General features: G+C 38.1%; 3 protein-coding genes across 8 annotated transcripts in view; all 3 read left to right on the top strand.

Annotated features, from left to right (window-relative positions):
• Positions 1–12,385, top strand: part of atp13a1 (ATPase 13A1) — a 19,894-nt gene extending 7,509 nt beyond the window's left edge. The window contains exons 9-25 of the mRNA XM_084116868.1: positions 22–148; positions 1,235–1,372; positions 1,454–1,574; positions 1,784–1,941; positions 2,138–2,313; positions 3,390–3,500; positions 3,569–3,694; positions 4,685–4,793; positions 4,871–5,064; positions 5,179–5,275; positions 7,170–7,354; positions 7,472–7,586; positions 7,914–8,110; positions 8,194–8,336; positions 9,504–9,615; positions 9,847–9,990; positions 11,870–12,385. Coding sequence (XP_083972994.1) covers positions 22–148; positions 1,235–1,372; positions 1,454–1,574; positions 1,784–1,941; positions 2,138–2,313; positions 3,390–3,500; positions 3,569–3,694; positions 4,685–4,793; positions 4,871–5,064; positions 5,179–5,275; positions 7,170–7,354; positions 7,472–7,586; positions 7,914–8,110; positions 8,194–8,336; positions 9,504–9,615; positions 9,847–9,990; positions 11,870–11,980 — 2,364 coding nt within the window. The 3' untranslated portion in view covers positions 11,981–12,385. The remainder of the gene's footprint in view (positions 1–21; positions 149–1,234; positions 1,373–1,453; positions 1,575–1,783; positions 1,942–2,137; positions 2,314–3,389; positions 3,501–3,568; positions 3,695–4,684; positions 4,794–4,870; positions 5,065–5,178; positions 5,276–7,169; positions 7,355–7,471; positions 7,587–7,913; positions 8,111–8,193; positions 8,337–9,503; positions 9,616–9,846; positions 9,991–11,869) is intronic.
• Positions 12,386–16,831: 4,446 nt separating this feature from the next.
• On the top strand, positions 16,832–22,803 carry dsn1 (DSN1 component of MIS12 kinetochore complex). The gene is made up of 11 exons (XM_084134925.1): positions 16,832–16,900; positions 17,197–17,224; positions 17,629–17,884; positions 17,964–18,037; positions 18,153–18,225; positions 19,018–19,099; positions 19,201–19,251; positions 19,350–19,421; positions 19,502–19,649; positions 20,988–21,075; positions 22,334–22,803. Exons 1-11 carry the CDS (start codon positions 16,869–16,871, stop codon positions 22,414–22,416), a joined length of 987 nt encoding a protein of 328 aa, XP_083991051.1. The 5' UTR covers positions 16,832–16,868; the 3' UTR covers positions 22,417–22,803.
• A 6,321-nt stretch (positions 22,804–29,124) lies between these two features.
• On the top strand, positions 29,125–71,833 carry pbx4 (pre-B-cell leukemia transcription factor 4). Of its 6 annotated transcripts, none has more exons than XM_084113934.1 (10): positions 29,131–30,383; positions 34,616–34,717; positions 37,731–37,804; positions 59,618–59,862; positions 60,540–60,730; positions 60,863–60,998; positions 63,115–63,163; positions 65,545–65,612; positions 67,902–67,988; positions 68,761–71,833. In XM_084113934.1, exons 1-10 carry the CDS (start codon positions 30,199–30,201, stop codon positions 68,851–68,853), a joined length of 1,230 nt encoding a protein of 409 aa, XP_083970060.1. In that variant the 5' UTR covers positions 29,131–30,198; the 3' UTR covers positions 68,854–71,833. The 6 variants fall into 6 exon arrangements, with proteins under 6 accessions (XP_083970061.1, XP_083970060.1, XP_083970058.1 ...); XM_084113932.1 differs by having other exon boundaries at positions 63,115–63,271; positions 65,512–65,612; XM_084113935.1 differs by lacking the exon at positions 65,545–65,612 and having other exon boundaries at positions 29,125–30,383; positions 63,115–63,271.
• The last annotated feature ends 256 nt before the right edge of the window (positions 71,834–72,089 follow it).

The raw sequence follows: 72,089 nt of genomic DNA, 5'->3' as shown, positions 1-72,089 counted from the left end.
TGAACTTTTGTTGTTTTTTAGGGCAAATTATTGAGAACGATTCTGTTTGGCGTGAAGAGGGTAACGGCCAACAACCTGGAGACCTTTATTTTTATCCTTTTCTTGTTGGTTTTTGCCATTGCAGCAGCTGTGTATGTTTGGGTCGAGGGTGAGTCACATTCATCTGTAAAATCTCCTTTCACAGGGATGGACAGGATAGTTGACTAGTTGCCCAAAATTATTAAATTAGTGAGGTTGATTAGTCTTTATTTATTTATTTTTAGGGGAGGGTTTTTTTTGAGGAGGAGGAGGATTAATACTTTTAGACACTAAAACCTGCTCCAAAATGTCACTGAGAATGTCTCTCCTTTAATAACTGCTTAATTACTTTTAAGATAAGTTTAATATTTCAACTTATTAAAGCCTGGAATCTCTGTTTAGTTCAGTTGTGTGCTGTGTCTTGGATGTTTCTTAACTCAAGAACATATCTTGTGTGAACTGCCCCTAAAAACCCACCTGATCTATGTTTTTTGCTAATTTAAATGTATTTTGTACTCTTTACAAGCCCTTGTGTGATATTTGTACATTCCACGCATTTTTTCTCTTCCATTTCTAAAATTTGTTTTCATTTTGGAATTTCAGTACCATTGAAAAGTTTAGAGTTGGTAAGATTTTTTTTTAATGTTTTTTTTAAAGAAGTCTTATTATGTTCACTCAGGCTACATTTATTTAATGAAATCTACAGTAACAACAGTAATATTGTGAAATATTATGACAATTTAAAATAACTGTTTTCTTTTTGTATATATTTGAAAAAATAATTTATTCCTGTGATCAAAGCTGAATTATCAGCATTACTCCAGTCTTCAGTGTCACATGATCCTTCAGAAATCATTCTAATATGATGATTTGCTGCTCAAGAAACATTTCTTCTAATTATTATCAGTTAAAAAATAATTATATTTTTCTGTAAACCAAGATAAATAAAAAAATTCAAGACTCTTTGATGAATGGAAAGAACAGCATTTATTTTAAATAGAAATATTAGTTTAATGCATCCTTGCTTAATAAAATAGTTAATTTCTTAAAATCTTACTGACCCCAAAATGGTAGTGTGTATCTTATTTACATAAAAGTGCTATAAAATTGCTCACGTATCACATCATTATTTTTGTGTGTGTTTTATCTGGGATCCTGGAGGAGCATTAGATATAATGTACCAGCTGTCTCATACTTCACTCTCTGTGTCTTTCAGGGACGAAGGACCCGAGCAGAAACAAGTATAAGCTGTTTCTGGAGTGTACTCTGATCCTCACGTCAGTAGTGCCTCCTGAATTACCCATAGAGCTCTCACTGGCTGTTAACACATCTCTCATAGCGCTGGCCAAACTCTGTGAGTGAACATGATCATCATGACTTAATCTCACTATTCTCTCCCTTCTCAGACGTACCCTCTAATATTCTTCTCTTACAGATGTGTTTTGCACAGAACCTTTCAGGATCCCCTTTGCTGGGAAAGTGGAGATTTGCTGTTTCGACAAGACTGGCACCCTGACAAGCGACAGCCTGGTAGTTCGTGGCGTCGCAGGGCTCAGGTAAAGCCTGCAGTCTGGGCTCTGAGATTTTAGGTTGTAGAATGCTGTTTTCAATCTAGTAAATTACAGAACTGAGAACAATATTAAGCATTAAAAGGTGAACTGACAACTGAATTTAGTGTGTATGTGGCCTATGACGACTTCCACTTCTGAGAACCCTGGAAATGTGAAAATATTTCATTGTCTATTTCTGTTCCTCCTTTTCTTAGAGATGGGAAGCAAGTGATGCCTGTGTCAGAGATTCCCGTGGACACTCATCGGGTGGTGGCTACGTGTCATTCGCTGGTCACGCTAGATGATGGACAGCTGGTGGGGGATCCGCTGGAGAAGGCCATGCTGACCGCAGCGGACTGGACGCTCACTAAAGGTCCGATTTAAATACAGATCCGTTCACTGCAAATGATCATTATGTGTAATTTTATCCATTTTCCATCATGTTCTTTTGTTAGAAAAATATTGAAAATCTCGTTTTATCAGTCAAAATTGCCATTTTGAATAATGTTCGGTTAACCTAGTACACATAAATTCTCAATGTATTGCATGCTTTCTGTCCCTTTGTTTAGATGAGAAGGTGTTTCCGCGCAGCATAAAGACTCCAGGGCTGAAGATCCACCAGAGGTTTCATTTCGCTAGTGCTCTGAAGAGGATGTCAGTGCTGGCGTCATTTGAGCGAATGGGCTCCACTGAGCTCTGCTATATCTCAACCGTTAAAGGTGCACCCGAGACCCTGAAGGACATGGTGAGCATCTCTTTTGCTCAATGTTTTTTCCGGGGTAGGTTGCCAGGTCTTTCCCCAACCCCCCTTATTACATGGCTTTGCATTCACACCTCCGGCCAATTTGGCATGTCCACCTAACCTGCATGTCTTTGGACTGTGTGCCGCCAAAAATATACCAATATTTGTGTTTTAATTTAGTTTTTTAAATGTTAAACCATCAAGCTTTTTTAAAATATAAAATATACAATTGAAATACACTGAACACAATTATAAACGCAACACTTTTGTTTTTGCCCCCATTTTTTCATGAGCTGAACTCAAAGATCTAAGACTTTTTCTATGTACACAAAAGGCCTATTTCACTCAAATATTGAGAGAATATTTGGCAATACTGCCAAATTCTCTGAAACGCCTTTGGAGACGGCTTATGGTAGAGAAATGAACATTCAATTCACGGGCAACAGCTCTGGTGGACATTCCTGCTGTCAGCATGCCAATTGCACGCTCCCTCAAAACTTGCGACATCTGTGGCATTGTGTGAGAAAACTGCACATTTTAGAGTGGCCTTTTATTGTGGCCAGCCTAAGGCACACCTGTGCAATAATCATACTGTCTAATCAGCATCTTGATATGCCACACCTGTGAGGTGGATGGATTATCTCGGCAAAGGAGAAGTGCTCACTAACACAGATTTAGACAGATTTGTGAACAATATTTGAGAGAAATAGGCCTTTTGTGTACATAGAAAAAGTCTTGTGAAACAAGTGTTGCGTTTATAATTTTGTTCAGTGTATATGCGCTGCGAGATTCAGAGAGAAGTGCGGCACTGCGATCGTTTGCAGCTCATGATAGTGTTTTAGTGGACAGAGCGGCTTAAGAGGATTGCTTTGTGTAACCCAACCTTGAATGTAAATCTCATTGGTCCAAAATCCTGCTCCACAAATGTTCTGATCGACTGATTGTTGCTTATAAGTGAGGGTTACATCACACCTAATATAAAATGAATGTTATTCATTGCTGCCATTTTGACTTCTTTTGTGCATTCACTGTAGATTGTTGGTCATAAATAGTTTATTAAGAGATTGTTGTTTGTTCAGTTCTGTGAGTGTCCAGCCAGCTATGACGAGGTGCACAGAGAGATGTCACGGGAGGGAGCGAGAGTTCTCGCTCTGGGATACAAAGAGATGGGCCACCTGAGCCATCAGCAGGTATGTATTCACCACTGACCCCTGAATGAAACGCTGAACGCTGTTGTAATCCCTCTCTTTGTGTGCAGGTGAGAGAGCTGAGCCGCGAGGTGCTGGAGTGTGACCTGCGCTTCGCAGGGTTCATGGTCGTGTCCTGTCCACTCAAGACCGACAGCAAAGCAGTGATCCGAGAGATACAAGAGGCCTCACACCATGTGAGTGGATCAACTCCATATGTTAACGTGTTTGCTAACAGTTGACAATGACATGTAACCTCCATATTAGTGACGCTGTTAGAAATAATAAAAAGGTTTTTGTATTGGAGTTTGAAAGGGTCACTAATTTATAGGTCTGCCTCCAACTTTTCTAGTCTAATAGTAGTCGTTCATTTAAGCTAACGGTCTACTAATTGCATGTTTATGATATTCATTTAATTACTTACATTTATACACATCAGAAAATGGTTTGAGTTTCACAACTGAGAAAGGAAATTATATGTAACATGTAATGTAACATTGTTCTACGATACAGGGAAATACCAAACCATAATATTGAGCCTTTAAAATATAAATTGAGAGCATAAAGCTTGCCGATAAAGTAATGATTATGAATCTGGTTATGATTATGAAATTTTGAAAACATACTTCCAATGTTATAAATATTACTTAATTTATTTATGTATACACCACCGTTCAAATGTTTGGAGTCAGTAATATAAAATCTTGTTTTTGAAAAACGAATACTTTTATTCAGCAAGGACAAATTACATGAAATACAAATGCTTTCATTTTGACCTTTCTATTCATCAAGGAATCCGTTAAATTGTGTTAAAAATATTGTTTTAACATTTAATAATGAGAAATGTTTCTTGAGCACCAAATCGGCATATTAGAATGAATTCTGAAGGATCGTTTTTTTTTTTTTTTTTTTTATTTTGCTAAATTTTAAGTGATTTGAAATCAATTTTCCCTTTTTTTTCTGAATCTGATCACAGTCTTCAAGGCCGGATTTCAGTCTTAATTTTGATTATGTAATATTTGTATTGTAGCGCAGTTTGGTTTTTTGCATTTAGATTCATAATTTTTATTACAGTTCATTTTTACTAAATCTATCAATACAATAGTTTTCCAATTATTGCCATTTAAAGTCCTCTTCCTTTGGCTGCCTAGTTCATTTCTATCTTTTGTCACATTCTCCGTCCACAGGTCGTGATGATCACAGGTGACAACCCTCTAACTGCGTGTCATGTGGCCAGAGAGCTGCATTTCATCCAGAAAGAGCACACGCTCGTACTGCAGCCCGGCCCCGATCAAGGTGTGTGACGCCTCTGACAGAGAGCTGGAGGAACATGTTTACAATCCATTACATCTGTTCATTACGTTTTTATGCAGATGAATGGCAGTGGGTGTCAATAGACGACAGCGTGCGCCTCCCTCTACCTCCATCCTCTGTCTCAGATTTGATCAGTCGGTACGACCTCTGCGTGACAGGAGAGGGGCTGACCAGGTTGACCTATGAACCCCGTTTACTCCACGCCCTGCTTCCTCATGTGCGAGTGTTTGCTCGCGTCAGCCCCAAACAGAAGGTCAGCTTTCCACATTTGATAGTGGAATCATCACACTGGGTATTCATCAGAACGTATGGTTTGTTGTTGAGCTGTTCATCATGGTTAACGGTGTTGATTTTCCTGTCTGTGCAGGAGTTTGTCATAACTAGTCTAAAGGGACTGGGTTTCGTTACGCTGATGTGTGGAGATGGCACAAATGATGTCGGTGCACTCAAACATGCCCACATTGGTGAGTCATTAAACATACTTGTGTCATCAGACATTCTCCATGTGTAATTTACAAATATAACAGTAAAAAAGTATTTTCTGGGTCAATCAAGATGAATGATTCATAGATGGTCAATTTAGCTTGTCACAAGTTCATATTTTGTTGTGAATCAACACCTACAAATTTTTTTTATTTGAGTTGAAAAGTTACCTAAATTAGACAGGGCAGCAATTTATTTTCATATCCAAAAAACTATTTATACTGTGTGAGGAAAATACTATGTGTGATATTATAAAGACATTTTCTTTCCAAAATGAACTAATTGGCTTTTATTTTGTTACTGTACTAAAGCCAATTCTTTAAAAAATCTAGATTTTTTTTAAAACTTTTTTCTTTTTTCTTTGTTTTGCTTTACTTTAAGAGTTATTTGTATAACCCTGAAGAGACGCATTTACAATTCATTTTTATTTGCGGTATTGCTCCAGAGCAGAATTTCTTAAATGATAAATGATAACTTTGACCCCCCCCTCCCCCTCCCCACAATATTTTTTATAAAATTGTCCATAGATTACATTAAGTAACTAAAATAATTATGATTACAATTAATTATTACATTTCAAGATTCCAGACATTTTAAAGAGATTAATGTTATGATGAAAATGTGAAGATGAAAATTTTGCGATTTTAGAATTGAGGATGTTTTTAAAAAAATGCTTTCTAACTAAGAATTTTTTACTTGGTAAAATATAACAATGAGCATATTAGTTCAGGTCTATTAAATAATAATAATAATAATAATAATAATAGACACAACTTTTGATTTTATTGAAGTGTTGGAATGTTGAAATTAACATTAACTGAGATTAATAAATCTTTAGAAGCATTTTTCATTGTTAGTTTATATTTACTAATGTAGTTTACAGAAGGTTCCATCTTTTAACATTAGTGAAGTGTTACCAAAACAGCCATGGTGCTTTTTAGGTTTTCTAAAATTATAAAACCATATATACTATACTTATTCAGGTCCTTTAAATTGTTACAATTAGCATACCTCATATATCTCAGTTTTCAAAGACAGTGGGAACCCTGGTTATTCAAAGACAAAAACAAATTTTTGAGGGGGTGAATAAAAAAAACAAAAACTTGTTTTAGCTTATCTTATGGCGCTTTTCCACTACACAGTACCAGCTCGCCTCGGCTCGACTCAACTCGGCTCTGTTTGGTTTTCCACTGTGTACAAGTTGTACCTGTACCTGCTTCCAGGTACTTTTTTTCGTACCACCTCCGGCGAGGTTCTAAGCGAGCTGAGGCGATACTAAAATGTGACGTGAAAACACGGCAGACTGCTGATTGGTCAGAGAGAATCGTCACTATTCACTGTGTCATCATTGCACGCGCCAGACGCAGTATCCTGAATAAAAAACAACAAAAACAAAAACATCCAAAAACAGCATACACTCGATTTCCTCCATTGTCCTGTGTGTGTGGGTAGCGGGTGTGTCTCGTGTCTCGCGTAGAAGATTAAGTCACGGCAGTTTCCTGCGGCGTCGCTATGACGACCAGGTACTATTGTGGAGGTACTGTCTGCAATGGAAAACGGAGCGAAAAGCGAGCCAAGCCAAGGCGAGTCGAGTCGAGCTGAGCTGGTACTGGTAATGGAAAAGCGCCATTAGCTTATTTGAAATCATTTTGAAGTAATCTTGAGGCCCCTATGAAAGTTTGTGAGGCCCCCTGGTGGACCCCGGCCCACTGCTCTTTACACAAACATGAGTACATTAACTGTGCTCTTTTTACAAACCAAGTGACCATTTCAGTGTCACTCGACAGCACGTCACAGATAGTTTTGTACTGAATCCGGAACATACTTTAATCAGTATATGTTACCATATCGTAACACGTCCTTTGTGTTTACCAGGTGTGGCGTTGTTAGCTAACGCCCCAGAGCGCATGCCTGAGAAAAAGAAGAGAAGCAAAGACAAAGAGTTCTCTGTAGATTCCAGACCAGGACCCCCAGTCCCGAGTTCAGGGGTCAAACTCAGCTCCCGTGCAGCCAGGCAGAGAATGATGGCCCAGAGAGAGGAGCAGCTAGCTGCACAAAAGGTGGGTTTTTAATTTAAAAAAATCATGCGATCATGTTTTGAACTTCAACGTTTATGAAACTTGAACTATTTCCTCCATATATGTAACCCTATATTGCATAATTGCCTTGTGTCACAGGAGAGGATCAGTCAGGTACTGCGAGAGTTAGAAGAAGATCAGATTCAGGTGGTTAAACTGGGCGACGCCTCCATCGCTGCTCCATTCACCTCTAAACTCTCCTCCATACAGTGCAGTAAGTTGAACATGTCTTCGATCAGTTCATGCTTTCATTTTAGGCTGTCTACATTAATCCGGATACACACCAATAAGTGGTGGGATATTTTGCAAATAAAAATAGCGTGAGAATTTTTTTCGTCTCTCTGTATCATCACATTGAACTTTTACTATATCTTACACATGTAAGATGATTTAAAGGATTTAAGTGTGGATGAAAAACTTTTGAAAAACGCTAGTGTGGACGAAAAAACGCATTGTATTGAAACGAATACGCCGTTTTAAAATGTATCCGGATTATTAGACCTACATATGGTTTGCCTAACTTTTTCCCGCCTGTTTTCAGTCTGTCACGTGATTAAACAGGGTCGCTGTACTCTGGTGACCACCCTGCAGATGTTTAAGATCCTGGCGCTGAACGCTCTGGTTCTGGCCTACAGTCAGTCTGTGCTCTACCTGGAGGGGGTCAAGTTCAGCGACTTCCAGGCGACCCTTCAGGGCCTGCTGCTGGCCGGCTGCTTTCTGTTCATCTCGAGGTCAAAGGTGAGATGGTAATGTCTGGTAAAGCTGCTTGTCGTTTGATGAACTGCGTTTCACTGACTGTGCGCGATGTCTGTTTGTCTCAGCCTTTGAAGACCCTGTCCAAAGAGCGGCCTTTACCTAACATCTTCAACCTGTACACTGTCCTCACAGTGCTGCTGCAGTTTGCCGTTCACTTCTGCAGTCTGGTGTACCTGTACAAGGGCGCACAGAGCAGAAGCCCACCCAGGTATGAATGGGACACTTGTTGCCACATGAAAAATAATGTGAAAAAAAAGCCCAAAATAGTGATAATTCTGCCAATTAGTTTGTAGTAGTTTCTTAGAAATATTGGTTACACTTTATTTTAAGGTGTCCGTGTTTCAGTGTAATTATACATTTAAGTACTGCGTAATAATAATTAACTAAATGTACTTACTAAAGGGTTAGGGTGTTTTTTGGGGTTAGTTGCATGTTATTATGCACAATTTATAGTAATTCCTATAGTAATTAGAAACTACATGTAACACGTGTAACAAGTGTTACCGAAATATCTTATTACCATTTACTGTAGTACAAAGTTGTATATGTAAAGCCCAAAGTAAACTTCAGTTTTGGAGAAAAAATAATAATAAAGCATTTAGTAATCTTGATTCATTTCTATACATTTACATATGCAATATATATACACACACACTACTTTTCAGAAGTTTGGGGTCTGTAAGATTTTTAATGATTTTTTTGGTAAAGTTTTTGAAAAGTCGCACCATGAATGCGCACCAAAGCTAATGCATTTGGCCAAAAAAATATATAAATATAGTAAAATTGTGAAATATTATTACCATTTAAAATAAGTTTTCTATTTGAACATATTTTAAAATGTAATTTATTCCTGTGATGTAAAGCTGAATTTTCAGCATCATTATCCAGTCTTCAGTGTCACATGATCCTTCAGAAATCATTCTGATATGATGACTTGATGCTCAATGAAAATTCCTTATTATTAGCAATGTTGAAAAATGTGCTGCTTAATATTTTTGTGAAAAACCATGATAATTTTTTTTCAGGATTCTTTGAATAGAAAGGACAGCATTTATTTGAAATGTCTTTACTGTTGTTGTTAAAAAATATATATTATTATTATTATTTTTTTTTTTTTTTTTTTTAAATCTTACTGACCCACACGCTGGCCTATGACCATTGTCACTTTTGTCATCAGAAAGCTCTCTTTAAAAGTAAATGACTTCAGTGTAAGTCACCTTCATATCGCTCTCAGTGTTCAGTCAGTACCAGTCATTCTTCACATGTGATGTCATTGTTCACATTTGTGTTTGATTTTCATAAAATTTGCAATCTGGCTTCATGTTTCACCTCTCTCCCTCTCTTATTTTTCTTTTTTTTTCTTTCTCTCTTGCAGGGCAGAGCGGTTTGTGGACCTGTACAAAGAGTTTGAGCCCAGTCTCATTAACAGTACTGTGTACATCATGTCCATGGCCATGCAAATGGCCACATTTGCCATTAATTATAAGGTACTTTTAATAATGTGATATTATATTTAATACATGTATCGAACATTGTGAAATTATTACTTTTTTTACTTTCAAAGCTTTTGTAACATTCTCTTCACCTTTCTGTTTGATTTAAAGGAATAGTTCACTCCGACATTTTGTCATGAAATACAAATGTTCATTTTTGGGTGAACTACTCTTTTAAAAATGTCTATTTTAACTGCTCTGATTGAAGGAACTTGTCTTGTTCAGGGTCATCCGTTCATGGAGTCTCTGACTGAGAACCGGCCGTTGCTGTGGAGCATCGCTATATCAGGGCTCGCTATAGTAGGGCTGCTGACGGGATCTTCACCAGAATTCAACGAGCAGTTTGCCTTAGTGGATATCCCGACTGAGGTATGAATTCAGTACACCACACTATTCACAAACTGTTACTTACTGCATGCTTAAATTCCATGGACATTCTAGTATGTCACTACATCAGTGTTGTGACATACTAGTATTGTGATAAAATTGTCTTTGGACACTGTTGTAATTTCATCCTCCATCCAAAATGTTTGCATAAATGTTCATGATTATGAATTTTGTGCTGACAATTAATTGGCATACAAATAATTGCGAATAACAATTTAATTCTGTTTCGTACATGCACTTACAGTGGAAACAAAGGCCTGTTCACACCAAGAGTGATGAGATAACGATAACAATTAAGATATAGTTCTAAATATAAAAGAATAGCAGAGTCCACAACACAACTATAACGAGAACGCACATACTGTAGGAACGATATTGTTGGAATCACTTTCAGAAAGTTGTTTTTTTCCAGCTGATGAACGATAATTACATTGACAGCCAATCAGAATCCATCCTGCTGTAATGAGCTCGAGCATTTAAAGCGGCAGAGGACAAAACTCAGCGTGCGCTTATAATAAACAAAGTTATTGTTTGCGGGTGTGGATGCCAATATAGTTATCGCTATAGTTATCTTCACAGTTATCGTTCTTGGTGTGAATGGGCCTAAATACGTTATTTTATTTTACTTGGAATGGTATGTAATATAATAAGAAATTATAATAAAATAGACTTATATGATTTAATTTGATACTTTAAAAATTTATAGTTATATAATTAATATGCATTTTACAAGAGTGCATAGTGTGATTTTATCCTGCGCAGTGTGGAATCATAAATAATTGCAATTACATCGAATAACCATGATCAGATGATTAATCAATAATCACAACAGGCTTAATGAATGTATTCTTTAAAAACCCACATGAAATAGTTTTCCAACCTGGGTACCTTTGACTTTTCAACATATGATTTGAGACATACTAATCCAGTTCTTGCATGGCATGCTATATACAGGGTTTCTGCGGGTCTTCAAAGGGTCTTAAAGTCTTAATTCACCCTTGACAAAGTCTTCAATCTGAGTAGAAAGTCTTAAATTCATAAACTCATGGTATTAAATGTTGCATGCACTGCAAAAAAATTATATCTTCCTCAGTATTTTTGTCTTTTTTTATAATACAGATATCTAAACATTCTTAAATCAGGATACATTTATTTGAGATGCAAATTGAATATATGAAGCCTTGTTTTCACTTAAATCAAAAACCAGTATTTGTCAATGGGTTTTTGAATTAAGTTGCTTTTTCTGAGTCCATTGGCAGATATTTGTTCTTGTTTTAATCATAAACTCACTTCATTTTGATCAATTTCACAGAAAACAAGACTTTTTATCTTATGTCATTTTGCTTCTCCAGTAAACATCTCTTGATTTAAGAATCTTAAGACATTTGCAATGAAAAAAACAAGAGAAATACTGAGGAAGAACAGCACTTTGTAGTGTGATCAGATGGTTCAGTAAAAGTTATTTCCATGTTCTAGTGTTTGGGAACAGAGCTATTCAAGCCTTAAGCTATTTTTCTCTCTTTTTTTCTTTTCTTTTTTTTTTGTGCAAAACGAATAAAAAGTAATTAAGATCTGTTGAAAGCTGCATTTTTAAAACTCTGAAGTGTGATTAATACAACTCAGTGTGTTTCTCCATAGAGATTTACTTTTAGAGAACACTTTGACATGTTGTGTTCCCTCCACTTTATTCCTTAAATTTTCTTTTTATTTATTTTAAAGAAAAAACCTAAACTATCTACCTTTATAAAACCTGCAGAAACCCTGTATATAGTATGCAAATTGGTATTCAACCTCTTATCAGTGGTGTACATGTATAGCTATTTACAGTGAATATGTTTTTATATTCCTTTTCTCTTTGCAGTTCAAGTTAATAATAGCCCAGGTCCTGGTTGTGGATTTTGTCGCCGCCCTGCTGGTGGACAGAGTTCTGCAGTTTCTGCTGGGCAAAGGAACCCTGAGGTTGCCTAAATGAACTGTTATTGCCAACAGTCACCAAAGCAGCCGCTGCCCCTCGTGACCAGACTGTGAACGGGCTTTACAGGAACACGGGACTGGCGGCAAACTCTGCGAGATGCGAAAGGACGGGCGTGAAACTCAATACTGTAACACACCCCAGTGTTTCCTTTTCCTCCCTGTCCCTGTCTTTGCTCTGTCTTAATACTTTAGCTTCGTTTTCTTTCTACTGACATCTTTATCCACCCCCTCCGCTCTGAAGGCCAAGAAAACTACAGTATTGTGTTGAGAGTGAGAGTGTGTTTCAGTGCGGGTGAAGCTATGACAGGGGCGTACTGAAGAAGTGTTTCTCTTTTTTTGTTTTGTTTTCATCATTTTGTAAAAAGACAAACCTCAGAAAGACTTATAAATGACCAAAAAAACTCTTGTTGTGTTGTTTATTTGCACGACTCAAATTTGAATGAGAAACCAAGCTAGTTTTGTACTGCTTTGTTTTAACAGAAATATATGATATTATATGAGACAAACTAATAATTTCAGGAAAGCGAAATGAGCCATTTCACTTGAAGCTTTAAAGGGGTCATGAACTGGCTTTTTTAATTTTTTATATTGTTGTCTGAGGTCAGCTTATGATGTTTGCTTGGTTTTTACATTCAAAAACATCAAAATGAAAAAGTAATAGGCTATTTTCTACCCTGGTTTTGAGCCTAGCTCCTGAAACGCTCGGTTTTTATGGGTGTGCCGCATTGAAGACTTGGAAGTAAATGCCCACTGCTATGATTGGATAACAGTTTTGCATATTATAATGAGTTTCATGTAATGCGCAAATCGGTGGGCGGGGCTAAACAGGCAGTGTTGAAGATGGCATTGATCTTCTTCTGCGGAGGCTGTGTTTGATACCCTTTGACGTCACAGATCCCCACTTTGAAAATCTGTCGTTCGCTGTGCCTGGTGTCAATAACAGCTTTTATTGGACTAACAAGGAACAAAGTTCTGAAACTTACAGGATATTCTTATAGTATGATGACCTCTTATATGTCAAAAGCTCAAGGAAAATTTGATTTCTCAGTTCATCACCCCTTTAAAGCACATGTAGGAATGTAAAGGATGAAATGATATGAATGCACAACATGGTATGATTTTTTTCCCATATCAACAATTCACTTCAACAGGAATGGTGTGAAAGAAGGGTCTGAGACTTTTTTTTTTTTTTTCATGTATTTATTTTTCAAAAAATGGTGAATGAAAGGAGGGCCTTTACTTTCAGAACATTTTGACCAGCAAGTTTAAAGATCACACTGTTTTATTTTAAATGTATTTTCTATGCAATAACTCAAATAATCTTTAAGTAAAAAGAAAAAAAGAAAATTATAACATTTTTAAAAAATAAATAAAAATAGTCATGGCAAAGTGGGTTGCAAACGTAGCCTAAATCAATGCTTTTTTATTCAAATGCCTTTATTGTCCAGCCCTGCATTTAGGGTAAAATATGACAAAGCTGCTTGTTTTATAATTTTCTATATATGTATTTGTATATGGAAGTTTTCTGAGGTCACTCGACTCATTAGAGGCAAGCTACAGGGGCTGGACTATGAAACTGAAACACTGGCCAATACAGTGTTGGAGGTTTCTTGCCTGTATATGTGCAGCCTGGTGGCCAATCTTCACTGATTTTACTTTCCATCAGTAAGAGTAGAGTGTGAAGTTTCAATTGGCAAAGCAGTAGCACAGCTGTACATAAAATATTGCAAAATATGCAGGTACTAACCAGATTGTATCCAAAAATCATAAAACCACAGGTGCCCAACTCACTGCAGAATTAAATGCACAGCTTGACTCTCCTGTTTTGAATAAAACTGTTTGTCTAGAGCTTCAGAGTCAATATTCATGGTCTGGCTGCTATAGCCAATCCTTTGGTCACTCGTGCCAAATCCAAATGTCGGTTTCATTGGTGCCAGCATATCTTGGGCTGTGGACAATGTGAAACATGTATTGTTCTCTCATGAGTCCACCTTCACTGTCTTTCCCAAATATATGGGAGTTACAGTTTGGAGAAGCCCCAAAGTGGCTTAACACCCGGAGTGAAGCACAGCGGTGGATCAGTGATGGTTTTGGCTGCAATATCATGGCATTCCCTACCGTGCTTGATGGGTGCATCACTGCCAAGGACTATCAAACATTCAAACCATTCTTGAGGATCATGCATACCTAATGGTTCAAATATTTTACCCTGAAGAGGGTCCGTGTATCAGCATGATAATGGACCAATACACCCCGCAAGACTTGTGACAGAATGGTTTGATGAACATGAAAGTGAAGTTGAACATCTCCCATGGCCTGCACAGTCACCAGATCTGAATATTACTGAGCCACTTTGGCTCAGTAAGATCCTATACCAACTAAACTACTGAAAGAAGTGTTACCTGTAGTGGAAGAGCCTCTCCTCAATATTATTAACACATCTTTATCTTTAGGTCATGTTCCAAGAACATTTAATCTGGCAGTTATAAAATCTCTCATTAAGAAACCACAACTAGACCCACATAATCTAGCAAATTATAGACCCATTTCAAATCTTCCTTTTATGTCTAAAATACTAGAAAAAGTTGTGTCCACTCAACTGGGCTCTTTCTTGCAAGAAAATTACATCTATGAAAAGTTTCAGTCTGGATTCAGACCGCATCATAGCACTGAAACTGCGCTCGTTAAAATCACAAATGATTTACTCTTAGCTTCTGACCAAGGCTGTATCTCAATACTAGTTTTACTTGATCTTAGTGCTGCGTTCGATACTATAGATCACACAATACTCTTAGATCGACTACAAAATTATACTGGTGTTCAAGGACAAGCATTAAGCTGGTTCAAATCATACTTATCTGACCGCTACCATTTTGTCTCTTTAAATGGAGAAAAATCGATCATAACTCCAGTAAACTATGGAGTGCCGCAGGGATCTGTGTTAGGCCCTCTGTTATTCTCAATATATATGATGCCACTTGGAAATATTATAAGGAAACATGGAATTAGTTTCCATTGTTATGCTGATGACACTCAAATCTATATTTCATCACGGCCAGATGAAAACGCTAAATTATCCAAATTGACAGAGTGTGTTAAAGATATAAAAGATTGGATCACGCGCAATTTTCTTTTATTAAATCCAGACAAGACAGGGGTACTAATCATCGGTTCAAAAAACCGCCCACAAAACCTCTCACACTACAACTTTAACATAGTAGGATGTCCTGTTACTTTATCCTCTACAGTAAAAGACCTGGGTGTTATATTAGACTGCAACCTGTCTTTTGAAAATCATATTTCATATGTTACAAGAACAGCCTTTTTCCACCTTAGAAACATTGCTAAGCTACGTAACATGCTATCAGTTTCTGATGCAGAAAAGTTATTTCATGCATTCATGACCTCGAGACTAGATTACTGTAATGCTTTATTAGCCGGTTGTCCTGCATCCTTAATAAACAAGCTACAGTTAGTCCAAAATGCCACCGCTAGAGTTCTTACTAGATCAAGAAAATATGATCATATAACACCGATTTTATCATCACTACATTGGTTACCTATAAAGTTCCGTATTAATTACAAGGTATTGCTACTGACTTATAAAGCCCTAAACGGCTTAGCTCCAGTCTATTTAACCGATCTTCTATCGCCCTATAATCCATCGCGCTTTTTAAGATCACTAAATTCGAGGCTTTTGGTCATACCTAGGATATCCAGATCCACCAAAGGAGGGAGAGCATTTTCACATTTAGCTCCAAAACTCTGGAATAGCCTTCCTGATACTGTTCGTTGCTCAGACTCGCTCTCCCAGTTTAAAACTAGATTAAAGACGCATCTCTTCAGCCAGACATTCATATAATACTTTTAATCTTACAGTTAAATCCGGCCTCTAGTTCATAAACGACAGAGGAGAACTGGCCCCCGACTGAGCCTGGGTTCTCCCAAGGTTTTTTTTTTCTCCATTAGGTCACCTGATGGAGTTTTTCGGTTCCTTGCCACTGTTGCCTTTGGCTTGCTCATTTGGGGATATTTGGGGATATTTAATTTAATTAATCAATCAACAATACTATTGATCAGCATTACCAAACGTGGACGTTTTCCACTAGAAACAAACATTGATGTATTATTTTAATTTAATACTGTGAAGCTGCTTTGATACAATCTGTATTGTGAAAGGCGCTATATAAATAAACTTGACTTGACTTGACTTTGGAGTGTTTTGGAGGAGCGAGTCAGAAAACGTTTTCCTCCACTAGCATCACATAGTGACCTGGACACTGTTCTGGAAGAGGAATGGCTGTTAATCTCTCTGGCCACTGTGAAGGATTTGTGTGTCTGTCATTCCCAAGACGGAATGATGCTGTACTGGTCGCATAAGAAGGTCCTACTACACCATACTAATACTTTATTGTAGTCTAAAACCAGATGTTTCAGTTTTATTGTCCAACCCCTGTAGATTGGTTAAATAAAATAAAATAGGTTTCCCATAAGTATATTTGTGTGATATATTTTTTTTCTCATAATAACTTCAGGTTGAGCTTTACTTATGCAGTAGACAATTTGTTTAAAAAGTAAGAATATGGAATGAGATTATTTTGCCTACTTGTGTGTCTAAATAATTGTACATTTTGTTACAATTTGTAAGAATGATTAATTTTATATTGAATAATATTTACCAAACATATATAATAGTCTTTTCACAACCAAAAAATGGGAATTGTGATTCTTAAAAAAAGCAATGTCACACAGCACCATAGACAGTAAAATAAAGCACAGCTCGCACTCAACGCTAATGTAACGTGACTACAGTTCCCAAGAACCATCGCGGTCGAAATGAAAGTGGGCGGGGCATATCTGACACTGCGCGCGGTCTTTGAAAGAAAATGGCGGAGCTTCAGAAAGAAGTATTTGAGCCGTGAGTGTTTTATTATTTACAACACGGGGAATAGATGTACTAAATGTTTCCCACTCACATGTGATAGTAATTTCTGCATGAAGAATTCACTTGAGTAAATCGCAGCATTTAGAACAGCGTTTAACGCGATTGATGTTGTTGTCAGCTAAACTGGCCATATGATGCTTGATTAGTTAGTGGACAAATACTGATAACTATTATTTAAAATACTTTACATTGTATTAAATGCAACAAACAAGGTTGTGTAGTTTGTTTGGTGTGCTGTAATCTATATGACCATTTAATCTCTCTCACAGATGTGATGCCAGCAACTTCGACACCAGGGTAAATCTGTTTTCTGTTCTTTTTTAATGTAACGTTAAAATATTTGCGATTAGTAACTAAATACAATAATTTTATTCATCAAATCTGCATATTAAAATGATTTCTGAAGGATCATGTGACACTGAAGTAATGATGCAGAAAATTCAGCTTTGACATCACAGGAATAAATTACATTTTAAATTGTAATAATATTTCACAATATTACTGTTTCTGCTGTATTTCTGATCACGCATAAATGCAGCTTTGAAGACTTATTTCAAAACATCTTACAGACCCCAAAAGTTGTCATCATGCATTAATACAGAATCCAAAGTCTATAGTCAAAATGTCACAATAAATATGTGAATGCATAGTCAACCTATGTCTTATGTATGTAATACTGAGTTGTGCTTCATCTCAACTAGGTCTCAGAAGTGTCTCATGGAGTCAAACGTCCTCATGACGGTAACCACATCTCAGGTCCTCCTCAGAAGTCTCCTTGCACATCACCTGCTCCTTCAGTGATGCAGCGTTCAGAAGAGGAACGGCCAGAGGACTCAAAGATTGAGGACGGCATGAGGGAAACCGCTCCTGAACTGAGCCCTCGCTCGCGGAGGAAGTCCTTGAGGAGATCCTCCCGAGGCAGACGCTCTCTGCCAGCCTTCCCCGGCTCCTCGCAGCGTGAGTGCTGAGCCCAAGAGCCTTTCACTGGACGTCAATTAGGATTGTGTTGACTTTCTGTTCTCATTGTGTCTTTTAGCCCTGTGTGAAACCATCAGTCTGTCTTTACCTGATAATGAGAGGCTGGAGATGCTAATTAAAGCTGCTATGCAGGTCTGTAAAATTAATATTTGTTAAAGTAAAATAAATGAACCGTTGCCAAGCGTGACAGTGAATATACTTTACTGGCTTTTTCCATAAACCTTTTGATTTCCATGACTGTACATAGAGGACAGTGAAGAGGGTCAAAAACAGTCTGTACACTGTTCCTGGTGTCGATACAGAGACACTTCAGACTCAAGGTAAGTCAGGGCCTGTCATTCATGTATATATAAGTGTTCAATTTCCTAAATTTCTCTAAAATATTTTTGCTTTTAAACAAAAAGAGTTGGAAATTATACAGTTATACACACTACCATTCAAAAGTTTGGGTTTGGAAATATGTTTTTCAAATAATTTTTCTCTTATGCTCACCAAGATTGCACCCTGTAAAAGTTTCACAAAAATGATCATCATTTAAAATAACTGTTTTCTATGTTAATATTAATTTATTTAAAATGTCATTTATTCCTGTGATCAAAGCTGAATTTTCAGCATCATTACTCCCGTCTTCAGAAATCATTCTGAAATGATGATATGATTCTCAAGAAACATTTCTGATAATTATCAATGTTGAAAACAGTTGTGCTGCTGAAATGTTCAATTTTCTTTGATTAATAGTTCAGAAGAACAGCTTTTATTTGAAATAGAAACCTTTTGTAACATTGTACAACATGTCTTTTCTGTGACTTTTGATCAATTTAAAGTATCCTTGCTAAATAAAAGTAATAATTTCTTTCAAAAAAATAAATAAATTCTTAATGACCCCAAACATTTGAATAGTAGTGTAATTGGAAAAAGTGTAATTTCCAACATATTCTTACTGATATGTCTAAAAAGTAATTTTTGCAATTGTAACACAACCTCATCTATTAGAATTAGCCAGCTAGATAACATTGTCTTGATAAAGAAAAAACAGAATTGAATACATACTAATTGCATTTTATGTCAAAAATCCATTTCATGATGTTTATATGAATGTCGTTCACTTCCAGTTGAGTCTTTGCATGAAGAGTGGGACAGTCTGGCTAAAGACATTAGCAGAGAAACTCAGAATTCACTCCCAACTACTAAGAGGTAAAAGTCAGTTTTTCAGTTAAAAGGAATTATTAATTGGTAGTCCTTCGATCCTGAAGCACACTCTAGTTTATTAAATGTCTCTCTCTCTGTATATGCAGTGACCCCGTTGTTAACATGACCACTGCGCGCATTCAGGAGGACATTAACAGGTAATTCTCCATCTGCTCTCATCAGTCCAAGACACTACAGTGGGAATCGAATTTATTTCATGACTATAGCTGTTAATGGTCATCATGTGCTTATGAAGGTTACAGGCTGAAAGTATGTCATGGGAGTCGCTATTGAACAAACACCGGACCAAAGCTGACGAACTGGACAGGTGAGCACAACTACACACATGCACAGCACATGTATGGATACAGAAATGTCGTTTAACTGTGCATCTCTGTCCCGTTGCAGATGTGTGGAGCGGGGGGAGGAGAAGGGTATGCCACTGGACCCATCGTGCTTTGCCAAGTCTTCACAGAGTCAACTCGTTCTGAGCAAACCCGACTACAAGGCAGTACTCATGGGACAGCAAAAACTACTCCGAAACATGGAGCTAGTGGTGAGGCCAGGACGTTTAAGACTCACTCGAATGCAAAAGTATTCAGAACCAGTTACAGTTCAACAGGAATTGAAATCAGTTGGGCCAGTAGTTCTGCCACCACTTTCACTGGCATTATCACATTTTGAGTTTGCTACAAGTATTTTTATTTTTCATTAAATGTTAAGCTTTCTTTACAGTTTGTTTGTTGGAACTCTGTACTAAAGGTGCCCAAACTTTGAATACAAAGGGCCTAAAATAAAGTTGAGAGCTGTGGGACGCAAGTAGCTGTTGCATTATATCCAACCTAATTAGATATTAAAATGTTTTTTGTTTTGTTTTTTTTAATCCAAATTCCTTAATATTTTCTAAATATGACCCTGTGCCACAAAACCAGTCGCAAGGGTAAATTTTTTTTAATTGAGATTTATACATCGTCTGAAAGCTGAATAAATAAGCTTTCCATTGATTGTATTGTTTGTTAGGACAATATTTGGCTATTATGAGATACAACTATTTGAAAATCTGGAATCTGAGGGTGCAAAAAAAAAATCGAAACATTGAGCAAATCGCCTTTAAAGTTGTTCATTTACGTTCGCGATTTTGCTGCATCCACTCACAAACATTTTTTTATATATATATTTACGGTAGGAAATTTACAAAATATCTTTATGGAACATGATCTTTACTTAATATCCTAATGATTTTTGGCATAAAAGAAAAATCGATAATTTTGACCCATACAATGTATTGTTGGCTATCGCCACAAATGCAACTTATGACTGGTTTTGTGGTCCAGGGTCACATATTTGAATACTCAAATAAGACAATTTAAAAATGGGATAAACAAAGATATGCTTAAATATGATTATTTTTATCATTATTTTTTGGGCAAAATCACGTCTGCTATTTACGATATAGGCCTAATATATACTATATTTAACAAACAGCCTAAGCAAAAATAATTTAACTTTTTTTGTGGCATATTTTAATGTTGTCCACAATGTAGACACAGCATGGTTCTCAGCTAATTTTGCCGGTTAAAGCAATGCTTCTATCGCTTGTGTTTTGATCCGGAGATTCTGTACTTTTTCAAGAAGATGTCATAGCGCCCTCTACCCTATAACAGTGAAAGTGCGGAAAGCCGGAAAATTCCGTCAAATTCCTAAATGAAAAAAACCTGGCTAATAAGAGTCATGTTAGACTACACTGATAATGCTGTATTTTTGTAGAGTTCTCAGAAATAAAGCAACAATTTGTAATGTGCAGTTTAAAAAATGAGTACAATAAGAGAATTGGTTACTTTTTTTGTTTGTTTTTTTGAGAGCTGCTGTCATGTGCAGTTGTGTTTGTTCACAGATGGACTCTCACTGTTGTATAATGAGGGAGCTGCTGTCTTTCCATGAGGAATCTCAGCTGCTGCTAAAGGAGACCAGCACCAGATTAGGTGAGAATATGGCTTTCAGTCTGTGGAATAGCTCAATAATTGACAGACAGACACTATCCTTCAAAAGTTTTTGGGCAGTAAGACTTTTTTTTAAAGAGTTTAATAATCTGTTTTCAACATAATAATCAGAAATGTTTCTTGAGCATCAAATCATATCAGAATGATTTCTGAAGGATCATGTGACACTGAAGACTGGAGTAATGATGCTGAAAATTCAGCTTTACATCACAGGAATACATTACATTTTAAAATATATATAAATAGAAAACAGTTATTTTAAATTGTAATATTATTTCACAATATTACTGTGTTTACTGTATTACTGATCAAATAAATGCAGCCTTTGTGAGCATGAGACTTCTTTCAAAAACATTTAAACATTGTACCTACCCCAAACTTTTGAACTGTGGTGTACGTTTTGTTGATCACAACATAAAAATCAAGTACAAAAAAGCGGCAACATCTAATGAAGTGTTTGAAAAATAACACCACTTACAAGAGCTGCATGATTCTGGATAAATTAAAAATTAATTTTTTTTTGTAATTAAAGATCATGATTCTCCCAGAATTCTGAACAGACAACTAAACAAAATAACATGTCATTTACGAGAGGTTCTGACAAAATGCTAATTGCTGCAGTCTACTAAGTTTAATTTATTTATTTAAAAATATGTTTTAATGATACAAAGACTCGCTCATAAATACTTCACTTGTTTCATTACTGGATGAATTGGCATTTTGAAACAGATCTCTGAATGATTCAATGACGAATAAATTGTCGCCACCTACTGGTGTAACGATGTAATCGATACAATCTTTATTTGAAGCGTCGAGTTCCTTTCAAAAGGTGATTTGCTCTATTTAGGTCGTTTCCGTAGACATCAAGTGTTTATATCTGAACTATAAACTTTTATCCCAGTACATCTGTGATAGAAATAATGATACTGTGTGGCTGAAAAGACCGTTTCATAGATGACAACTTCTGTCTGTGGGTCAGTGGCAGCATCAACGCAGATCTGAGTGTTCGCTGTGATCGCTTTACTAGTTGTACAATCGTCGTCGTTTAGGAATAAGATCGCTTGGGTATTTGAATCGAAATCTTTTACGTATTAATCGTGCAGCTCTACTACTTACAAAGTAAAAATCGCATGAAATGCAGTTCAACGCAAGCTGCCTTGACAGTGCCATGTGATTTTACTGTAATTCAGAAGTGTGTGAAATGAGTTATTTAACACTGAGCTCCCCCCCCCCCACACAGCATCCAGGGCAGGATTTCAGAATCTCCCTTCATCCCCAGTCAGACAGCTGATACAAGGATCCGTATCTAGTGTTTCCTCCTAGTTTACAGTGCCGTGATGACTCCCATAGGATGCTGTGCTTCCACAGAATCTGATATGACCATTGTGGTAATGCATTAATAACTTTTTAATGTAACATTCTACTTTTTTCCTATAACTAACCTATAACATTTCTCTGTTACCCAGTAATTTGGACAAAAAATAGATGAATTTTGAATATTGGATTGTCTTTAATGTCTGTGGCTGTTTAGTTTAATGTCCTCCAGTGTGTGTGAGAGAGAGAAAGGTTCAGAATGTGTAGATGAAGATGGACACTAGATGGCAGACTAGTTATTCAAAGCTCTACTTTTACCCGTGTGCTTTCAAGACTGTTGTGTTGTTTTGTACAATTGTAAAGATATCTGAATACAATTAAATGCCTTGTCATTTACTTCAAACTTGTTCTGCTTTCTTTCACAGTTGTGTCATGTAAATTTTTTGACTCAGTTTGAGCTCCAAACGCTTTTAAATGGTCTTTAAAATATCATGCATGTCTAATGGACTATGGATGATACTCATTCATCCATCCCTGGATTTTTTTCTTCTTCTGCCTGAATGGCAAAACTGAATGAAGTGTTTGAGCTGGTGTCTTGTTTCCAAGACAAACATTGCAAGCAAGTATTTAGATGCTTCAAGTCATCGTTTATTAGCCTAAAGAAAAGACACTGGCCTCTGGGCTTTAGTCATGAGCTCTTTGAGGGCCTTTTAGCCTTCTATTATGTTTGTTCTTGTGACCCCTTCCCCCACACTTCCATCCCTTGTTCTCTATTCAACATTGCACAGGGTTGCTGAGCAAGAAACAGGCTTAGATGATTTCTCCACTTCACATCCTCTCTGTTTATATCACATTTCTATGCCCACAAGACTAAACATGACCTGCTCTGAACTTCCGTGACATAATAACAGTATTTGAGCTTGAACAAAGCCACGTTCACTCTCAATACTACGTCCACTGTGATCAAAGAAATCAAAGACGAACGTTTCAACAATCCTTTAACCGTTTCGACCTCAGCTGCTGGAAAACGAGGTCATTTTTCTCTGGCGCACATGTAGGCTGATTTGACTTGGCTTGTATTTAGTTTTCTCTGTTAATGTAGGGATGGAGGTGGTTTAGCAGGAGAGTGGGGTTAAGCGTCAGAAGCACTGGGGGTGGCACAGCAAGAGGGATCGATTCTTATTTAGATGAAAATGAGGCTCAGCGCTTGTGGGCCGAGGGTGCATCTGCTTCAAACAGCTTTAAGAAGAATACCTATTCACAGTCAAGAGGGGGAAACACTATTCTCATGGTGGCAAATACTTTTAAATTAAACGTCAATTGACAAAGATTAATCTATGCACGTGGTGTGGTAGTTGTCTACGTTCTTTGGAGTAGAAATCAAATGGTCCTTTTGTTGCTGGGGATGTTAAATCGTGCTTTGTTTTCAGTATCTGTCAGGAACTGGTTTGTATCGTTGTGATAAATGTGATGAGCAGAACAGGTTCTTCATTAATCAATTAAAATACATTTCTGTATTATGCAAAATAGACATTTGGTCACTTTACGGCATATACTATATATATATATATATATATATATATATATGCATATATATGCATATATATGCATATGCATTTATATGCGTGTATGTATATATGCATTTATATGTGTATGTATTTGTATATATACACATACATATACATATATATATATATATATATATATACATATATATATATATATATATACATATATATATATATATATACATATATATATATATACATATATATATATATATATATACATATATATATATATATATATATACATATATATATATATATATATACATACATACACCGAGAGAGAGAGATATACACGTATGTGCGTATGTAATGTGTATGTGTAAATAAACATGCATCTCGGTATATATAGTGTATACATATACAAAAATATATGCACACATATGTGTATACAGTGAGGAAAATAAGTATTTGAACACCCTGCTATTTTGCAAGTTCTCCCACTTGGAAATCATGGAGGGGTCTGAAATTGTCATTGGTGCATGTCCACTGTGAGAGACATAATCAAAAAAAAAAAATCCAGAAATCACAATATATGATTTTTTAACTATTTATTTGTATGATACAGAAAAATAGGCCCACAACATTAAAGATCCAGTGGTATATTTAACCGTAGGCATGGGGTACTTTTTATCCCTGTTTGCTCCAAACCCATCTAGTGTGTTTGCTGCCAAAAAGCTCTTTTTTTCGTTTCATCTGACCACAGAATCCAGTACCTTTTGAAGATCCAGTCGTGTCTGACCACTTAATATGCTGGAGTTTATTCGTGGAGGAGCGAGGAGCATTTTTCTTGAAACCCTCCCAAACAACATGTGGGGATGTAGGGGTTGTTTGATTTTTTTTTTAATAGGCTTTCTGACCCCAAACTAATCTCTGCAATTCTCCATCTGTGATTATTGAAGTCTTTGGCCACTCAAACTTTCCTCCTCACCATCCATTAAGACAATATAGACACACGTCCCCTCCCTGGCAGATTCGTAACATTTTTACTTGATTATAACTTCTTAATTATTGCCCTGATGGTCAAAATGGGGATTTTCAATTCTTTAGCTATTTTCTTACAGCCACTTTCTATTTTGTGAAGCTCAACAATCTTTTGCTGCACATCAGAACTATATTCTTTGGTTTTACTCATTGTGATGGATGATTAAGGGAATTTGGCCTTTGTGTTTCCTCATATTTAAACTCCTGTGAAACAAGAAGTCATAGCTGGACAATTTCATGTTCCTAGTCACCCTGGTGTGCTAAAAAAGGTAAATATTAATGGGAATATACTTCAGAGATATTTTACACGTAAAAAATTCTAGGGGTGCCAATAATTGTGGCCAACCTGTTTTGGAGAAAAACATTTATTTCATAATGTGATTTCCCCCCCCCTTTCAATTATTTTACTTCAATGAAAGGTTAGATTTTTGCCAATTTTTTTGAATGAAAGATCAAAAGGATAAACAATGCAGATTTATTTTTTACAGCCATTTTTGATCATATTTACCAGGGGTATGATTAATTCTGAGCACGACTGTACATACATAAATATATATATATATATATATATATATATATATATATATATATATATATATATATATATATATATATATATATACACACACATGTATGTATTTTGTATTATACGGTGTACACAGTATATCAAATACAATATAATAAAAACATACATATACATAAATATTATGCACACATATCTATGTATTTGTGTGTATATATATATATAATGTATGTGTATATATATTGTACTATATATGTGTACACAGTATATAAAATAAAATATAATATAATTATAATATAATACAATAAAAACAGTAATACATTACTGAAATATTTTAATATTACAAAAATATATATATATAATATGTGTGTGTGTACTACTACTATATATGTAAAATGTACCACTATATGTACACACACACACACACACACACACACACACATACATACATACATATAGTGGTACATTTTACCACTGGGCCACATTGTCCATCATTTAGGAAATGAAAGGAGAAAGATTGAAAAAAATATAGATTTACAATTACTCAAAATCTCACTGTGCGAAAGCAACGCTGTGATAACGAGTTCAGGTTACAGTTTGTTCTCTAATATTCTCATTCTCACTTCAGATTGATTAGTGTTAGATTGTAGCCGAGAGATCCGCTACGCGTCAGCATAAACCAGGACCACTTTTGTCCCATTCCTCTCTTTGCACACACATCATCAAACTCCCATTGAAATGCTCCAGGCTGAGTCTCTCCCCTCCATGTATCCCAGCAGCCATTCGTCTGAGAAGCCTGTCTTTTCTCTCTGAGTGATGAACTGCGCCAAAACGTCCACGTTTGCAAAAAAAATTGGGACCACTTATTTTTAATCTGCTCTGTCCGTGCACTAGCTAAAACACATTGATTTAAATAAGGAATGTTATACTTGGGCATTTATATGGACAGACATGGAAATATTATTAGATAACTAATAGGTTCATTTAACTTCACTTTGTAATCAAGAAAATAATCTTCAGCTTTTAACTTTTTGAAAGCATTTTTATTTTATTGAACTTTTTTCTCCAAAAACAATCTTCTTAACATATGAATTTAAAAAACATTAAAAAAAAAAACTACATTTTGTGAAACTTTGGCTAATTAATCTATACATTAACTGAATTTAGATTCAATTTAAAAGTGAGAAATCTTAACTCACTCTATATACAACCCAATCATTTTCTTAACGTAATTTTAAATGCGTTTTCCTTTATATCCATGCCTTAAAATAGCTTGAATGTAACTCTACACCTTTGCCTCGTTTAGTATAGCGGTTCTATGAATATGTAAATTAGCCCCGCCTCCACTCACTCACACCAGCTCAGAGATCCACGCATTGACGATCACACATTGATGTGATTGGTTACAAGGTTTGTGACATCAGAAACACCAGCGATTTCAAACCGCGTTTTTGGTTCACTGCAGATTTAAGGAGAAAATACTCAGCAATGGTGTTGATTTATGAATTTACACATGGTTTGTCTTAAAGCATATTAAAAACACCACATAGACATATCACCAACATTAAAAGCTTGATTTTCACCACAGGGGGACTTTAAACCTTATCAATTCATTGAAGCATTTCTTGTACATTGATGTGGTTCAAAATGTTTTGCAATACACCTCAGACTTTAATGCTGTCACAACATATTTTAAAGGGATAGTTCACCCAAAAAATAAACATTGTCATCATCATCATCATCACTCACCCATTCTATATGTCTTTCCAAACCTGTATGACTTGCTTTCTTCTGTGAAACATAAAAGAATATTTTTTGAAGAATGTTAGTAACCAAACCTTTTTGGCTGCAGGACAAAAGCAATGCGTAATTCCACATGCAGTGAAACCAAACCCTGAGAAAAATCAATATGGAAAATTCCTTCTTATTAACAGTACATTTGGACAGGCTTTTCTTTGAGTGCACCAGTAGCTCCCAATTTACCCAAAGACATGTTTTAAAGGATTCTGTGTCGGGGAAAGTAAAAGTAATGTATTGCGTTACTCCCTAAAACGATAACTAATTGCATTACTTGGTTACTTTTTATGCAAAGTAATGTGTTACGATACTGTCACGCTACCTTTTCTCACCTGGGCTGGGCTTTCCTGTTTTTTAATTGCAAAAAAAGTTGTTTTTGGCAAATTTAAAGGCCCTTCGAGACCAAAAGTGACATGAATAAGCATCAGGCTGGACCTTTCAGCTGTGCTGCCATTCTGGATCACAGTAGAAAGTTCAACACTCATACTTCAGCAATACAAATAAAAAATAAAATTGAACAAATGTGATGTTTACCTAAAGTCATTTTTGCTTATTAGTATGGCTGAATTGGATCATCGAAGGTCAGCAGCAAAGACATTGGTTAATGAAGTGAGATTAAATACATAAAGTAGGGTATATTTGTGTAATTTAATATGTAATTTAATTGTGTAATTCATTTTGTTCATTTAGAGGAATTCTGAATCTGTTTTTGTGCGAGTGAGATGAGTAAATTCATGCTCACATTTAGTCCACAACAACCATCATGTTTACACACTCCGCATCTCCTGATTTCACTCAACATGGGGACAGAAGAGGTGTCAGTCAAGAAATAAGAAAACTTGCGTTACTTATTTGAAAAAGTAACTTACATGTAACTTAAAAGTAACTTACATTTTGTATGCATTTTCGATTATGTAACTTGTGTTACTTGTAATGCGTTTCCCCCAATACTGGCAGCACTATCAAACATTCTGAATGTTGGTTTTACAACCATTCAGGTTTGATTTGCATCTTCTAGATATTTCATTTGAGTAATGGAATATTTTGTGAAATGTTTTGAACAGAGGCAGTTCAGACATTTTGGTCACAATTAAGGGTTAATTATGCTTTGTAACATACACTGAAATGCTGATTATGGAATGTGTAGACTTCTTCACTGGAGGGTTCTATAACACTATAGGGTTCTTGACTCGTTTGAACTGACTGCATAATACTTTCGTGATTAATGAATTATTTCAATTTGTTCTAGTGATAAAGTGTGTTTACAAACTGTTTAATTAATACAATTAAAAATGAATAAAAACTAATTCCATAAAACTAAACCCCTATAAGTGTCTCCATATATTGCAGATTCTATATATATATTCTATATATATATATATATATATATTTATAGAACCTTTCTTGGTTTAAACCACACTCACCATGGTTGCAATACAGTAACGCTGTAATTATTATTAGCAGCAATGTTGTAGATTCATTCTAAATGTAACCTATTAGGGGAAGAAGGGAGTGAATCCATTTAGGCTAATTAATTGGACTAGGAAATTGTAATTATCAAAATTCCACAGCTTGTGTAACAGAAATCACAGCTACACAGATCAAAGCACAGCAATTAGGCGCCAGCCATTGTTTCACCTCAGGTTACTATGCGCTTACAAGTAGCCTGCAAATGCCATAGTTCAGCTATGGTAACTATACAAAAGCCACTTACATGATGAAATTACAGCATGCGGTCTGTTTGAAAGAGACGCGCAAATTGTTTACTCGCTCGGGCGCGTGCGTGCGCGCGCGTCACTGGCGCCCCTAGAGGCGCCACACAGTAGCGGCTCTTTTGTGCGCGATGATGACGTACGCGCTCGTGTGTAGTAGCGTGAACGCGCGCAGTGGTGCGCTCGCTCAGAGGGGGAGAAAAGAGCCGCCGAGGAGGGCAGAAACACAAGAGAGGGGCAATTTTTTTTTCTACGACAGCACCGCGGCTTGGGGAACAAACCAACTGTGTCGAGTTGGCTGGCATGGAGCTGAGCGTTGCTGTTCTGAGCCGTTTCGAGCCGTCCACCTAAAAGCCGGGGCATTTCGGGGGCAGTTTGCTGTTGGTCCCGGGGGTTCGTGGAGCCCGTGTGAATCTGTTGCTAGCAGCGCTCGAATGCTAGTTAGCTCCGCTGCTAAGCAGCTAGCCAACACTGCGAATCAATTGTGTCGGAGATCTCGGATTTACGTTTAAAAGCGGTCGCGCTCGTCCGCTGCTCTCGGGATTCGTTTTGACCGTTGAGTTTCGTCTTTTTCCTAAGTGAGGAGACGTTAATAAGCGAACGCTTGAGTTTCTATTTCGATTTATTTTCAAGCAGGGACTTTTTTTTTTTCCTCCTCTCTATTAGCTTGTTAGCCGCTCTGGTTGGTTTAGTCCAGCTTGTTAGTAGTGTCTGAGATTTCTACTGTAATAGCTGTCAGCGACAACAGCCTCTTGACGAAAAGCCAGATTGTTGACATGAATGGTTTTATCGCGGACTGCGAGTTGTTTAGAGAGGCGATACTTTGAGATGCCGCGCGTGGGATACTTCATGTTTCCAGGGACGCTTTTATTTTCTTGTTAGACTGCTTTATGGGAGTGCTAGTGTGCAGCGTTTTGCTTTAGACAATACTGGTTTTTGCAGGAATTGCACGCGGTCCGATATATTTTTTTTCCCCCATGCAAACTAGTTACTCACCTTTTCCCATCAATCGCGCATCGTTTTGATGTGGTTAAATCCCACATTCCAGTCGCGCGCTCGTTGTTTTTTTTATCTAACGTTAGTGATTCCTTGAGCTCCACGTTTGTATTCACGCTGCTGGTGGTACATGGTCACCAAGACAGATCGCTGATACAGGTTTTCATTGGTTTGCGGTTGGGGAAACGGCGAGATTCGGCTTTAAAGTATTATGGATGAACAGACCCGAATGCTGGCTAGCATGGGCGGACTCGGCGGACTCTCTCAAGCCGACGTGGGTGACCCCGATTCGGTTCGGAAGCAGCAGTCCCTCGGTCAACCGCAGCAAGACATAGGGGATATTCTCCAGCAGATCATGGCCATCACCGACGAGAGCCTCGACGAAGCCCAGGCGAGGTAAGACCTGTGAGAGGAGGAGGAGGAGGACAAGAGATAGATAGATAGATAGATAGATAGATAGTGTGCAAAAGCAACTGGACACAATCTACACCTCATTGCTTTAAATACAGTCAATATAAATAGCGGCAATTTGTCTCCTGAAAATCGTATGTGATACAATGGCTTGCACCTTTTTCTTAATTTAAATATTATTTTATTGGACTGTCCCTTTTTTAATGCAAGTAGAACACAGACATTTGTATTAAGCTCACTTAAGGATTTGTTTAGTAAGAGTTTTACCAGATAAGGTTTTAGAATTTTTAATCATGTTAATGTTAAAAATCTTGTGTAAAATCAATTGGTGTTTTTTTTTTCCCGTTTACTTGGTTTTCATTTTTTATTGTGTACTGTATGCAACTCTTGTATTTTTTTTGTAATTCAGTTTTTGCCATGATTATAGCCACAGATGCTGACATGGCATTAAAGAAAACTGTTCTGATACTTTTCTTAATTTACATTTGCGCATATTCTCACTAGAACTTAGTGTCTTAATATAAAAAAAAGTGTGTTAATTTATTTAACACATTTTCGGATTTTACCTTTTCAAGTTGTTAAAAGTTCAAAATGAATTGGCATTTTCGAAAAAAAATCTTATGAATGTAAATGCATTACATGATCGAGTTTATAAGCAATCCGAACTTTCTCATTAAAAAGTTATTATAACGAAAAAGTTTTAATACTAGGAGTCCTTGTGTTTGTATTTCCACTGCTTTCCACTCAAACAATGCACTAAATATGTTCCAAATAGATAATAGGACTATAATTACTAAAACCTAAGGATGCAAGTATTTTTCCCCTCCTCTGGTTTTGCTAAATGGGGCCAAAAAGGTTTTAGAGGTCAACCAATATGTTTGTTATCAGGAGCCTATGGGCTCTGTGAAGCCATTTGGTCTTCAGCGTGCGTCTGCCAGATTGAGGCCCCACTAGATAAATGAATTGGATTAATGTGCTACCTCGTCATTAGCATAGATAATCAGCGCGCGCTTAATTAAGTCATCGCCGTCAAACAGTGTCAGACTTAACCTCGGCTCGAGACGAAAACACCGGACAGGATTGACGACTTTCCCGCCGTTACCTGCAGATCCTCCTCGGGTACAGTTCAGTGTGTTTCTATTGACCGCACTGAAATTGATCTCTTATGGATCGCTAGATTGCGCGCTGTGACCTGCGATCTGTTGAAAGGTCAACCCGAGCCACAGATCCCGCACAAAAGCTGCCTTTTAATGAGGGATCGTATGTGCGCGTATGCCTTGTGATGTGTCATTAGCTTGTGATTTTCCACCAAGCCATTTGACCACCTGGTTCTCTTAATTAATTCACTTCTCTTTTACCCTCCTCCTCCTCCCTGGTGTTCATCCTTTTCATTGTGTGTTGGGCGCAATCAATTCTCCTATAATGCGTGCGCGTGTGCAGCTGTCCACAAATTGAGTTTCTATTAATGAGATGGAGGGTCGCTACTCGAGCAACTTATAAACCCAGCGAAATTGCCTTTATATCTATACCGCATTTCTCGGGTGATATTGTGACTTTGTTTCCCTTGTACAAAAGACGGATGAGTTGAATGATGATGTTGTGATGGTGTGCATGCCTGTTTTAAGAGGGGTTTTAGGTATTTGGTTGAAGATAAGCAATCAGCAGTCTTAAGGAAAGGGAATTGTTCACCTAAAAAATACTTTTTCATTTTGCTGAGTGTCCTGGCTGCTTTTTCAAAGTAATGAAAGTGAACGGGGTGACCATCAAGCTCAAAAAATAAAGTATAATAAAAGTTGTCTATGACCTGTGCTCTATCTTGAAGTCATATTGCTTTGTGTGAGGACCAGACTTGAGTTTTCAAACTCTCCAAAATTGTCATGGATGCCTAAAAACTATGCTTCTTGTTATAACATCCAAATTAAATGGTTTTTATTAAAGCCAAAAATATAATTGTCTAAGTTTTTACTTGGGGTGGGAATCACAGGGTACCTCACGATACGATACATGGCTCACGATACCGGTATTCTGCGGTAATCGACAATCCTATAATGATACGACATCTGTCTAACTATAAAAACATAATCCCGGTGAAAAGGTTAAGTGCAGGTTTTCTCTCTTTACGTCCAAAAAGTATTTCAGTCCGTAAATTAAATTTAACATCAAGTAAATTAAACATTTTATGCTTATACTTTTGAAAAGCTTAAACCGTTTCTTTGTGTAAAAATGTTTAAAAATGTTTGTTTTAAAAATGTACCAACAAAATGTACAAAGTACAAACGCTCCCGTGTGCATCTGTGTAAGTGCTCGGTAAAGAGCGTCAAAGATGTCTATTTACAACATGTTTGTCCCATCAGTGGTATAAAAGCTGAAGTGCGTTAAATGTGGCTGGGGCATCTATTATTTTACTCGCACTGCTGTCCACCATCCCGTTTAAAACTCTTTTTCTTAGGCTAGTTAACTTCTGTTCACGTTTCCCTCATTCATGTGTTGAGCGCCTTATTTTATTAATTAAAATATCGGCGCCAGCTTATCGATTCTCGCATCGCATTCGCACAGAGAAGGACAGCGATATATCGCCCTATCAATATTTTGTCCCATGTCAAGTTTTTACCATATACAAAACAAGGGTACATTATGCAGACTTGCAGTTTGAAATTGACAATGTAGGCCTAAAAGTTAGGCTCAAAAGAAGGAAAACCCTCCATTTGTAAAACATGAAACATTTCATTCAACCAGTTTTTGAAGTAAGGGGAGTCTGAAAATGTCCAATTTAAGAGTATTGTTTTTTTGTTGTTGCAAGGATCGTACCCAACAATAAAGACAACAAAATAGTTTTTTAAAAGCTAGAAATTAGGTAGAAATGCCTCCTTAATCTATGCAGATGCTATCCTATTTCTAAAAGGTAAATAGCAAAAATGTTCTCAAATCTGGAACCTCTGCATCTTCAAACTGGCATGAAGATTTGTCACAGCATGTGTCATGTTAATGATGCCAAACTCTGTTAATTCTTGTCTTTCATTGCTGGTCATGAAATGGCACGTTTAAATATGCAGAATCAAATTTGAGAGCTGGGGAAAAGGGAACGTTTTTGAATCGTATGGGAAAAGGCGGTGTAAAAAAACATTATTCAAAGCATCTCATTGACATGAGGGTGAGTAAATGACAGAAACTTTTTGGTGAACTATTCCTTTAAGCATAATGCAAGATATGGTTAGTGATGGACGTAAATGCATTTTCTCTTTAGTCAATTCTTCTCTGTCGCTGATATTCTACAGTTATTCTTGAGTATAAGCCCTTGCCACCTTCAGTTATGAAGCGAAAAAGCCCTTTGGTGCTTCCGCACAGGCCTGAAATAGTTTGGATACCTGAGAGAAATATGCATTATTATTTTGTCAAGTGCGGGATGGTTTTAGGGCAGATAAGCCAGCTTCATTTGCGGAGTGGAGAGCTTTACTCCGCTTCAGAGAGATTGTACCTAGTGCGGTCAGCAATCTTGCACATTATAAGACATATTGCTTTCTTTTTTTCTTTTAAATCTCTTTTATAAACAGATTTCCTTTATTTGATACTAATGAAATATGCATGGTTGTGGTATCTCATTAAATAGATTTGTGGCTCATCACAATGCCTCTTAAATTAATTAGTTTAATGTGTCCCAAACCTGCATTATTTGCTGAGTGGAGGCACGTGCTTTGCTCAGAAAGCAAAGATACGTGGTTCTGTCTGGATTGCTTATTCATTGCATGTTCAAAAATAAATGTAATGCACAAGACTTGCTTTGCATTGGTAGATAAGGTCAATTGAATTGATTGACTAGATTACATCAATCAGAAAAGAGCAAGTTAAGCATTTATATCGCTATAAAAGCACTTTCATGCATGCGTCCTAATTCATTAAGTAGGTTTGTGTTATGTGAGATTTCTGCGATTTCTTTTACTTTGCACTCACTAGTTACTGTTTTGTTACCCAGGTTTTGCTTTCGACATCTTGAACATTTTTTGGCAGCAATCAGACTTGTTCTGATTCCATTATCATGTGCCACAGTACTTGATTTCTGTTTTCTATTCTTCTCTTGATCTGCATTATTTACTGTGGGGGGTCTCTGGTCCCAGTTTAAGGGGTGTATGGGGTGGGATGTCATCGGGACGGTGGGGGCAGATGCCAGCGCTGTCTGTGCCTGCCGCCCTCAGCCTCTCACCCTGTTGCCCTGTGTCCAGATGCTGGCCAGAGGAGGCACCGGCGCAGTGGACCCCACAGAGGGAGGGGGAGCTGGGGGGGAGCACAGCAGGGTGTGCCCTGCCGCTCAACTTCCAGCACAGGTCAGTACAGGAGCGCATGAGCACCCCCTCCTCTTCTCTCCCCCATCATCCCCTCCATGTTGATGACAAAGAGAAAAATGCACTCTCATACAGTTAAAGAAGCACTTCAATCTCTGTGGGGCTAAACTTTTTGTTTTTTTTTAATTATGCAATTCCTTCTCTAAAGAACCCAATTCAGACCCCTTTGAATAGACCAAAATGTGAATCAAGTTCTTGTTTGCATTCACATTGTCCCTGGCCCTAAAAATGGGCTTTTAGTCGGGGCTGTTTTAGTTGTGATTAGTCTACTGTTCAATAACCACTTGAATGTTTTATTGATTTTTTTTATTTTTTTTAATAAAATTTTATAATAGGCTAATCAATTTGATTATATCAAAACAATTATATTTTATTTATTATATCTGTATTAAATTTTATAATATAATATTCAATTATAAAGCAAGGCAGCTCAGATTATGCCTAAATTTTCACAGGAAACTAAACTAAAACCTTTCTTTTTCTGTTTATTTGACAATAGATTTAAAAGATGCCCCTCGTTATCTCTAGAAATGAGAATAAGTGACTTATCTCCTTGTTTGTTTCATTGCATGTCATCATTCTCTTTGTATAGTAACCTTTAATGGCCAAAATATTTCTGATTATGTGCATGAGAAGGTAAAGTGAACCTGAAGCGCTTTGCGCTCACATAAGCGATGGACACTTTAAGTAAAGCAAACTCAAAACACCTCATGAGATGGTTTTCGTTTTAAGATTAGTTTGTATGAAAGCCACATATATTCGCCCACTATCAGGCCAAGTGAACCAAATGCTCTTAACCACCACAGACTTCACACATTCATACAATTGATTAAAACAAATCTCCATCCCCATGTCACATCCCAGGAAAGATTTTGGTTGCATCAGTTTAGTCTTTTCATGATCACCCATCCATTGACACGAGTTTGGGTTTCTGTTTGTACTATCAGTTGTCATTCCTTGATGTTTCTGTATTTGTCTTGCTCATATTTGCAAAAAGAAATAACCTACAATAAGACGCAGTGATCTATTTTTGCCATCTCATGTCTTTTAAATGTTTGTTCCTCTTGCATTGAATTCTACATTCCTGAAATTTTTGGGTGTGAACACATCAAAGCCAACAAAGAAACATTTTAGGCAGCGAATAAAGTCTTGGAAGCTGAGCAAACTTCAGATTTACTTCTTCAAGTTGGATGATACACAAGACATTTGGAAAGTAGGCAGTGCGATAAGACAAGCTAACTAATCAACAGTAACCGATTCAGCATTGCCCAAGCTAGTGCCGTTGCCCATTTTCAACAAAATTACCCAACGAGTTGCACTGTGTGTCATCAGCTTAAGGCCTCATCCACAAAAACAATCTTTTTTTGGGATTTCCCACGTTATCTGTTTGCCTCGGAGCAAAAGGGAAACGTTCTAACTTTGTTTAGTTGCGGCCAACTGCAATATTAGGTAGCGAGTGTTGTGGTGTTCAGTTTAGGACTTTCTCATAAAAGATTATTCAGGTTAGTGCTTTGTAGCATCATATTTTTACGAAATGCAGTGCATTTTCAGAGTATTTTGAAGTGGCTGCATGTCACATGATTTGTGGGTTTATCAGTTTGCTTGCTCATGTTAATCCCAGCTGTTAGTTGGACGGTTTTAACGAGAACACGTCGATTATTGGCATTTGTTAGGGGTTAACGATGCTCCTGGAAAGCATGCTTCATCTGCTCTCTAATACAGTAGCGCTGAAATCTGGCTGCGTGTAGATAAGCTTCCCAGGCATCAGAGCTTCCCAAGCCTGGAAATAAAGTTTGCTGATGGGAGACTGCCCTGAAATGATCGATGATTGGATTTAGCACATATGATTCTGGCTTTGAGAAGAATGTTTCCTCTGCGAGACAGAGGGTCCTCACTTGTTTTGATATTCTCCAGACCTGCTCGATAAATTAAGCACGTTCGGGGTGTAAAAAGGGCTGGATAATACCATTAAAGGGTGGAATGCTTTTCCCTGAAGACAAATGAGGACCATGTGTCAGTTACTCATTTAGCTGGAGTGAGCCGAGACTGCTGCTGTATCTTCTCAATCTACAGACACCGAGCTTTTTAAAGGACTTGAGTTTTAGTGTGTCCATTACATCTTGATTGATTCTTGAGTAGATGTTTGCACCTGTGATTGTGATCATATTCTGCTGCGAATGTTAAAGGTTGTTGGTATGTCTTCAATAACCATAAATCCTCCGGTGTGTTTGGCAGCGAAACGACGTGTGCTTTAAATTGAGACTTTGAAGAATCAATCATTAATGATTCTCTAAAAAGGAGACTTGCATGGTTGGTGTTTTAAAAACAATGCTCAACCAATAGCTAGAGAGCAGAGTCGATGAAATATGTAAAAAGGATGGCGAATGAGATGAACTCTTATATTGCATGATATATATACTCAAAATTCACAAAAATGTGAAGCCATTATTGGGCTAATTCAAAAACATACATTAAGGTGCGAAATGCAATCAGTAAATGATTTGTGTATGTTTTCTATTGATCGTGGCAGCAAATGAAGTAGAAAAGCATCATAACTGGCCATGTATCAAGACAAGTGTTGTAGACACATGTCTGTTGAGATGCTGTGAAGTGTGCCAGATTGTGGTAGAAGATGGGGAACTGCATTTTGCAAATTGTATTTGGAACATTTTTGTGGAAGCATTTGTGCCATGACCTTATTTGAATAATTTATTTAGCCAATCGGGCACTAAAATAACACACGTACACACACACAAAGTATGTAAATAAATGGCTGTATCATTGGCCTTGAATTTCCCTCTACGGATTTATTTCTTATTGACGAGGCTATTGGTAGATTTCAAAACGGACAGAAGGGCAATTTGTTAATTGGGCACAGCGTTCGACAGATGCCAATAAACTTAAAATGGCCAAATACTGATCGATACGTCGGTCTTTCACTGTTTGAAATGAAATCTAATCGGTCTCTCTCTAACGCTTTCCTTCTCTCTTCCAGAAAACACGCACTGAACTGCCACAGGATGAAGCCGGCTCTCTTCAGTGTTTTATGCGAGATCAAAGAAAAAACTGGTAAGTCGTTCACTTGCTCTGCCAATGCAGAACTTCTGTGCAGGTTTGTGGCTTCAAGCCGCGCTCCCACATTTCGAGGAGATCTTTTTCATTACACTATTGATTCTGCATTGACCATATGCAGAGACAGGTGTTTAATAATCATCAGTCTGAATTTATTGAGTCCCCGTGCTCTTTTTTTTTTTTTTGCGTCAGTAGGGTTCCTCTGGGCTTTCCAGGTGTCTTATTGTATGGCCCACTGCAATCATTAAGTGTCATAGCAATGGATTCAATGTTTACAATGTGTGAAATCTCCCCTGAATGCATTTCAAAGCTTTGAACTAGCAACAAGTGTATTTGCTTCACTCTCATTGTTGCTTTGTTACATTTCTCATTGTGAACCCCATCCACACAATCCATCCCAGTCCAAACAGGTAACGGGTCTCGCATCTCAACTCGAAGATCCACAGTGGTCAGTTTTCTGGCAGATCCGCAGCTTTCTCTGCTCAAACGAGAGGCTGACAAATGATTAAATATTTATGGAGGTGTTGGCGTTGTCTTTGTGCCATGGTTTCTCTCGTTTCTTTCCTGTCATATCCTGCAGCTTGAATCCATCTCAGGTTCTGTAACAAGCATGCTCATGTGGAATTACAGTGCAAAAATGATGTGCAACGGTCTGTTTGTGGCAATCTGTCAATAACCCAGTCTTACTTTCCTATAATTGGATGCAAGTAAAGGGTAGGCTAGAGGAATGGGTATTGGGGGTTGTCCCTGTTGCCAAGGCAACCTGCTGTCTTATTTACCTAATGTCATTCACTTTGATTTTCACATTTAGCCTGCCAGTGGAGAAAGGGCCGGGGAGAAATGCAGCACTAAATGGAAGGTGTTGTCGGCAGTGCAGACAGGCGAAGTTAATGGTCAGAATTTTTCCATATATCACTTCGGTTATCGCCAAACTTAATCTAGAATTCGTGTTTTACCCTGAAGACTTCGGCGTAAATGAGCTGATTTACTAGATGACAGGAACAAGGCCATTACTGTCTGATCTGAGCCGTGATTTTGCGTTTAAGGCCTGTTTATGGCAGTTTCATTGCGACAAAATTATTTGTTTTGCACCAAAACTTTGCAATAAATAATGGAATCCTCAATTCAGTTATATGTATTTTATATTATATACATTTAACATATATTTTATAAAAGTAATATCTTGTCTAAAATCTATTAGGGGTGGGGGAAAAATCAGTTTAGATATGAATTGCGATTCTATCTTCTGCCGATTTGCATCGATTCACAAATAAATAAAAAAATCGATTTTCTGTGTTACACTTCTTTAAACTCGCAGTGCTGCTTAAATTTAATGATGCTTAGAGTGTGAAAAAGGACTTCGGACACAGCCAAAGATGCACGTGATCCCGAGTTCAGTTCTCTTTCACAGCTTATTGAGCTTGAATGGTCAAATACACAAATGATTATGTAAAAATGCACACCGTGTGAAGTATTGACATAAATGCAGTCTGTTATGTCCTACGTGAACACAAACAGTTGGGAGCAAATCAGATGTGTAACATTATATTAGATCTGTGCATTTGTTCTTAAAGGGACAGCAGCCTAATAAACGGTTGCTGACTGTTTTAATAATAAAAAATGGAAAATCACTCGCTGTTTTTGACTTAATCACTTTTGTATCTTCATTATGAATAGTGTTGTTTTTGGCGGCCTGTTTTAATTTTAGTTTTAGTCTAGTCTTTGTGTCAAGCTGTCGTTTTAGTTTTTATTAGTTTTAGTCACGTTCATACTCTTTTTAGTCTAGTCAAGTTTTAGTCGACGAAAACTGATGACATTTTAGTCTAGTTTTAGTCAATGAAAATTGTATTTTAGTCTCTTTTTAGTAATGCAATTAACCCAGTCAATATAGAATTTCAAGGTTATCTTATTATATTTACTATATTTAGGGCTGTGACGGTGGCAGTTTTTTTTACCACCGCGGTAATGGACCAACTACTGGCGCTGGTTGGGGCTTTATAAAAAAAAAAAAAACTCCTTTTATATTTCCACACAAAGACGCGTGATATAGCCTACCACTCTGCGCTCTGAGAGGGATGTGAGACACAAGCAGGAAAGAGACCATCGATCTCTTTATGATATCTTCGTGTTTTCTACTTGATGTAGCCTAAATTGGTCTGAAGAGCGAATTTTATCCTCCACAAGGGCGAGATATTTAGGCTATGTTTGAGATTGCGCTGCCAGAGAAAGTGAAACTAAAAATCACCCGCGCGTGTGAAACGTGCTTTACAACTAAACTTGACGCGCCCAATGTCTAATATAACAAGCACAAACTGTGTTAAAAAGAATTTGACATGCAAGTACAAATGTAGGCTATCTGTCCTACAGCGTTTTTCTACTTTACCACAGTAAAGAATACGAATATAATAGGCCTATAAAAGTGAACCAATGAAGAACCGTTTATAATCCCTTTAGAAATGGGTGAGACGTGAGTGAAGATTTGGGAAAAGAAACAAGAGATTCCATGCAGGGATGAGTCACGATTTTTGGATATTCGATTAGTTTATTTAATTATAGAATATCGAATAAGTTGTCCGATTATTCTCTAAAATAAAATCTCCATGTTCTGGTGCTGATGCGGTGACGTGTTCATGTAACCAGAGACGCTGCCAATAACATACAGCTGTCACAAAGAACCGGCAAAAGTAATGATTATGAATGTGTCAAAGATATCAATGAGACATTTTAATAGAATAACTAATGGAGTAATATTGTTAAATTCGCTGATAATCGGGTGACCAGATCGCAAACCAGAATTTAAACCCGACAAAGATGGGTTCACGCACAACTCTCTCATTCGTCGTGACGTTATAACATTCCGTCTCGTCTCGTTTTGGTCAACGAAAATGAAGAGACATTTTAGCATAGTTTTTATTTTGTAAACCACATTTAGTCTCGTTTTTATTCGTCAACGATATTGCATTATACATGTATTTTAGTCATCGTCACATGACCAGCATTTACGTCTCGTCTCGTTTTCGTCAGGTGATAACGGTTCGTTGACGACAATATTTTGTCATAATTTTCGTTGACGAAAGCAACACTAATTATGAATACATTTATTTAACAGTAAAGACTCAATTAATATTCCATCTAGTGAAGACTACTATTTTATTTTTTACATTTGATTAAATTTCTGTAGTATTTCTTAAGACATGTTAAATAAACCTCGGCTACTGTACCTGAAAAACTTAATTTAATTTGTGTATTTTTTTCTATTTTATTTTTATTAAATTAAATGATTCTTTTTTTAATTAAATGAGTGTTTTTTTCTTCGAGACCTATTAAACTGTCTTCTGCAGTCAAATAGGAAAATAAATAAAACCGTAAACTAAATCAAATCTATGCACAAATCGCATACATTTTTAACTAAAATGTGAGGTACCAATAAAAATTCTAAATCTATTTACAAAATGTTATATCTATGATTTTTATTTATTTAAAAATGAAGCCAAAATGGTTTTCATAATGAAAAACTGTTCAATATTGATCCCATGAAGTTTAAAAATACTCTTGAAGCATTTCTTGTGCTTCTGTTGACTGGCGAATCTTTAAATAAATATAATTTAATGGAAACCAAAAAATTTAGAAAAATTTAAACCATTTGGAAAATTAAGGAATCTTGTATCCAAAATCGATGGCAACAATTTTGTAAACCTAACGTTCTTGTATTACAATAGGAATAATGCTTAGTCTTATTCGCTGTATGCGTTTTGATGAATTTTTGTTTTGTTTTGTGCAACAGTAAAATGGAGAAGAAACCATAAACGTTTTCTTATCTATGGTATTGAGTGATCGGTGAGATCGAAACATTTGCAAAAGTCAGTTTAGCATTTGAATACAAGCACAGGGTTGCCGCAGTCCAATATTTCACACTCTGTGCGATGGAGTTCGAAGAGATGTATTGTTTTGCTTTAAAATCTGCTTGGACTTTGTCTAAACAGGCCTCTGAGTGTACTTGTGTGGTGGATGGTGTCCATCATGGTGATCAGCACGTCCCCCACCTCTTTCCCAGCTCTGTGTGTGTGTGTGTGTGTGTGTATACCTGCACTGTTTTTCTCCAAGACTCCCCGCTGCTTTTATCTCCTGCCTCTGGAATGTGAATTAAAGAAGGCAGCCTCCTCTACTGCACATGATTGTAGTGCTGATCAGTAGTCTTTACATCTGTTTTCTACAGTCTCGGTGTGTCTGCCTCTGTCTCACTCTCTCTCTGTCCTACACCGAACAGCAGGGATAAAAGCGAGCTGGAGCTCAGGCCTTTCCCTGCCGCTGCGGTCTTGTCCTCTCCTCCTCCTCCTCCCTCCCGATGCCTTGCTTCCATTCTTGAAAGAGAAGTCTTGCTCTGAACTCGGGGCTTTGATATGGTAATGGAGGTGGAGGGGAGGGTTAGGGAAGAGTGGGGGAGGGGCATTGAATTCCTCGGAGTGCTGCTGCAGTTGGGAAGATTGTTTTTTATTGTTAAGGAAATGTTCTGCTCAAATGCAAGTCACACTAACCCCCCCTAACCCGAATATTCCCATCTGTTTAACATAAACTTCATGTGCGTGAAATGTAAGATTTGTTAATTAATCTCCTTAGAAACAAATTAAGAGAGAGAGATGAGGTTTCTGAGCCAATTGTCTCTTCGGTCTTGTCCCTCCCCCATCGGCTTAAAAAAAAGAAAAATGGTTGCAGCAAGTTGATTCTCACCCTTTCCGTCACCCTGACTTTTGTTCTGGATCCAGCTCATCGCAGAGGTCACAAGCTTTTGTACGTTCTGTTTTTACAGGGTTTTGAATTGTAAATGAAGCGTGGCCAATAAAATTATAGGTAGTTGACAAGAAACATGTACATGAACAGGTTTTTTTTCGTTTCTTCACCATTGAGGTTTTAGGTTAAAATGTATATAACGATGGGTAAAAAAACACAGTGAAAATCTGAGATTCAAACAGTTGTTTCAGCCGCAAAAAAAACATTTTTGATTATTGATCATGTGTTCTTGCTTCTGTTGAAGCACAAGATGCTCTTTTGATCATTCTCAAGTTACTGCAGATAACACCAGGTTTTACCCAAACTTCCACAGAATACATAGGCATTCTGAAATGTTAATTTGCCAAATTAACTTTTCGATTGTAGATTATATAACCGAATTAAAAAATAGAACAATTTTAACTAGTGGTCTCAGATCCTAATGTACGTACAAAGGGAAATTTGCAGTTTTTTATTTGCAGTTCACTTACAAAGAACATCAGAACCATTTTAGATTGAATGTATCATGTCAGACTGCAGGTTACCCAACCACCCAAATGCACTTTCTTTTGTGTCCTTCACTTACTGTTGAGGCACATATTGAACCGAATTGTACCATTCTGTTCAGACAGAGAGCTTCACATCTTGAATTCTGAATTCATGTTGCAGAAGGTTTATGGTTGAATCTCTTGGCATTTCTACAGCTGTTAACTCCCTTGCTAATAGCTCATAATAGTGAAGTCACGTGATGTTTGTAGAGTAGCTACCAGAAGAACCGGCCAGGTCAACTTTACTCTTAGTGCGTTTGTGCTATTAAAATCCCAGAAACAAATGCATGATTCGGCAGGACTAAGAATGCAATGGCCTCAAATAAACCTAGCACTGCATGAATTAAATATGAGTTTTAGTTTTTAATGTCTGAATGTGGTTAATGGTTTATAAAACCATGTCTAATAGGCTTTAAAAGGACAAAATGTCCAGTATCTCCAGTGCACTGGTGAGTTATGATGCGTTTCCCATATATTTCCAGTTTCCATGAAATAATCGTTTCTGGTCTCTTGTAGTACTTTTTACAATTTTACTTTGGTTTTTTTTCTAATAACTAGCAACTAGACCACCTAAGAGTGGTCATAAGAAAAGCTTTAAATTCCAACTGGCCACTGGCCAAACATATAAACTTGCCTTAGTGGTATTTTACATGATACATGATTCGGAGATGTCAGGTGAAGTTTAGTTAAGATTGTCTTGATTGGTAACTTATCCTGTCAGTTTAAGTAGCAAATTATTCAAACAGTTTGGCACCAACAAATGCCTTTCCAAGTATTGAAAAACTTTGCCATCAAGCTATTGTGTAAAACTATTGTGTAGATGGTTTCCATGTAGATGCATGTAGTTCTAGAACGAGCTCATCTGGTTCTGAAAAATGGACTCAAATCCTTGTTTATAACCAGCCTGTATGATCTACATAACTCCAGTTTCTCAGTCTGGTCGGTCAAAGACCTAATTAAGGCTTTTTAATTATCATTCATTTTTGAAAGACCTTAATTTGAACCCTCTTGTAAAATTTTATGAGTTGTTGGAAATCTCAGACTCGTTTTACGAGGCAGGCCTATGGGTAAAAGAGCCAGTGGAGTGTGAGACTTTTTACAACTTAAATACACTGCAATAGAGATGAACTCAGACGAACCGTTACTCTAACAAGCTAAACGTTTGTGCGCCGTGACTAAAGCGTTCAACCTGGCTTCAGAATTAACAGCAAAAATGACTATTTTCAACATATTTATAGCAGCCAGACGTATAAAACTAGCATCCCGAACATCATCATTTGGTTGTCCCCTCCATTTCATTCGACATTTCTTGTGTGGCGCTCTGTCACTCAATCTGTTTTTCTCTCCTCTGTTCTAGGAGTGAGAAAGATAGAGTGTGAAGGGGGGAGAGAGGGGAGAGAGAGAGAGAGAGAGAGAGACAGCGATAGAGAGAGATTGATGAGGCAGTAAGAGCAGCAGTAATTACTCTGTGTCCATTCCCCACGCCGGATTGGCAGACGGCTAATATCACACAGACCCCTGGCCCTGACAGGCGCCCCCCTTCCCCCCCATCACAAGGTCCAGAATGGTGGGGGGGAGAGAGCGTCACCCCGAACACTCGGCTCTGTCCTAATGCTGTGTGGGCTGAGCGTCTTTCCTCTCATTACGTTGTTCCTCGAGGAATCAAGCCTTTTCTCAGGACTGGACAAGCAAAATTGGATGGTGCACTTGTGAATGCAAGGAAACGTTTAAAATGCGTCCAGGCCCTTTGAGTTGATCAGCCAAGTACTTCCTCTGCTCTAATAGTTTAATTTATTGGAAAATGCAATTTGAAGATGACATGAAATCTTAATTGACCCTATTTACTAAATGATTGTGCCTGGTCCTATTGTGCACAATTCATCAGTATGTGATGTTCTCATTTCATCAAAATGCAGTCATTTTATGCTTTGCAATTTGCATGTGTCTGCAGCAACATTTCTGCTGACGTCAGTGCCCATAGATGTAAATACGGGGGGAAATCATATGAAGCATTAGCATTATAGACCAGTGGCTCTCAACCTTTTTGACTCCAGTGCCTACCATTGTTCACAACAGTATTCAAAGGCTATTGGGTTCATGAGAATGAGACGATATTTTTAAGAAACACTATATTTAAGAAATCTTCAATGAGAAAATATGACTGGAAAGTCTTTTATTCGTCTGAAAGTCACAAAACGCAAAACAATACAGACACATTTAACTAATCTAGGGCTGTCACTAATGATTATTTTGGTAATCATGTAATTGTTCAATTATTATAGTTTTTTTTGTGGTAATAAAAATAGACCCTTTAAAATGACTTGAAATGCATATATAATAATAATAATAATAATGAGACAAAAATTGGTTTAAATAAAGTATCAAAAGCAAGTGATTTTATGGTTTTATTGAACAACACTGTTGTTATACACATAATTATTATAAACAATCAACTTGTATACATTACGTATTATAACAAATGCCTGCAAAGGGTGCCAACAGCCTGGTGATGATTGTTGTTACACTTAACAGAATGACCAAATATTTGTTTAATATTGGCCAAACAACATTGGATTCAAATGTCCACTTAATCTTTAATATTTGGCCACTTCTTAATGATTGAAATGCCACAGACACAGTTATTTCTTGAACAAGAACACGTGGACATCAAAACATTCAAACTCAGAGCGAGGGTTTAAACGTTTATTTTCAAATTTCAATGAACAACATTTTGCATATTTAAAAACGTACTGATATATTCTCCTGTTAGTGTAGTGCAAATTATATATATATATATATGTGTGTGTGTGTATTATAGGGGTGTAACGGTTCTCTGTAAAAAATCAAACCATACCTTTCTCCACCCACGGTTCAGCATGCACTTTGTACTGGGTTCATCTCAAATCTGACGACGATCTGACAAACCATTTATATTATGGTTTGTTGAAAATAACGCATAAAACAGACAGTTTTCTATGGATGGGTATGCATTCCGGCTTCCCCTAAAATTTGTTCAATGCGATTGCCATATGCTTTAATGTCACCAGTCATTTACGCTGGTTTTTGAATTGGCACTTGCGCAGGTGAGACCTGAACAGCACACATTGTTAACGGTGTTTAAACTAAACTCATTTAAGCCTTTCCAATTTAAACATTCAAGCGCAAGAAGACACAAAAGAGGACTTGCACACGCTGTGAGAAGCACACGGAAAGCCGCGTCTCAGGGTATGTTTACACAACAACTTTGCATGTGTCTTGGCCGTTCATTTACACGGCAACAACGTTTTGGGGGACTAAAAACTCACGCTTTTGAAAGCGGGATTCAAAGTGCAAGGTTTTGAAAACGATGCTTTTACTGTCTCCATGTAAACAACAAAAATGTGAACTTGTGAAAACAGTGACGTCATGCGTATTATGTGTTAATGGTAATCAAACAATAAATAAATCACTCACTGCTCTTGATTGAATAGCTTTTGTAACTTTAAAGATTAATCTTGATTTAATTTCTACAGTGAAGATTATATGCAATGTTGTTTTACATTTGATTACTTTAAGTTCTGTACCTGACAACTACTGGTAGATGCCTGAAAATTATTTGCTTATTTTCTTTTTTATTTGACAATAGTACTTTTTTCCCAGAACATGGCACATGCCGAACCGTACCGAAACCATGACCCTAAAACCACCCCTAGTGGGTGTGTCTATGTACAAGTGTGTGTGTGTGTGTGTGTATATATATATATATATATATATATATATATACACACACACACACATACGCACACACAGTATATATATATATTTTTTTTTTTCGTTTTAAACTCCATTTTTATTTTAAATCATTTTAAGTCGTTTTGAGGCCCAGTGTTCCACTGGTTGAGAGCCACTGCTATGTACTGAATATTTCCTCTGAATATTCAGTTTCATCCGGAAACATTTCCAATCAGATGTTTAATGCATTTTGAATGCTGTTATCTTTATCACAAAATAATACAAAACAACTATGACCACGTCTCATAATACTAACAAAAAATGTTGCATTCTTATTTTTAAGCACCATGTGGACAAATTTTGTCATCCACTTTCTAAACTTTTAGGATCAGAATTCAGTTCAGCAGAGTGTAGTTTTCGCTCTATTAAACATCCTAAATTTGTGTTGGGATTAAGCGCTCAAAAGAGGAGCGACAGCCGTATTTATCTGCGGTGTGTCAAAACTCATGGAGATGTCCCTCAGTGTGCTGGTCTAGAGAGCAGTGTTTGAAAGAAGCCCATGTCTCTTTAATTAAAGATATGTAAATGTGGCCTCAGCTGGATTACATTAGCTGGCGTGGCTTTGGTGGGGTGTAGAGAGTCAGAGCCCTACACCTAATCCAGACTAATTAAGGATTAATTACAATTGATGGGAGGCTTCCATCCCTGTGTGGAGGTCCTCACTGCAGTCTGTGACTAATCTAGAGCACTGGAGAAGGGATTTGAGCAGGGGTGATCTGTCAGAGTTTGCTCCGAGCTCCTTTCACTTTAAGCTTCTCTCGAGGGAGGGAGTTTCAAGTTTCTACGCATACCATTTGGATTGAGGCATTGGCCTTTTGTTAAGCTACAATAATCTGTTTGTCTCACGCGAAGGTGTTAATACAAACTCGCTCTAGATGGACACACGACTAGTTAGTGGGGGTGTCTAAGGCTCAAATGTAGGGTTAGGGATTTGAACAAACCACTTACCCCAAGTATTAACCTTTGACGAGTAACATGTCTTAAACCAATTGCACTGCAGACTTGAATGATACCTTCAATATTGGTTGCGATTGTTACTTTTTGTAAGCAGTGTAACATTACGATAAAAATGGGTGGGGAAAATCCTTAGACTTAAGTTGTTTTTTAAATAATTCAGAAAGATCTTTTATGCTCAACAAGGCTACAGTTATTTGTTCAAAATACAGTAAACCAGTAGCCTAGAAATCTAGACGCACCCTAGCGGCAGCAAAATGTATTTCGCAGCCAGGTGGGTCTAGCAACTCTCAATAGACCTTCTAGCTGCAAAAACCTAAATTGGGTCAGGCCAATCACGTCGTGTATAGAGTAGGCGGGGGCGGGCTTAACATATGACGACAGAGTTGCGACGGCTGCCACTTGAAAACAAAGAATGACGGCTGCTGATGGAGAACAACGGTCTTTCGAATCGGCTTTGGCCGCGACTCTGGAGGACTTGGAGTTAAGTTTTTCTTTGAGAAAAGAGCAAAGAACGGCACTTAAGTCATTCTTAAAAAAAGGAAGATATTAGGGCTGGGTAAAAAATATCGATTTCTCGATTTTAATCGATTCTCATTTTTACGAAACGATATCGATTCTTAAATCCCAAGAATCGATTAGTCATCCTGTTTTCAGTTGATGAATTAATGGAGCATTGATGCGCGCATCCCATCCAATAAATCGCAATAATCTTTGTGCTTTGTTATTATTGATATGAAACAAAGTCTCAGATTTCAAATTACGTCCATTTTCTTACGAAATTCAAAAACATAATTGCCGTTTTGGCGCTGTGGCGTGAGATCGCTCTGGCGCAGCTCAGCTCAAGAGAAGCAGCAACGCGGAGTGCACATGATCTTCTCTTCCGCATTAATAACACCAGTTACAGCGCGAAATAAACACGAATGAGCATCTGAAAGTGTGTTAAAAGATAGAGTACAACTTATCGAAGTCCGTATCATTTCACATGGAATCGCTCAATCAGTGTTTCAACCGTGGAAAGACGTTAGTAAACAATGTCATGTAACGTCACATTTACCTCAGAAAAACCATATCCAGTGACCATAAACTCGTTAGTCAGCTGGAAAAATTAACTCTAGAGAGGAGCATTTTGCTAAATGTATGCACCATATTACATAATCATTATAATTTTTATTGTTCTTCAATATTTAATGCATGTTTGAATAAATCTGGAAAGTTTTTATGACAGCCACCATTTAAATTTTTATATTTTCATACAACTTTATTTTTATAAAAATAAATACAAGTGTATTTTAAGTATTTGTATACAAATCAGTTAATTTTTACCTTCAATATTATAGTAGGCTAATGAAGCCTATAGGCTACAACTGACTCCCATAGTTTACAATAATTTTGTTCCATTTTATTTTCCAGTTTTCCTTGAGAAAATTTACAATGTATTGTACCTGATATCCAAAATAATCGATACTGAATCGAATCGAATCGAATCGTAATCGAAATCGAATCGAATCGCAAGCTTGTGAATCGAAATCGAATCGAATTGTGAAATCTGTGTCAATACCCAGCCCTAGAAGATATGTTCGTCGTTTTGCCGGCCAGATATGGCAAAAGTTGAATCTATCAACTAAGCTCCGCTGTTGGGAAAACGTTCTGGTTGGTTTAAGCGCTGTCCTATTGCGTGCAGAGGGAATTTGAAAGACGCCCCTCGGATTAAACCGCGTCTATGGTGAGTTTCCAGACCTAACATCTTGATGTAGGTCTGGCTTGCCAGGCTAGTAAACCAGTAATATTGTAAAATAGTTATAAATCACTTTAAAATATCATGTATTCCTGTTAGGGCTGGGCGATATGGCCTAAAAAAAATAAATCCAATTTACGATTTAAATCGATTTTTTTTCCCCCTACTTAAAATCAATCTGCAGATGACAAATAAATTGTTCAAAACAAGTTTTAACTTTCTTTTGTTTTAATTTTCCCTTCTGGAATTTGATCTGGATTCCCCCCTTGGGGTAAAAAAACAAAACAGAACAAAAAACAATAAGTGTATTGTGATTGTCAAAACATTTGGTAATTAAACAGAATTTTATTAAGTTTAGTGACTACACAATGTTTACATGGTACAATGACTGGTACGCTACTGTTTTTATTATTGCTTGACACAAATTTCACAATTTCAATTCAATTCTTGTGATTTGATTCTGATCTTGATTCAATATCGATTCCTTTGGATAAATATTAGGTACAGTAGATACATGTTAATGTTTCTCAAAAAAAAAATCACCTAATGCTGTAAACATACAGAGCCCTGTCAGCTGGTATTATTATTAAAGGTTAAAAATATCATCTCAAATTAAATATAATGCGTTTTTTTTTTATAATAACAACATTAGGTACAAATATAATAAATATGTAATATAGGGGTGTAACGGTTCACAAAATTCACGGTTTGGTTCAATACGATACACTTGTCACCGTTCGGTACGTTTTCAATACAGCAAAAAGAAAGAAATGCCAGAGATTTTTCTTTTTTAAACTAACATAATAAAGTATGATTTTTTATTTTTTTTTACTTGGAGCAATGATGCAGCTATAATAGACTCTTCTTAGGAGCATATGAAACAAAACAGCTCCTTGAAAAAAATAAAATGTAGCCTAATATTGTAGTAGTTATAAACAAAAGTCTATTTTTAGTTCAGATTAACATTTGAGGGCATCAATTTTATTCATAATGTCAAAATAAAACCAACGTAATGTTACTTGAAAGCATTATAGCCTACTATTCCTGCCAAACTTCCATGGTTGCAGTTAGTGTTACTACAGTAAATCCATGGTAAATGTTGCAGATCTGTGGACACTGGATAGTTCATTCATGGCACAATGTTTCTTCCTGGCTTCCGCGCGCTGTTTGATCTGTTAATAATGGAGAAATGTGAATGTTTCTCACTAGATCTCGCAGCAATGTTATTACTTCAGTGGCGAATTCAAATGATTTATTTACTGGATCTCTTAGCGCTGTGTAGTAACAGTGTCGCTTGATCAAGATCGGCTCGCGCTGCTTTAGTCCAAACTGATAAACGGTCCGTCAACCACACAATAACGAGTAGCTCAGTTTCGTTCCGCTTACATTACGTTTGCCATTTGATGTTGGACAATGTTGTGTGTTGTGTATCTCATACTTTATGAGCGCGCTTGCAACGCGCGACCCGCCTACATTTGAAATAACAAAATTTTGGTCGGCAGGAAAAATGGTCCAACGAACCGTTCGGTTTGAAAATGCGTACCGAACACCGAACCGAAAGCCTCGTACTGAACACCGAACCGAAAGCCTCGTACTGAACACCGAACCGAAAGCCTCGTACTGAACACCGAACCGAAAGCCTCGTACTGAACACCGAACCGAAAGCCTCGTACCGAACGGTTCAATACGAATACGTGTACCGTTACACCCCTAATAATATAGTTATCATATTTAGCAAAATACTCCTCTCTATAGCAATTTTTTTAAGTCCAACTAATGTGGTTTAAGTCCAACTAATGTGGCTATGGTCATTAAATGGCTTTCCTGAGGTAAATGTAACATTACCTGACGTATTGTTCTCCAGCTGTTTTATGGACCTCTTTCCACGGTTGAAAAACACTGACCGATCGATTTTATTACATTTCGGTAAGTTGAACTGTATCTTTCAAATTCCCTATTGATCATTCGTGTTTATTTACTATTAACTAGTAGTAAAGAGTAACAGATGATCGGTTCACGTGCCGCTTGAACTGAGATCTGTAAGCGATCTGTTACGTCACATTTACAAGCGCCAAAACGGTGTTTATTGTTTGAATTTAGTAATTAAATTGACAGAATCTGAGAGCTGAGAATTTGTTTCATATCAATAGTAACCTTCTTTCTTGTCTGCCGGTGTCAGTGTCCTCTTTGCTTTGCGATTTTTCTCTGCGTGAGAAAATGGATGTGTGGCGTGAGAGCGTGTAAAAAAAGGGACAATTGCGTGAGTCTCACGGTGAATTCGTGAGAGTTGGCAGCCCCGATGATTTAGTTTGTAAATGTTTGTAAGACTGTAGGCTGTTTTTTGGCGGGAATTTTTTTTCAGGATTCTTTCATTTATTTGAAATATAAATCTTTTGTAATAGTAATGTGTTTACCGTGACGTGATCAATTGAATGTGTCCTTGCTGAGCTAAAGTATTAATTTCTTTCAAAAACAAACCATACTGACCCCAAACTTTTGAACACTAGTGTACACTGAAAAAGACCATATTTAAGACTATCATTGAGGATCTTTTGACTTGGGCCAGTAAACAACCATCTAAAATACCTTTGCAACTTCATAACATGTGTAAAACAACTCAGAAGTTTCAATCTGGTTTGTGTCATTACCTATTCCTCCCCCTCCCCCTTTCTTCTCCAACATATCCTGTCCTCTTTTCACTTTCCTATAAATAATAAAAGGGCAAAGATTACATTAAAAATGTAGTTTTATGGTTGCATGAAGAGCACTAGGTGATGCAGTTGAATGCTTCAGTCTCCAGCGCTGCAGCTTGTGGCAGTCTCGTCGTCTTTCTTGATCATGCTGTGCCATTCACCTGTACACACATGGTACAATGCAGTGCTCTGTCTGTGTGTCTGTCAGCCTGAGCTGCAGTGGGCGAAGGTTAGTTTACACTCCCCCTCAGTGCAGCCAGCCGCCACTCTCCCCGGCCCTGTTTGCCTCTGTCATATTTCTCGTTCGCTCGTTATAAATGGGAGCTGCGCCTCTGATCTATTGCTTAATTGCCACCTAATTTGCATAACAGTGCAAATTAACGACCTCTCAAATGAGCGTTCATTTTTCACAAGGTCTTTAGGAGCTCCTTAAGAGGCGGTGCTAATTAGCACAGGAGGCAGCTGCGCTGATGAGCCAGGGAAAGCGCGCGAGAGGGGGGCGTGTCGCTAGGACGAATCGCCACAGCAACAGCCTTCTTCCTCCTCCTCTTCCTCCCGGAGTGAAGTCATCCGCAGAGGCTTCTTTTGTCCCCTGTGCGATGTTTCACCTGACCGTGTCGAGCTCGCGGAGGTGGGATGGTGTGTGTTCTCACCTGCGTGATCTTGTTTGACCGGTCCCTGCGTGCCTAGCGAAGCCTGTTGTACCGCCGCTCGGGTCTATGAAACGCTAGTTGAGTTAATTAAGAGCTGATAAATGACAAGTCGGAGCAGGCGGCGTGTTTGCCTAAGGTAGGAGCGCTGTTCACACCCTAATCACATCCTCCTGTGTTGACGCTGACCAATGGCCGCTCCTCACAGGGCGTGAAGGCAGGTCTGCGTGCATGTCAGAGGACGAGCCACCAGGTGCGCGCCACTGGGCGCCGGTAAATAGGCCCCACAGACGCTGCTTAACCTGAGCTGCTTACAACAGGAACATACTGGTGGATTTTGCCGCTTTATACCACCTTGGCACTCACTCAAGATGCCCTCTCGTTGTTTCTCTCGAGAAACCTTCACAAATCCCGCCACACTGTACTCCGACACATTCTCTGAAGTGTCGTCATGTTCGATTTCTTTTGGTTTCTGGAAATGAACGTCTCTCTGGTCGTGTGGCGTGTGGAGGTTAAGTTGCTTAAGTGATTTTACCAATTTTCTCAGAACAATTAACCCTTATAGCTTACCAGTACTATGCACTGGCTGTCCGTAAGCCTGTTATTTAGGTTGTTTATTCAGCGCTGATTCTAACGTTAGCGCTTAATGTGGGCTCTTTTTCTAGCTTTTACCCACAACACAGCTGCAGGTCTTCATAATGCAAGTTGGAATGCGACTTACATTTTTATGTGCTTAAAAAGCTCTACGTTTACTCGGATTGTTATTCACCATTTGAACTCCAAGTTTAATATGCATGTGTTATAATTTCAGGAAGCATTTCTATAAGTTTCAGAAATGGGCTTTGGTCAAGCTCATAAATGAACGAAGTGCATAACCAAATCAAGATGTGAGGGTCTTACAGTGAGCTTGGGTGAGGGAGTCGTCTTGAGTTATATTTTGTATTTATTTTTATATTTTTATGTTGATTTGTCACTTTATCACCAACTAATACCATAAAACATCAGTTAAAGGAATATTACAAAAGTTAATGAAATGAAAATTGATATTGAGGAGGCAGGGGGAAAAAAAGTACTCTACCGTCAGTAAGATATTTCTTTAAAACATGTTTTTGACTCTTATGCTCACCAAGGCTGCATTTATTTAATTAAAAATACAGTAAAAAACGTAATATTGATGAAGGCTGGCTGATTAGCCGCAACGCGTTGGTGTGCCGTTGCTTGTCACCTGTTTTTAAAATACCTAAGCCGTGAAGGAATAAAGGCTTTTTATATTTTTCTAAACAATTTACTCGAGTGCCTCAGATTGTTATTTTTATGAGCTGAACCATCCCTACGCCAAAAGAGCAGCGGGATAATAAATGTACACCCCGTGCAGCACTTTTTGCATTCCTTGTTTTTAATAACTGTTTTCTATTTGAATATATTGTTAAATGTTATTCATTCCTGTGATGCAAAGCTGATTTTTCAGCATCATTAGTCCAGTCCTCAGTGTCACATGATCCTTCAGAAATCATTCTAATATGATCTGATTTGGATGCTTAATAAACATTTCTTTAAAACTATTATAATATTGAATATTTGCACTGTAATTTAAGACATGCTTGTGATGTGGACCTGAAAACGTATTGCAAAGCAGGAATGACCCTCGTATTTCACTTCGACTAATGGCACTGCAGTCGTTTTTGTTTTGAAGATAAATTCCCCTTATTTACATCCCACTTAGCTCTCAGGTTAGCATGTTTGTTTGTGTCCATGTGGGCGTGCTTTTCAGCGCGCACTGATCCCTCCCCCGTCGTGTTCGCCTTCCTCCTTTTGATTTATTGGCTGTTGCGGTCAGAGCGTTGTCATTTCCTAAGTGTCGCCCCACACTCGTTTGCAGCCCACCGCGGTCATCTTCAGCTCGTCCAAACCCTTCCTTTCCCGTTCTCTCGCTCTCGGCCTCGGCCTCCCTGCCCCCTCTATTTTTTTCCATCTCCTGCTCGTTCTGTCTGCTCTCCTCCTCGCTGTTTTATCTCCTCCTGTGACTCCTTTTTGCAGTTTTCCCCCCACAATTCTCCTCTTTTCTCTCCTTACCTTCTCTTCCCCCCTTCTGCTCCCTCGCGCTCTCCCAGTGAAAGGCTGAGAATACCCAAGGGAGCTGATGCAATTAAAATGCTAATCCTGTCTGTCTACAGAGAGTGGTAGAGGGGGGGCTGACAGCATGAGGGATTGCGGCTCACATGGAGAACTCGACTGAAATGGAGAACAGAGGATGGGGGGAGGTGGCTGGGGGCACGGAGAGAAAAGGAGGCGGGGTATGACGGGAGAGCGGCCCAAGCCAGAGGAGGAGGGAGGGTGGGTGGGTGAACGAGAGAGAGAGAGAGAGAATGCGTTAAGAGGTACAGAGAAAAAGACAGACGAGGCCCGAGCAAAGGCAGCCAACACAGCCGTGATGGACTGTTTCTCCAGTAATGCAAAGAAAATGGCAGCATTAATGTACTGCTTCCAGCAGTGAACACAATACCTTTGTCTGCGCTTAACTCGTCACCTGTGCCGTACCTGGCCGCGTTCTGCGCCTGATTATGTATGCAGTCGAACCCAGCTGGGCGCTCTGAATATTTCATACGACTCGCCAGCTCTGTCTGCTAACGCCTGGACGGCTGCTGGCTTTTTCCACTCGGCCCCTTTGCGCTTTTTTCCTGCTTGCACGTTTTTCACCGATCCTTTACAAATGAGGGAATTCCTCCCTTCGAACGGGAGGGGCGCGCATTGGCGTCGATCATTCATAAATTTAATGGAAGGATATTAGTGCAACTTGGACAGATGCAGCGCATTAAAATGTACATTATCTCATTAGCATGGCGGTGTGTTTGTATTAATGAAGTGTGCTAATTGAAAGATTTAACAGGCTGGCTTTATTAATCTTCTTAAAGCCGTACAAACATTAAGATGCAGTGGCTTTTCTGGTTAATATGGTGAGGATTCAGAATGTAGCTGTAAGCGTTTACCGCCAAGCTATTATAAAACGTATCCAGCCGTAGTGAAATCACCACGTTATTCGTGGATACATTATTATGGGTTTTAAAGTCAAGGTTGGTAATAAATTGAAATATAAAGGGGAGTTAGAAATTTAAAGGGGTCCATATCATCTAGTGCCGAATGTTGTGGGTTATTTGTGTAATTATCAGTAATCACAGCTTAATTGAGATAATTAGGCTGAAGAAAAGGCTGTATGCTTGAGGGATTCGGCTGGAGGCAGAGCTCGTAATGGATATTGTGGGTGATACTCTTTAGGGAGGTGGTAAATTTCACTCTATTGATTGTGGGGCTGTGGTCGTAAAAACAACAACCCTCCCCTCACCCATCATACCACACACACACACACACACACACACACACACACACGGTGAGTCTGGGTCACAATCCAGGACAACAGAGGTGCATTTTGAGTTTTGGCCAGACACATTACACAAGCACGTATTACAAGCGTACATTTTGTTGCAATGGCACTTAACAAACCTAAACTCTTCAGGACAGTAATGTCATATTATATGTACAATTAAACCTAATGTGATTGATAGCTAGCTATAAACATGTCTACAGTTTAACTATCTTTCTATCTGGTTTCAAACTGTTGCTCTGACCTGAAAATGGTTGACGTGAAAGGGAAAACTAAGAGGCAGAGCACTATAGCACTCTTTGTGGCAATTCTGAGAATGCCTTACAAAAATTGTAATAATTATTGAGATAATTTATCACTAAAATTAATGATACTGTTCAAAGAGTGTGTATATATATATAGAGAGAGAGAGAGAGAGAGAGAGAGATTGATTTGAAAAAAAAACTGATTTTCATGTTTAATATTTTTTTATTACTTTTGCTTTATAATAAAAACAGATTTGTCAACAGATTTGCTTTTCTCTCTTTTATTTTATTTTAATAATTTAAATAATTATTGAAATAATTTACCACCATAATGAGGTAACCATAATGAAGTAAAAAAGAAACAGATTTGTCAACAGATTTGCTTTTCTCTCTTTTGTTTTATTATAAATATTGAAATTTACCACCAGAATGAATGACAAAGAGTTTAATAGAAATACAAAAACAGATTTATTTTTCTCTTTTGTTTGATTTATAATTATTGAAATAATTGACCACCAGAATGAATAGAAATAAGTCAACAGATTTGTTTTTCTCTTTTGTTTTATTAGAATAGTCATTTAAATATATTTATTGAAATGTACTGCTAGAATGAAAATGCAGAGTTTGAAGCTTTTAATAAAAATGAAAAAAAAAAATCAAATATAATTAGTTTTTTGTTTTACAGCCTAAGCAGGAAGAGTCAAATGAATGCATGAAATCTTATTGCATGAGTGTTGTTCTCTATTGTCCCTGTAATAAATAGTGTGCCTTCATAGTGCACATGTAAACAACATTATGCTCACACTTTGTTGGTGTTAGTCACAGAAATGATCCTAGATCCTAGCCGAGTTCACTTTGAGTCAAACTTAAAGTGTTCTTCCTTTTTGTTTGACTTTGGGGAGTTTTGCTGGCTGAAAAAGAGAGAGGTAAAGAGGGAGGGATGGTGAATCGGGGTCATTAGTTCAGGCGGCTGGGTCTGCTGCATTCCTGAGCTCGGAGAGGGGGAGAAATGAAAGATGGAATGTGACTTAGAGAGAAAGAAAGAGGGAGGACCTGAGTGGAGGGACCCTGAAGGGGCAAGAGAGAACAAGAAAAAAAAAGAGCGCTTGCCAAGGGAAAGAAAAAGTTTTCAAAAAGTACGAGGGGGGAAAAAAGAGGGAGAGCTGGAAACAAATTCTGTGCTGTTATTGGGGGAGGGTAAGAGCTGAAGTCATTAAATGTGTTATCAGTTAAAGGGAGGATGGGAAATACAGCTTTGATTTCAGCGGGGATGGTACAGACAGAACATCCACAGATCATTTCCAACAAATGGCCTTTTATTTACACTGTTTGTGTTTTGAAAGTTTCTCACTCCTTCAGTTCACAAACAGAACAAACCCAACGCACTAGTGCAGGCCCTATTGGATCTACTCAGATGAATCACATCTAGAGCGGACACCCTAAATATCTACTGGAAAGCACATTGAGAGATTCCCTTGAGTAATGTTAATAGTTTGGTGAATCATCATTTATTCACTCATGTTGTTTCAATTGCCTGTGATTTGTTTTTTTTCTTTTTCTTGCTAGCTTGAAGTTCAAAATGACACATTTAGCAGAATGTCCAAGCTTTTTTCCTCCCCATACAATGAAAGGGAATGGTGTTCACGACTGTCCCTGATTCCCATCCACTTTTGCTGTAGAGAAATGGAAGCTTAGATATTCTGCTAAATGTCTCCTCCAAAAAGAAAGCTTTTCAGGTTTGGAATGACATGAGGGTGAGTGAATGATGACAGAATGTAAAAAAAAAAAAAATTTTGGTGAACTATCCCTTTAACCTTTCAGAAAGAACAATGGAAAAAAACATACATACATGCATACATACTCACTTGTGAAATACCTGTTATTTTTAATACAGATAAACCTTTTCTATATATAGGAAAGTTTACACCTGGTATTAAGATGTGTTTTGGGTCGATCGGATCACAAGTGGACGACAATAAATACAGGTGTAAACGGCGTCTAAAACGTTTTGAGCTTGTCCACTTTCTACCACTTCCAGAGGAAGTCAAAAACACATTCGACCGGAGTGGTTTCGTAATGTAAACGCTCATGTGGTCGAAACAGCCGAGAAAAGACCGTCTGCTCTCTGCATACTGACTTAATGAGTAAACATTATGGGAAGTGCGCTAGCCAGATGGAAAGTTTGCTTTGAAGACGAAAAACGTGCCAAGCGCGATGTTCTCTCACCATTCCTGATTTCTAACACACTCGCAGCGTTCGGCTGGTCTTGCGACTGTCAGAGCAGAAACAAAAGCTGATGCTCTCCGTCTGTTTTTCCATCGTCTCCGGTCGTGTTCGGATGTAAATTGCATGATTTTATTTTGTCCATTAAATAGAAAGATCTAAAAAAAAACATACATTTACACGCCCATAGACCCTCTCCTCAAAGAAATCCGTGCAGAAGTGGCTGAAAGTGGACAAAAGAGACAGATTAAAACACCAGGTGTAAACGGGTATGTTTCCCTCGTCTACTTGTGATTCGATTGACCAAAACGCATCTTAATACCAGGTGTTAACAGGGCCTTACTTAGAAAGAAGACATTTTATGTGAATTAATGTGGCATTGGCATTTCTAGCACAGTCTCGCAAACCACTAATACTTCGTGAAACTGGCCTAGGGAAAGACAAAGACCCTCTGGCTCATGTTTTTCTGTAAGTTATCTTTATTACACTTTGCCCTCAGTCACTGCCCGGCCCTACGTGTACATGTGTACAGGAGTGTAGACTGTGCTCGTATAGGTGTGTGAGCGATGGGCCCATAGCAGGAAGTTGACAGAGGTCTTGTTTTAATTCAGTGCTGGAGAGGTGTGTACTTATGGCTGCTTGTGCTTATAGTGACAGCACATGCTCTCCTATTATTGGACCCCTGCCACTGAGGTACCATGCTGCCCTCTGCTGGCTGAACCACAAATTGCACACTTAATTTGGAAGTATTACCAGTTTCTGTGGCATAGGGAATGAAATGCCATTAATTCAACATGGTGTGATGTGACCAGTTTCTGAAAGCTCAGTTTTGTCTTCTGCAGTGCTGAGCATCAGAGGCGTACAGGAGGAGGACCCCCCGGACCCCCAGATCATGCGTCTGGATAACATGCTGCTGGCCGAGGGTGTGTCTGGGCCCGAGAAGGGTGGCGGATCAGCGGCAGCGGCCGCAGCTGCAGCAGCGGCTGGAGGATCACCCAACGACGGCAGCATCGAGCACTCCGACTACAGAGCCAAACTCGCACAGATCCGCCAGATCTACCACTCCGAACTAGAGAAATATGAACAGGTGGGAATCAGACACCTACCTGGCCCTTGTGAATTGATTTCAGAAAGTATTTGTGGGTTTTTTGGTGGAGTGATAATGGGAGGGAAGTTATAATATCCTGCAGATAATTATATTTTCTAGAAATGTTTTATTTCATATACATATTTGCACTACCCTTCAAACGTTTGGAGTCGGTACGATTTTTTTTTTCTTTGAGAGAAATTAGTAGGATGCATTAAATTGATCAAAAGTTACAGAAATCTTTTGTAACATTATAATTGTCTTCACTATTTCAAATAAATGCTTTTCTTTTGAACTTTCTATTCATCAAAGAATCCTGAAAAAAAAAAAAAAGTGTGTCAAGGTTCCCGCAAAAATATTAAGCTGTTTTCAACATTGACGATAATAAGAAATGTTTCTTGAGCAGCAAATCATCATATTAGAATGATTTCTGAAGGATCATGTGACACTGAAGACTGGAGTAATGATGCTGATAATATAGCTTTGCATCATAGGAAAACTGATATTGATATTTTGATGCATTTAAAATGTAATGATATTTTGCAAAACCGTTTTACTGTGTTTTTGATCACATTAATGCAGCCTTAGTGAGCATAAGGAACTTTTAAAAAATCGTACCGACGCCAGCATTGTGTATTTGTACATATATAATGATCCTGAATTCTGTTTGATAACAGGCCTGCAGTGAGTTCACCAATCACGTGATGAACCTGCTGAGGGAACAGTCCCGCACACGGCCTATCTCACCCAAAGAGATCGAGCGCATGGTGGCCATCATCCACCGCAAGTTCAGCTCTATCCAGATGCAGCTCAAGCAGAGCACCTGTGAGGCCGTCATGATCCTCCGCTCTCGCTTCCTCGATGCCAGGTGCGTGTCTCTTTAGGATTGAGAAGTTAATTTTGGTGTCTTGTGCACTAGTCCACTAATTATTATTATTATTATTATTAACCTCGTATCAATGAAACACTCGCCTGGTTTCTCCACTTAATGTGTCCTCAGACGTAAGAGACGCAACTTCAATAAGCAAGCCACAGAGGTGCTGAACGAGTACTTCTACTCTCACCTGTCCAACCCTTACCCCAGTGAGGAAGCCAAGGAAGAGTTGGCCAAGAAATGTGGGATTACTGTCTCTCAGGTAAGGCCACGCATGGGCTACTGCAAAATTTGGAATTTTGTAATCCAGTTTTCCAATAATGGAGTGTAAGAAAAATACCTAAATGTCCTGGAAAATAACTAGTTATTCTGCCCCATTTTTATCTTAACTGAACTATGCAACTTTAACAAGGTTTTCATAAAATATAGAAATTATGTCATTAAAGTCATTAAAGTTAACATTGCATCATGTCCATAATGCAGCTGCTAGCATTTGAGTATCAGGAAACAACAATGAAAGCTCAAAAGCATATACAGATCATAATCTCTGCTTCATAATTTCCGTTATAAATGAGTAGTTATTGATGGTAACTATTGATGTTGTGCATATTGCAAAGATGAGCACTTTTTGCATGTATTACAGTGTCACCATTTACTCTCATCCACATATTCCAAAACCATACGCTTTTTTATTTATCTTCGATAAACAAATGAAGATATTTTTGGATAAAACCTTTATTAAAGAGGATTCTGTCCTCCATTGAAAGTCTACCCAACCAAACTTAGACACTTCACTAAGTCCATAAAGAGTAATCTATATTAATTGAGTCCTTTTTATATGATTAACAGATTGCATTTAGGCTTTTATTCACATTCACATATAAACATTGTTCAACGCACATGCATAGAGCACATCAAATATAGTAAATGGAAGCTCAAACTTACTATCGTACTATCAATTATAATATCTTCATTTGTGTTTCAAAGATAAACTAAAGTCTTATGGGTTTGGAACGACATGAGGGTGAGTAATTGAAGAGAACTGTCGTCCTGTTTTTGTGATCTATCCCTTTAAGCACAACTGCAGAGTTGAGTTGTGAACTTGTGCTGTTCACACACATCATGACAGACTTACAGTAATTACAAGTTTCCTCACTTGTAATAACCGCTCATGTTTGTTGAACTCCTAATTACAAGTTGGAAACATTTTATGACAGCTCTGTCTCCTCCCACGTAACTGGTGTGAAGTCAAAACAACTAAAACAGCAACAGCTTTAAAAGTTAGTTGGCAACTTCTACACTTTTCTGTTTGATATGGGATTAGTGAGGACATTTTTACTAACAATTGAAGGAAACATTGCATCTAACGTTAGCTAGAATTTGTGTGATCAGACGAGCTACAGCGATCATGTACTGCTGACATTAGATATATGGATAGCTAGCTACATAATGGCATAATGAAACATTTTGATGAAACCCGTCAATAAATACTGATTTTGTTACTTGATATCGCACAAAACGGTTTTACACGAAAAGTCTTATTCAAAGTTTCCAGTGTATGAAGCTATGGTGGAAATGAGGCATAGGAAGCACGGATACAGGGAACTTTGCAAAAATATTAATAAAAACACTAATTGTTAGGGGTTGGTAAAAACAAAAGTTTCTATTATGCTCACGAGGATTTCATTTATTTGACCAAAAATACATGAAAAATGGTTATATTATGAAATATTATTACAATTTAAAGTAACTGCTTTCCATGTTATATTTTATCAAATGTAATTTATTCCTGTGATCAAAGCTGTATTATCAGATATACTTCAGTCTTCAGTGTCACATGATCCTTCAGAAATCATTCTAATATGCACATGTGATGCTCAAGAAACATTTATTATCATAAATGTTGAAAACGGCTGTTCTGCTAATATTTTTGTGGAAACCGTGATCTATTTTTTTTTTTTTTTTTTTTTTTTTCTCTTCAAAAGAACAGCATTGTTTGAATATACTTTATTTGAAACCAAAATGTTTTGTAACATCATAAATGTCTTTACTATCACTTTTGATCAACTGCATCCTTGGTGAGTAATAAGTATTAGTTTATTCAAAAAGTATTCTGACCTCAAGCAGTGAACAGTAAACTATGCAGTTGAGTGAACATTATGCAGTGGCATCTGAAGGACGGGCAGCGCTGTACAAATACATTTTCATGCAGCTGTTGAATTTCAGCATAGATTCTTGGGATAAGCTTGAATCTGTGTCAGAATCATTCAAAGATGAATGAAAAAAATTAAAACCTTTTCTGTAGGACTGGATAGTGTTTTATTAGTTGTCGTTCACTGTGATGAAATTGTTGTCTAATTGGAGTGGTTTCTCCTCAGGTCTCGAATTGGTTTGGCAACAAGAGAATTCGGTACAAGAAGAACATTGGTAAGTTCCAGGAGGAAGCAAACCTGTACGCCGTTAAAACAGCCGTGGACGCTGCCAATGTGTCGGCACATGCCAGCCAGGCAAACTCTCCAGCAACACCCAACTCAGGTAAAGTGCACAGCAGCCCTCCCATCATCTCTAGCAGACAGTAAAACCACACTGAGCTTATCACAATCTCACTCTTGCATTTCATCAGACTATTTTATCACGCTACATCTCTCGTTTTCACTTCTGATGTTTCCTGTCGTCCAGTCTGTTCTTGTCTTCCCATCATAAGATCTTTCTTTGTTTTTCAGTCATACAGATAATGCTTGTTTGTTGGTATTTGCACTATGCACTTACTGGGAATTAAAGATTTAGATGTTGTTTTTCTGGGTTGCGCTGCTGTAAAGTCGACCCGATTGTATCCAGGCAACAAATGTTTTGTAAACATCTGCAGGAAAAAGCCGTCACGGATCTATTTTCTTTGGAACGGGGCGGTATAATGGTACACAACACCCGACAGCAGAAATGTTTATGAAGGGGTGTTGTTAGGCACAACTTGAAGCAGAGTTTAGTTTACAGCTATCAAACAACGTCGCAACATTAATAACGAATTGTATAGAGGGCAGTTGATGTGCGGTCACAGGTGTGTATGTGTGTATATATTAAAACGGCTTCAAACGAGGTTCATTCAGGCAGAATTCATGGCCAAAGTGTTCATTTGTTACGAGTAATCTTGTCTTTTGTTTTGCATCCATCATGTTTCAGAGAAAAAAGGCTACTCATTTGATTACAATCAAAATAAAATGCTTACTAAAAAGATGTCTGTTAAATTATTGCAATATTACCTTAAAGGGGATAGTTTACCCAAGAATGAAAATTCCCTCATAATTTACTCACTCTCATTTTAAGGAAAATAATCCATCTCTGTGAGTCCATATAATGCCATTGAATGGGTGCTGCTCGTTTTACGCTTAAAAAAATCCCCCACACACAGCGATCATGACGGTTATCCATACGACCACAGTGGATGAATCAATGTCTTCTGAAACCAAACGAGCGTTCATGAGGGAGACGTCATTATGCAAGTGTGTTGTGAAGTTAGTGCGAGAAATGACGGTCCTCTGTTTTCACCTCTCACGTGATCTTCACAACGCACTTACGTCATGTATCATAATGTCTCCCTCGTGAATGCTTGTATGACAGTAGACCGAAAGCAATGATTTATGATTTAAAAAGTTACAAATATTAGTATTTATCTTACACAGACCATTCGTTTGGCTTCAGAAGACACTGATTCATCCACTGTGGTCATTTGGATTACCATCACGATCGCTGTGTGTGGTTTTTCAAGCGTCAAACAAGCGGGACCCATTAACTTGCATTATATGGATTCACAGAAGATGGATTATTTTCCTAGTGTTTATCTGAAGAAAGTAATTCATATGCATCTGAGATGTCATGAGGGCGAGTAAATGATGAGAGGATTTTCCTTTTTGGGTCTCAAACTATCTCAGAGGACGCTTATTTTAGGTCAAATGGGTTTGGCTGAAAAAAGTTCTGGGAATCCCTTGATTGAAGTATTTAATCAGAATTGGATTGTCGAAATATAGATAGGCATGACCACATTGTTGTTAAATTATCTATTTTTATGTAAAATTTCCATCACGTTATATAAAGTACCCGTTCATACCGCCCACTTAGCCTCTGGCCATATGAACATTCACTTTCATTTCTGGTTCTGCATGATTGTTTTCCTCTAAACCTGTGGCGGTAACCCCCTAAATATTTGTCTTTCTGTTGATAACTAACATAGCCTCTTTTCTTGGCTTTGCCTGAGTTATCAATGCTATGTTGGCTTCATGTTTGTCGTTTTATTTTCATATTCACATGTGACACATCCACACACACACTTGGTTAGTGTAGTTGAACCTCTATTTGCTCAGGAAGCAGAACGGAGAAGGTAGGTGATTTAACTTGGTATTGTCATTTTTAACAATTCTCCGTCACTACATACATTTTTTTAAGCCTCACCTCCACATTTCCTGTTTTACATCCTGCAGCAACAATGCATTACATCATCTAGAGGAAGTAGGATGTTAAGTTGTACAACTTCATGTAAAGGACCAGTCCACAAAGCATATACTTGATTGTTACTTCCCGTTGTTCACCTGTTTTGTTCTGTTGTCTCTAGTCAACGTAAACAGTTGAACTGTTTATCATGGCAGTCTTGAATTTCGGAATGTGGCTTGTCCTGATTTTCTTGTCTGGCTCAGCCACACACACACACACACACCACTGTAGGCTTTTCCAAAACCAACCCGGGCAAAGTTGCGTGCCTGATCGGCTGCGTATATTGCCTGCAGGGTCATCTGGGTCGTACACCCTTTCTCACACAGGAGATGCCTACCTCGGGCTGCGATCACTCAACGGGGATGGCGTCAGCGTCACTCCCGCTGTGCAGCAGGTAGGCACTGAGGACATCCCCTCAATGCCCTTCCTCTTCCTTACCTGCTCCCAGTGTAGTGCTCTCTTCCCCTCTCCTCAATGCTACAGCCCCAACCCATGACCATCCGCCTTAGCTCCCACCCCAGAGTGCCTCGGCTCAGTCGGACTCTTGGAGTCCTGAGCGTAGAGCTCTATCCTCCGCCATCTTCCCTGTGTGGCACCGCTCACTTTCATTTCTTCATCAGTCATCCACAACCACGTCCTTTATCGACTTCCTGTTAAATTAATGAGTTTCATCAAGACCCCTTCAGGGCTCAACAGAAAGGATGTACTGATGCCCCGGAGCCACTGAGGGCGTTTTTACACTGCGGTCCGAGTCAGAGCGCGATTGTTCCCGGCGCCCGCCACAGCGTTGGTCTGGTTTCACACTCAACTTGATTTTATCGAACCCTGGTGTGTTTGCGTCTGTCTTACGTCATCACATGCACGGCGCATGATAGAAAACAGAACGCAGGTGGATATACTGTGTTTTTTATTAATTTGGTGAATCGCAGTTCCAGTACAATCAAACTCAGACTACCTCCTACAGGTAGTGTCGGGTTCGGTACCTCGCCGCTCTCCCATTACCAGTTTTTAATGCGAACCGTGTCCCGTTACAAACTAAACTGCCAGTGTAAAAACGCCCTGAGAGTGTTTCAACATAACAAAAAAATCCTTAATTTTGAGTCCTGTACATATTGGTCTGTTGATTTGGAGGCCATTCACACAGAACACGTCTTCTTTGTGAAAGACCCCTTAGACCACATTTACACTCATCCAATTGGTTTTTATTGTTGTTTTTATTTTTATGTGGAAAGGATCGGACCTTGTTTAAATGTTTAAACGGCAACAAAAAAAACTTTTCGCATCTGATTTTGGCCACTTTCAAATGTGCGTCTAACATAAATCCATATCTGATACGTGGTGATGTTCTAAACACTTATTTCTGATTCTACTGTTCATTTTTGATTCCCTCCCCCCCTCCCCCCATCATTGCTATATGACATTGACTAGGTCTGGTTTTAAAATCAAAAGAGGCACGAAATTGCTACTCCTCTTTATCAGTGTGAGCCACTAGAGAGCGAAGAGTGGACACTTTACACGAGTGTCCCACTGATAGTGCAGCACAGATCAGTTTAGACGAAAAGAGATCGTTCACTCAAAAATGACAATTGTGTCATCATTTACTCACCCTCATGTTGTTTCAAACCCATAAGATTTTGTTCATCTTGAAACAATATTACTCTTATTTTTTTTCTCTCATTAAATCCATGCAACAACTTTTATGCTTCAAAAGGTCATAAAGACAACATAATTCAAGTTTAATCCAAGTCTTCTGAATAGACTCTAGCGTTTTATATGATGAACAGGCTTGAATTCACATATAAACACACAAATATTGACCATTTTCTTTTTTGAGTGAACTATTCCTTCAAAATAAATGTGAACAGATGGGACAACATGTCAGAATATCAGATGTGTGAGAAATACTAGAGAATGATGTAGATATGAGGCTGCATTGATGCATATTCAGACTCATTACACCTTTCAGTTTATTAAAGGTTGTATCAGCGATTTCAGGCCCAAACATAAATGATCACATTCATCTAATCTTTCCTAACGACCCGCTAGCTGCTCGTCCCATAAGCATGCCGTCAAAAAAACGCGTCTCTGTAGGCAGCCTGGGCTCTGAGATCTGCACACAAAAACAGTTGGTTTAACCAACCACTCAAAACCAAAATAAATAGTGTTCCAACCACTGATCTATATAGAATATAAATAGTGTTCCAACCAATCACCGACAGGGGTGGGTGTTGTGAGGTTTTCGCGTGCAGCCATCATATGCAGCCGTGCACAAGCGCAAAACCTCACAACACCCGCCCCTGTCGGTGATTGGTTGGAACACTATTTATATTCTATATAGATCAGTGGTTGGAACACTATTTATTTTGGTTTTGAGTGGTTGGTTAAACCAACTGTTTTTGTGTGCAGATCTCAGAGCCCAGGCTGCCTACAGAGACGCGTTTTTTTGACGGCTTGCTTATGGGGCGGGCAGCTAGTGGATCGTTAGGAAAGATTAGATGAATGTGATCATTTATGTTTGGGCCTGAAATCGCTGATACAACCTTTAATATTTTATTTGTGGCATGTATCTTTCAACATAAATACAGCAAATCTAATGAATGTAATATATTAGCAGAGGTGTTTGGTGTTGAATTGTAGAGCTGTGATTGTCCTTTGATACTCATGTGAAGTATGTGTGCTACAGGTGGATATCCTGCACCGTGCTACACACCTGACGGCAGGCTATGAAGATCTGTCAGGAAGTCCTCTTTACACCCCACACCGTTTAGACGTGAGTGCAGCTCTTACACGCATACACACACTCTCAAGCAAAAAACTATACGAGAAATGGAGAAGGAAACCATTTGCGGTCTTTGTGTAGGTCTGCTGCTAGCTTGTGTGTTTCCGTTTCTGCATTAATACTGCTATAGAAAGCTACTAGTGGTTAACACGTGTCAGTTAGCTGCATCTAGATGCTGTGTGTTCAGCTAAAGTGAGTTCAGTGTTGATTCAGATTCGTTGGAAAGATCATCAATTATTAAAGTAGTTTATTTCATCTATAAAGCAGTTCTGCTGATGACGTCGACCAGCTCATTTCAGTTCTCATTCAACAGCATCAGTACAGTCATATCAATAATATTGTTGAATATTAAATGTCCCCAACTGTGCAAGCCAGAGGCGACAGTGGCAAGGAATCCAAAACTCCTATCAGGTGACAGAAGGGAGAGAAAAACCTTGGGGGAAACCGTGATGCATTCAATCCTTTGAACATTTTATAAGTGCTTTACTATCACGTTTGATTCATTTAAATGCATCCTTGATGAATAAAGTTTAACAAAACTCTTACTAACCCTAGACCATAGTGAAGAATTTTTAGTATAAACAAGCAACATTTCCATATTATCCAAGAACTCTTGAGATAGTATATAATTTTTATAGGATTAAAAACCTGCTAATTAATGACTCCTTTTTGTTTTGCTGTGAGAATTCATGTTCAGATGTCTTCAGTGTCATTGCATGTTACCTTACCTATAACCATACTGTTGTTGTGACTCTCTCCACAGGCTAACAACAGCTGGCAAGACAACACCAACCCTTCCTCCATCACCTCTCCACCAGGACCTCCTGGCAGCATCCACTCCGACACCTCCAGCTAATGCAGCTCACGCCACACACACACATGCACGCACACACACACAGCATCTCATCATCCAGTCTCGCCTGTTCTGCTCACAGCTTTCGTCCTTCACTCTAGCAGATGTCAAAGGTCTTCCATAGTCCTCGTTCCTCTTTCTTCATGGTGTGCCAGGGTTCTTACACTGAACCAGACTGACTGAAACACACACGCACACACACACACACACACACACACACACACACTCCTCTCAAGCAAAAGACGCAGAACGTCACATTTGCTGTGGATGAGTCTGAATAAACCACACATCCTCTTCAGCAGTCCTTGTGTGGAAAACACAAAGTCTTGGACAGTCTCCGCCCAACTCCACGTTACCTTTCCTGTTCCAACCTGTCATGATGGGGATTACGCAACAGCTCCCTCCTTGCTTGTACCAAAGTGCTGTCAACGGTTGTCGCACCTTCCGCTCGTCGAAGAACAACCTCAGACAACTGACCCATGAGAACGCCATTTAGTCTGCTTTTTAAATATGGTTTCCGATCGGTTTCATCGCTGCTTCAGTGAGCAAGACCGACTTTGCGAAGCGTTTCTCACAAAACAATCTGTCCCGCATTGTTCAACGTTGTGTTAAGCACAAATCCTATCAATCACGCTTTGAGCTGGTGGTCGGATGGAGAGGAATCCATCTGTGTAAAGGTACGCCGGATATTTGAACACTTTACCTAGCTGATCGCAGAAGAGTTCGGTGTGAAAGGCCTTCAGCGGAGGAGACGAAGGGCGATTGATGTGCGGTCAGCGACTTCATGTTTCCTCACTACTTGTCCACTTTCTCAACAGATGTAAAAGAGATGTTGACATCGACCTTGTTTTTAATAGTTTAGCCAGTGTTTTCATTTTTTTTTCTGCCGCTTTTTCACCCCCACAAAGATGCACCAGCCACCAAATAAAAGACTCGACAGGAACTCGACCTTGTTTTGGGAAAGGGGTTGGACGGATAGCTGGAGTATTTGTTTGGATTGGGACATGGGTGGGTGATTAGAAATATTTTTAAAGGGAAAGAAAAAAAGATATTCCACTGTCTTCCATGCATGTAGGGTGTTGAGATGTTTTAGTGATTCCATTTAGCCTAACGTTTGTTTTTGTTTTTTAAAAAAAAGCAAAAGATACTATAAAAGGAGGGGGGTGTAAGTAACAGACCAAATAAACAAATGAACAACTCCAGAAACAAAAACGACACGTCGTACTGCCCAATCCAGCACTTCCAGCTGGCGTTTGGTTTCACTAGGACTTCCGTGGTATTTTATCGATCGCACGATTTCATGACAGGCATCCGTGACACACTGACCACGATACTCAAACCTTTCTGAGGAGGCCATAGCAGTTGCCAACCAATAATTCTGACTAGGAGAAGTGTTACAGCGGAAGTGAAACGTGCTTGTTACAGATATCAAGGAGTTGTTTTGATTAGCCGTGTGCGCTATGGCCGCTCGTGTTACTGTGTTGTGTGTACGGGTGTCTGTTTTATAAGGGTTGGGTTGTCTCGTCACTCACTCGTGCTTTTGAACTGATTGTATTGTACGTGCAATTGAAAGCACCTGTTCCTTGGTAAAGCATGCTGTCTTTTTTTTTGTTGTTTTTTTTTTTTTTTGTTGTTGTTGCCTACAATTCCACTAAACAAAGGAACTCTGTTTTTTTGTTTTAATTTTGTTTTTTGTAATCAGTTAACATAGCCAAGCAACAAGGGCTTTTCTCCTTTCAAATTTAACCAAAAATAAGCACTGGATGTGTTGTGATTTGAAACAGATGGACTAAAGCTAGTAGAGGAACATCAAATGAATTTCTATTTACTTTTTCCAGACAAGACAGACAAGTTGTTTTTGTATCCCCGGGATTTGTTGTTGTTTTTTTCTCTCCCCCCCCCTCCCTACCTTTAGTCATGGAAGCACCAGGCCGTTTTGATAAATGAATGGAAATTCTATATATTACACAAAGGACTTAATAACATTGAAATGTAAATTGGGGTTTTGTTTATATGTACACATGGAAAAACAAACTCTGAGGAGCTTTTCAAGCTATTATTCAGATCATTGTGTCCTCTATAGATTACTGTTAGTTATGAACATTTCACATGGATATCTCCAACTAATGCTATTACTACACCAAATTTCTTTGTTTTCTTTTCTATCAGTCATCTATGGATGTCACTGTACAGATTGTGGAATGTTTCAGTGTATTTTCTCTTTTTGTATGCTTTTAATTTTTTTGTTTTGTTTTTTATTGCTGGGGGTTTTGGATTCGCTCATGAGCAAGAGTAATATTTGTTAGTCTTTGTAATATTCATTTTAGCGTTTCAGTTACATTTCATTTGGATCGGGAGTCTCGAGTTATTTTTATTTTTTTGTGTGTGTGGTTTTGTCAGAGCTGGTTGCATTTGTTTGAGGTGCTATGAAAATTCCCTCACACTACTATCAGACAACTACGAAACTGACAGAATAAGATGTTTTATTGGAGTACATGCATAAGCTATGTAACAGAATAACGAGTTTTAACACTACATATCTGGTAGATCTGGCTGTTGACATTCCTAAATGTCTTTTTCCCCCTAAAGCGCACCCATAACCTGTTTTAGTTCAGTATCAGTTCACTGAACCAATAAACTGTTTGGATTGCCAATTTGGGATTATGATCTGAGGTGGATTCCACAGCACCTAAACAAATGCCATCAGTGTTTTTTTTCCTCTATTTTTTATCATTATTTTACTAGAATTGTAGTACACTCTTCCTTCTGTATTTACCATTCTCTCCCTCCTCTCTACCTCTCCTCTCTCCATTTCACTTGTATATAAACCCCACCATTTTCAGACTTGGTAGTCTGTATAAACTCCTTTTATACCTCAACTTTAGAACTGTTCTAGTGAGAGAGAAAAAAAGAAATATGAGAAAATTGTAGTGTTCCTTATTAGAAAAACAAAAACTAATAAAATAATCTAGTGTGCTTTTGAGCCTGTAGTTTTTCCTTGTTGCTGTTCATTAAGGGTCTATTTGCATGTTACGATCGGTAAAATGATCTCGTTATGGCGGTTATGAATGAGTCTGCCATTTTCCAGCGTGCCAGACGGTTTTCTCGCCGCCATGTCTGAATATTTATACGACACGAGGACAATAATATGAGGATCACAATAAATCAGACCTTTTCTCCTCATTTCAAATTGATTATGTGCTCTAAATGGGGAAATGAAACAAAGCCCACATTCTGCA

Source organism: Abramis brama, assembly GCF_963993115.1.
Source record: "Abramis brama genome assembly, chromosome: 1".
NCBI classification, from domain to species: Eukaryota; Metazoa; Chordata; class Actinopteri; order Cypriniformes; family Leuciscidae; genus Abramis; species Abramis brama.
The sequence above is the reverse complement of the archived record's forward strand: the minus strand, read 5'-3'. Positions and strand labels throughout refer to the sequence as shown.

Excerpts from the sequence above, each read along its gene's own strand:
- pbx4 (XM_084113932.1), top strand. The coding sequence starts at position 30,199 with ATGGATGAACAGACCCGAATGCTGGCTAGCATGGGCGGACTCGGCGGA. Across the intron at positions 37,805-59,617 it reads CGAGATCAAAGAAAAAACTG|TGCTGAGCATCAGAGGCGTA; the intron begins GTAAGTCGTTCA and ends TGTCTTCTGCAG. Across the intron at positions 67,989-68,760 it reads ACACCCCACACCGTTTAGAC|GCTAACAACAGCTGGCAAGA; the intron begins GTGAGTGCAGCT and ends CTCTCTCCACAG.
- dsn1 (XM_084134925.1), top strand. The coding sequence starts at position 16,869 with ATGGCGGAGCTTCAGAAAGAAGTATTTGAGCC. Across the intron at positions 19,100-19,200 it reads TCACTCCCAACTACTAAGAG|TGACCCCGTTGTTAACATGA; the intron begins GTAAAAGTCAGT and ends CTGTATATGCAG. Across the intron at positions 21,076-22,333 it reads GGAGACCAGCACCAGATTAG|CATCCAGGGCAGGATTTCAG; the intron begins GTGAGAATATGG and ends CCCCCCACACAG.